This window comes from Musa acuminata, chromosome BXJ1-5, assembly GCF_036884655.1.
Source record: "Musa acuminata AAA Group cultivar baxijiao chromosome BXJ1-5, Cavendish_Baxijiao_AAA, whole genome shotgun sequence".
In the NCBI taxonomy this organism is placed as follows: domain Eukaryota; kingdom Viridiplantae; phylum Streptophyta; class Magnoliopsida; order Zingiberales; family Musaceae; genus Musa; species Musa acuminata.
This window is the reverse complement of record NC_088331.1, coordinates 31,228,243-31,293,057: the sequence shown is the minus strand read 5'-3', so window position 1 is coordinate 31,293,057 and position 64,815 is coordinate 31,228,243. Positions and strand designations below refer to the sequence as shown.

Below are 64,815 nucleotides of genomic sequence, written 5' to 3'. Positions count from 1 at the left end.
AAATCCAATAATCATACAAGAATAAAGAGTAAGATATCTTAATTTATAAAAGAAAATCTCAAGTTATAATTCCGAGAATTCAAAATCATAATATAGATGAAACTCATTCAAATTCAAATTGTCAAATCATCAAAATCACTTTCAAGAGATTCAAAATGATAAAAATAGATTTATCGATTTCTTATTAAAAATTTTAATAAGTTTTTGAGGATAAAGTCATTTTCAAGAAAAATAATACATTCCTACATGTGATTGATTTCATACAAGCATGCCATTATGTTCTAAACCAAAACCATGCATTATCATTTAAACTCGAAAAACAAGCATCGTTACGAAAAATCATCATGATCAATAGTATAACATTAAAACATCTTCAAACAAAATATTCAATTTGTTAATAATCATTTTAATTCCAATGGTATTTCTTTTGTTATTATTTGTTGTAGTAATACATTTTTCTTCTTAAGTGAATCTAACTTTTCATACTTAGTGCAAGGAATTAATACGCAATAGTCATACTCATTAATTAGTTTTTTTTATTTTTTTAAAATCACTAGAAAGATAAGCATGATTTTTTTTATATTTTTTATTTCTTACTAACTAATTTAAAAATAACTCATGAAATGCATCAAATAATTTTATAGTAAGGTAAAGGAGTTTTGATTGAGTTACTTACCTCATTGTCGAAGGCAACTAAGGTTTGATTCACAATCTAGTCTTTAGATGCACTTGATTCGTCCTATGTCACCTTGAATGATTTCTTCTTCTTTTATAGCTTTTTCTTCACTTGTGAACATTCACTTTTTGAGTGGCCTTGCTGATTGCATTTATAGCAAGTTATTTTATCCTTTTTAAGTTTATTTTTAATTCTTTAATTCTTATTTTATGAACTTTTTAAATTTTATTGTTAGGAGTTCAAGGTTATCATCATCATCATTATCATCATGACTTGAGTTCTCTCTCAAGTGGTCTTCTATTGTTCAAAGTGTCAAATCATTCATATTCTTTGAAAGGTTATTCTCATATTCATCATATTCAATACAAGTCATTTCATAGGTCATTAAAGACCTGATAAGATATTCAAGAAAGAAATTGTTCAAGTCCTTTGTCTCTTGTATTGCCATCACTTTCGAATCTCAACTTTTTGAAAGTGATCTTGGTATTTTGTTAACAAGTTTAAAATTAGAAAAATATTTATCAAGACTTTTTAAACCATTGACGACATCCGTAAAACAAGTGTACATGTCAATAATAGTTTCGCTTGGCTTCATTCGAAACAGTTCAAAATCATACATCAAAAGATTTATTTTAGACTATTTAACTCTATTCGTGTCTTCTTGAGTTACTTTTAGTGTATGTCAAATCTCATATGCAGTTTCAAATAAAAAAAATATAATTAAACTCATTTTCATTCAAAGTATAAAATAGAGCGTTCATAGTTCTAGCATTCAGATAAAAAGTTTTCTTCTCCAAATCATTCCATTCATTCATTGAATTATAAGACTTTTGAAAATAATTTTCAACGATATTTCATAAATCAAAATTCATAGAAAGCAAGAAAATTCTCATTCGAGTTTTCCAATATGTATAGTCCATCCCATTGAATATAGGAGAATGAATGATGAAAAGACCCTCTTGATTGCCAGCAAAAATTATTTCTCTTGGGTGTTAAACCAAATAAGAAAAATATGGCTCAAATACTAATTGTTAGGACCGTTTCGGCACTAAGACGGGGGGTGAATTAGTGCTTACATAAAAACCTCAGTTTGAAAAATTATGTTCAATGAAAATCGATATCGAAAAAGAGTTTAACTTGAAACGTTCGTAAAGTACTAGCAAGTAAATTAATTAGCAATATGATAATGAAAGGCATAATAGAAATAGGAAACCAATTTATAGTGGTTCGGTCATCATGACCTATGTCCACTCCCGATTCCTCTTCACTTGAGACCACCGGCTTCCACTACCGATCTTCTTTCTAATGGATGAAGATCAACTATACTTATAACTCTTTTTTTCTTTTCATAGGTTTAGGATTTAACCTTTACACCCCTCTATTACAAGTATTCTCTCACACTCTCCCTTAGAACAACCTCTAAGTATATGATGGAGAGAACTCAACTTTCTAATAGGGTTTGCAACCTTAGAATCACATAGTTTTGGTTATACTTTCATGCTTTATCAAGTAGGAAAGATTGGGGTATTTGTAGGCCTCAAATGGATTCAAATTTGGAGCCAAAACGATCTTATCCTGGGTTTTCAGGGTATTGGGCGGTACCACCGCTAGTACTAAGCGGTACCACCGCCTAACAGACTGATAATAAATAGTACCATCGCTTATCAATCTAATAGTGGGCAGTATCATTGCTCAGTCTAACACCGATACTAGGCGGTACCACCACCCAATCTGGTGGTACCACTACTTAACATAGTCTTGAAGAATGTATTTGAACAGTACCACCACCCAAACAACCTAGGAGGTCGAGTCCCAAACAATGCCACTACCAACCCTGGTGGTGCCATTGCCTAGGCTTGCTAAGTGTTGCTGCATGGGCCTCATTGTTAGGACCGAGATCGGCATAAAGAAGAGGGGTGAATAAGTGTTTACATAAAAATTCGTCGGTTTGAAAATTCTTATTCAATAAAAATCAATAGTCAAAAGATGTTAACTTGAAAATACATTCGAAAGCATAGTAAAATTAAGAAATCAGTTTGCAATGAAAATGAAGAGCTTAAAGTAAATACAAACCAAATTTATAATAGTTCGATTGTCGTGACCAACATCCACTCCTGATTCCTTTTCACTCAAGGCTACCGGCTTTCACTTCCGATCTTCTTTCAATGAACGAAAATCAATTACCCTTTTACACCCATTTTCTCCTTTTGATAGGTTTATGAGATAACCTTTACAACCATACACCCCTCTTTTAAACATCACCCAATATTTAGAGCTTGAGAGGAGTTCTCACAATATTACAATAATGTTTTCTTTCTTTTTTTTCTCTCAGTTCTTGTGTTAACCGAGCAAGGATGAGTGGGGTTTTTATATGACCTAAATGGATTCAAATTTGGAGCCAAAATAATCTCATCCCGAGTTTTCGGGGTACTGGTAGTACCAACGCCAATACTGGGTGATTCCATCGCTTGACAAACTAATAAATGGTGGTACCATCGCTTGTCAATATGATATTGGATGGTACCATAGCTCAGTTTAACATTGATATTTGGGTGGTACCATCGTCAGACCCTACTATAGGACACTGAATGAGCCAAACAGCAGGCCCAATTCAACCCTGATTCAGGCTCAATTAGCCCTTAATCAAGTTGACATAGTTACACCTAAAACTAACTCAATTAGACCTAACTAACTTGATCTAAACATACACAATTACAAGCATGAATTCTATATTGTCTGGCATGTCATTGGTTCATTCGACGCTTCATCCGATTCTTTCGACGCATTATCCTCTCTTGCAACGTATTGCCTAATCGACAAATTGACTTCTACAACATCCGATCTCCTTGGCGCAATGTTCGATCCTTCTGGCATGATGCCCGAACTCGTGACATAAAGCATTTTGCTAATTGTCAACCAATCCTCCGGCTTGACATCTAATCTTCTGACATGTTCTACTCAAGCCCAATGTCTGATTTCTCTTGCTTTAATCGATTTACCTTTTCTGATCGAAGTTAGTCCTATATCACTCAAAATGCAGATTAGATCGTAAGCTCATTAATTGATTTCATTATCAAAATCCGAGATTCAATACTCACTTGGCCCAAAACAATCCTAACTCAAGCCCAATGGGCCCCTAATTGAGTTGGCATGATTACACCCCAAAACTGACTCAATTAGACTAAAAACTAACTCGATCTAGACATAATCGATTACAAGCATGAATCTTATGTTGTCCAGAATGTCATTGGTTCATCTGACACTTCGTTCGATCTTTCATCACATCATCCTCTCCTTTGGAATATTGCCTAATCGGCATGTTGACTCCCGCAACTTTTGATTTCCTTAGCACAATGTCTGATCCTTCAGCTCGATGCCCGAACTCACGGCATGAAGTTCTTCTATCGACATGTCGACCGATCCTCCGACTGATGTATAATCTTCTGACATATTCACTTCGGCCCAACGTCTGATTCCTATTGCTTTAATCAATTTGTCTTTCTTTAGTTGAGGTTAGTCTTGCATCACTTAAAATGCAAATTAGATCATAAAATCATCAATTGATTTCATCATCAAAATCCAAGATTCAACAAGAGATATAGTCCAGGTGCTCATTGGAGAATGAGTTCACTGATTGATCCACTCATGGAATATTAGATAGTTGATGATGCCTTATTATCAAATAGTGATTTTGTAGTCCCAGTGGTGTATTTGATCCTTAGACTTGAGACACTAAAGATATCCTGTATTATTACTTCACTCTTTGATACCAGACTTATAGGCTTGGAAGTTCCAGAATTAGCATAACCGGTCATCATGAGTAATAGCCAACTTTATGAGGGCTATTGAGTATTAATGGAGGATCATCCACTTTCGGTGTCATGAGATGAATATCTCATATGTTCTTACTCAAACAAATCCCTAATCAAAGTCATTCGAAATAAGAGAAAAAGAGTTCTTTGGGAGAATCCGATTAGAGCGACACTCGAGTAAAAACCATATGAGTCTGATAACACTATGTTTGGTATACAGTCTCTAGGATATTAGATGAATGAGAGACAATAGATATATGGTAATTGAGGACAAACAAATCTAATGGTTTGGATTCCCCTATATCATTTGAGGACTACGGTGTAGTGGCCTAGTACGTTCATAATCGATGAGTCAAGTGAATTATTATAGAGATAATAATTCATTAAATCAAAAAAAGTTCTGACATGTATGACTCACGGCTAGGTTGATATTGGGCCTAGAGGGTTATATGATTGGTGTTGCGATGAGTAGAAGTTCCGATATGAGATATTCGTTGGAACCCCTATCTTATTGGATATCCAATAAGCTCTTATATTATTGGATCCTATAAATGAGATCTAATAAGAGCCAATAAGAGATTATTGGGTAGAGACCCACTAATCTAAGATGTTTGGATAGCTAGATGGAGATCTAGTACCCAATATGGTAGGATCCTTTAGGATTAAGTTGACAATGAGCCTCTATAAATAGGAGGGAACCAAAGGACCATGAGCTAGGTTCTTTTTTGCTACCACTTATTCTCTCTCTCTCTCTCTCTCTCCTTCTCATACTGCAGCTTCTATTTGGGGCATGTGGATAACAAGAAGGGGTAGCCCCTTCTTGATTGCATGGTGCGTGTAAGGAAGAGTTTTAAACAATGATTTCAGAAGTATCTTCACAGCCCTTGTCATGTGGATTACTGCTAGAGAGGATGACATTTAAATTCCTTCATCCCATAAATCTATAGGAATTTAGGGATATACGATCTCCTTTGGTAATTCTCTTATACGTAGTTTTTCGATTTTACGAGTTTTTGCATACAAACTTTTGCACGATAATAAGAAATATTTTTCTACATGAATTCTGAGATTTTGTTTTATATTCTTTCATTGTATATGTAATGTCACCCTAGATTTTCCAACGGTGACAACCTTACGGTAGCCGTAGTACAACCATTGCTTAAAGAGGGTGTAGCAACTACATTAGTGTTGCGATTGTGGCGACTAAAGTAGTGTCATGATTGTAGTAACATCGTTCTGACATTTGCTGGTTGCGACTAGTATTGATTGGATGTCAAGGTTACGATACCTATTAGTTAACGCAATCACACATGGGCACAATGACATAGCATAGCACGATGGTGCACAATTGTGCATGGGCCTAATGGCATGACGCGATGATAGTGAGGTTGCCTACTAGCTGCATGCGAACAACTATGCCATCGTGGGCAATGCACAAGCGACAAATGTCCGATGCACCATAGTGAGACCCATGCATGCATGTGGGTGCGACAATGACAACTACAAAAGAGAATTATGGTTTTTAGAAAATGATATTTTTACCTCTCAAAAATTAAAAAAATAATTTATATCCTTAAATTCAACTTTAATAGTATGCCCTTTAAAATTTTGATATTTCCATTGTATATCTCATGCAAAATTATAATTGTACCCTTAAGAAATTAAAATTTTTTGACTTATTTTTAATTATAAAATTAACTAATTTAATTTATTTTAATCAAATATTTTGATTGGACTTGATCATGATTGTATCTTGATTGTTTGACTTGATTTAGATTCAATCAGTAAAGTTTTGATCAAATTCAGAAAAATTTAAATTTTGATTAATTTTTTACTTTAATCAACCTTAATTTTGATGAATCTAATTGGGAGAATAGTTAGCTCAAATATGAGTCTAATTTGGATGACTCAATTAAAGAGGGTTCACTAATCTAATTTAGAGTTCTATGTGGAATTTAAAAAATATATAAATTATAATTTTTTTTATAATTTTCTTATATAAAATATTGATAAAGTTTTACATGTGATAAATAAAAATCTAATTATTATTCTTAAAAATTTGTTTTGTTATTCACATGCATATGTTTGAAATTATGAAATAATATTTATTTTTATATAAAAAGACATCATTTATGCTTCATCATGATTATAATTATCATATGATTTTTTATTTTAATTAATATCTAATAATTATTATGGTTATTATTTTATTATTATTGAATTGCTTCGGCATGTATTAGATTAAAGAAATTTTATGAATATTATTTGTAACTCATATCCTTAAGTTTACTAGTAGCTAAAAAAGTAACTTGGAATGGTAAACTTATAAGATATAAATTACAACAAAAAATTTATCATTTATAAGATATTATTGAATTGGTTTTGTAGCTATCAAAGTAGCATAGATCAATAACTTATAAAATTATATTAACGAATTAGACCTAAATGATATTAAAAAAAATAATATTCATAATGATACATATAATTAGGATATTTAGATAATCCTAAAGAAGAATATACTTTAAATAATTGTATTAAGGGGTAGGATGATATTGTTTTAGATATCCTTATAATTTATGGTTATATACCCAAAAATAGTAATACTATTCTATAAAAATGGTATCAATCATCTATAAATAATTTTGTGTCAAAACTATATATGTTAATATTTCACTCAAAAGTGAAATAAAGATAAATATTTACTAAAAAATTTAAAATAATAATATTATATTATTGTATTATAGTGATACTTCCTTTATTATATTTTTATAAATATTCTTATATTTTTAAATTAAATTATTATAAATAACTTAAAGCATATATAATTTACACTAAGTATGTTAAACCTTACTTAGACTAGTTGAAAGGATCACTGACATAATTGTTGAAAGTTCTATAAAATAAATAATTAATATAAATAATTAGAAAATATTTAAAATACTTAGTTTTATGATAATTGCTAATAATGCTTAGATTTCATTACGGTCTACAACTAGTGTACTGTAATTTTTAAAGATCTATTTAAATTTACTAATAAGTCATTGGCTGACATATCAATAAAAGAACCAATTGAAATTTAGTATTATGCTATTTGAGGAATTGAAGATTATTTTCTTAATATGCTTGGCAAAGCTAAAATCTCAACATAGATAGGAATATAGTTGAGTTTTTTCTCTTATAATTACTCTCAATATATTTCTGGTTAACTTGACTTATTTAAAATTTACTATTATAAAATAAAGGATAAATAAAATTTAAATGAACTGATTAGTATATATGCTTAGACTAGTATATGTGCTTAGAAAGAATTAAGATTAAAATAAAAAAGACTCATAATATTTTGGGACTACTCAAGTAGTGGGTAATAATAAAAAAAGTTGAAGTATAAATCCTTAAGTTTTAAAATGCTATATATAAACTCATAAAATAAAAAACTTCATGGTAAAGTATTACTTTTTTTGCAAATAATACGAAGAAGGACTATAAGTCTTTAGTTTGAAAAAGAAAAGTATAAGTTTAACCTTTGTATTTCAAATCAAATATTATAAGAATTTTTTTTTAATATTTAGTGGATTGATACTAATGTTTCAACTTATATTACTAATAGAAAAAATTCATTTTAATATGGAAACCAAAAGAGTATGAAATATTTATCATTATAAGGAATCATCTTAAAGTGAACGCAAAAGTAATTGGTACTTATTGCTTATGTCTAAAAATGATTCATGTGATGTTATATTCCTATAATTCTATAAATTAATGTTCTTTATCTAGAATTGTCAAGATATTATTTCTTTTTGGTGAAGAAAAACTCATCATGATTTAATAAAAGTTAATTTTTAAATTATATATGATGATTTATATAGAATTAATGTCAATATTGAGTTTACAATGACTCTATAATCAAATACTATAGTAAAATATAGTTTCATTAACTCTTTAAGATTATATATGTTTGTATTTGCGGGTTACTCTATGTTTCCTATTTTAACGAGGAGAGGCATCTTATCACCTTTATAAATAACCTATTGAGATATAATTATATATATCTAATTTATGTAAGGTCTTAGATTGTTGATATATTTAAGTACATATAAATGAAGTTTGGAGATAATTAGATAAAAAAAAATAAAATTATAAGATCTGATAAGGATGATAAATTTTATAATATTTATGATAAATTTGATCATAATTCTAATTTGTTTAGTATATTCCTAGAAAAGCAGGATATTTATATTTAATATGTTTTACCAAATATGTCACAATATAACAAGATTGTGGAAAAACAAAAATGTACTTTATGAATATGGTTAAAAGTATAATAAATTATTCTTTTATATCTGAATTAATATGAAATGAAGCTTTAAGGATATTTATATGTATCTTAAATATGGTTCCTATTAAGTCAATTCTATCACTTCCTTTGAGTTATGGATTAATAGAAAACCCAACTTGAGATATTTATATATTTATAAAGAAATAAAGATCTTTAATTCACATGAACAAAATTCGGATTCAAGGACTATTTTAAGTATTTTATTATTTATCTAAAAAAATTTAAAGGGGCATAGATTTTAGTACCCTAATTATGATATAAGGATGGTTGAATCTGTTAGGATCAAGAGCACTAAGAGAGGGGGGGTGAATTAGTGCAACGGAAAACTTTCGTCGATTGAAACTGCGTTCGTACGTTGAAATCCGATTCCAACGTAAAAGTCGTTTCATGTAGATAATAACTTTGAAAGCTTACAGAAACGTATTTGAAGTAAGGTAAGGAAGACAGTTTGCAGTTAAGATAAATAGCACAAAGGAAATACAAACCAGATTTTAGAGTGGTTCGATCAAATGTGACCTACATCCACATTCGGCTTCCTCCTCTAACGAGGTCACCGACGTCCACTATAGGTCTTCCTTCAATAGGCGAATGCCAACCACCATTTTACAGTTTCACTCCTTTTGACGGGCTTCGGAGACAACCCTTACAGAATTTCTCTCCTCTCTTGAAAGCTCAAGACTTGGAAGAAAAGAGGGAGGAGAACTTCTAGCCTTTACAACACTTTTGAGCTCTAAAAAACACAGAGTAAGATTGGATTTTTGGTGCCCTTTCATGCAGGAAAGGGTGGGGTATATATAGGCCTCAAACTGGTTTGAATTTGGAGCTCAAAAATGTCATTTCCTAGATTTTCGGGGTCCTGACGGAACTACCTCCTGACTAGGGTGGTACAATTGCTTAGCAGCTTGGAGATTGAGCCTTTGGGCGATGCCACCGCCTAGCAGAAATTCTGGTCTGAATGGGTTGATCCATTCGGCCTAATTTGGGTCTATCAAAGGTCCAATTGCCCCTAGATTAAGTTAATGGGATCACCTCCCATTCCTAACTTAATCTACATGCTAACTACAATATTTCTTAAGACATTTACCGCAACTTGCTCCGGTGCGTCAATCGCTTCTTTCGGCGAGCTTCCGGCGAACATCCGACGAACCTTTGGCGATGCTCCAGCGGACTTCCGACAAACTCATGGACTTGCGACGATCCACTTGGCGAGTTCTGACGGGCTTCTTTGGCAAGCTCCTGGACTTCTCGGATTTGTTCCCGTAGAACCTCCAACGACTGTCCGGACTTCCGTCGAACTCTTGAACCCCTAACGTGATCATGGTCTTGACTCCGGTGTAACTCTTGCTACATGTCTTTCTTCCATCGTAGTTAATCCTGCACATGTAAAATAAAACTTCGATCAAGATAATGAATCCTAAGCAATTAACCAAGTTGTCTGATATGTCATTGGTCCCTCGATGCTTCGTCTGATTATTCGCCGCATCGTCCTCTCCTGCGGCCTATTGCCCAATCGGTCAGTTGACTCCGCAACTCCGATATCTTTGGTACAATACCCTCTCTTATTGGCCCGATGCCCGAGTCCACGGCCCGAAGCCTTCTGTCGATACGTCGACCGATTCACCGGCTCGATATCTAATCTTCTAACATGTTCCTCCGGCACAACATGATTTTTCCTGCTTTAATTGTCTCATCTTGATCGAAGCATCCTGCATCACTCAAAACATAGATTAAATCATAAACATATATCAAGTGGTTTCATCATCAAAATACGAGATTCAGCAGAATCTAATAATACAATATTCCTAAACAATAAAGAATCAATGAGAGTGAAAATCTTAAAATTTAATTTTAACGTTGAGGAGATATAAGTTAATACTTCTTTATCATTTTATATTCGATAGAATGTTGTTCCTCACATCATTAAGTGGTTTAATATAGAATAATTAAAGAATAATAATATAACATTAGTGAACTCCCAATGTTAAAGAATAATTATAATCGATAACATTAATGGTTGCTAATGAACTTGTAGAATAATTATAATCGATAACATTAGATAATATTATGGTTGCTAATGAACTTGTAGAATAATTATAATCGATAATCTTAATAATATCTCAAAGAGAAAGGAAACCTATTATTTTTGTTGATTATGTGATATATTTATAAGAATTAGATTATAATATAGGAATCAAAAGGATCCCATATTATTTTTGTAAGTTATGAAAAATAGTGATTTTGAAAAGTGATATAATGTAATAAAAGAAGCGTTAAAATTAATGACCATAATGATGTTTGAGAACTCATCAAAGCTCAATAACCGTAAAAGTATCTGTTATATAAATATGACTCAAAAGATAATATCAAAGGATATTATGACTAGACCTATAGTCAAAAGTTTTATTCATAAAAATGCATCGATCATAGATATTTTTTAAAATAAATTTATTAAAAATCATCATGATATTAATGGCTTATTATGATTTTGAGTTACATTATAAAGATGTGAAAATAAGTTTTCTAATTATGGATTTAGATGAATTAACCTAAATAATTTAAAGAAAAAATAAAAAAAATAAATTTGGTATATAAATAAAAAAAATCAATTTATGACTTTAAACAAGCCTCTAGACAATAATAGATAAAGTTTCATAATATCATTATTTTTTCATATTAAAAAATATTATTGATAAATATTTATATTTAAAAGTTAGTTGGAGTTATTTTATTATATTAATTGATATATGGATAATATTTTGTTTGTCAACAATGATCCTAGTTTATTATACTAAACTAAAAAATTTTACACTAAGAATTTTAAGATAGTTGATATAAATGAGGCATTTTATGTTATTGACATTAAGATATTCAATGATAGATCTCAAGAATTATTAAGATTATCCTATAAAAGTATATTGATCGAGTCTTAGAGATATTTAGTATAAAGATTTGTTAAGAAAATAACATAAATAAAAATTTTAATCAAAACAAGTATATTTTAAATAATTTAAAAAAATTAGATAAAAAAATATTCGTTATGTATGTGCAATTAGAGGTCTATTGCATGCTCAAGCCTATATCAAATCATATATCAATTTTGTAGTTGAAATATTGAGTATATATTAAAACTATCTAAAATTGAAATACTAAAATATTATAAAAAAATAAAATATCTAGAAGGGTTGAAGGATTATATACTCACATATATAAAATTAGATCAACTTGAAATGATGATAATTTTAGATACTGCTTTTATAAATTACCTCGATAATATAAAGTCCACTTTACATTTTATAATTATTAATAGAAGGGATAATTTATAAATAAAAATATTAAGCAATGTATTATTACATTATCAATAAGAAAAGACGATTTTATAGTATGTTTCGATGTCATTAATCAAGCTTTATGATTATAAACTTTTATCTTAAGACTTAGTATAGTTAGACTTAATTATTAATCGTTAAAGATACTTTATAATATACTATAATAGTTTTCTTCTGACAAGTATTTTAGTAGTTATATGCATTATGGTATAAAGTATTTAAGTTTCACTATATTGATTGTTGATCTATTTAGTTATAACTTACCGTTTAAAGTGTTTGAAAGAACATAATTATATGCATTATTATGATTGAGTTTGTAAGCAATCGATAAAAGATATAATTATATATATTTAAACAAATATTATAATTAATATTCCTGTTTATATACTTAAAGTTATTAATTATAATTAATATTATTATGATTGAACGTGATAATAGAATTATCTTGATGAGATAAATTATAATGATCATTTTCGATTGTATTAGAAAGAGGTAATAATATTATGGTACATACAACTATTATGTTTCGTATTCATAATTAAACTTAAGATAGTATTATGTTTATTGGACTTGTTAACTTGTTTTATAAAATCTATGCATATGTGTAAAATATTTTTTTAAAAATTTTAGAATTTAAATAAATAAAATTATTTTAAATAAATTTTTAGTTTATTTATTTTAATTTTATATTTCTTTTATATCTTGTTAGTCAAATGAGAGAATATTATATTATATAATTTTATCATGATATATTATAAATATAATTGGATTCTAATTAAGAGATGACCTTGAGAGGGACTTTTGCCTATAAATAAAATGATCTCGTATTGAATTAGTGTGAATATATGATATTATTGAGAGACTATATCTTCTCTCACATTCCCCTAGTTATATGAATAAATCATTTAGATATTATAAATCTTCTTTATCTCTCTTCTTATCCATAATTCATCGTTTATAATAGTTCTATAAAATACATAAAGAGAAATACATATAGTAAATTGAATATATTATTATTTAAATTTAATTTTTAGTATTAAAATAGTTTTACAAACATATTATGATTTTTATATACTTATCAAAAGTTATTGTTCTGGAAATAAAATAAGTTAGGGTTTTCATGATCGTTATAGCATTAAAAATATTATTTTTAGAATTGGACACTCTTTTTACTATTTTATCAGTTATTGGATATGGTTTTGATTTCATCTTTTTACTCGTGTGTGAAGCCCTCATCTTTTATAACCAATTAATAAAACTAAAGAAAGATTTTGAGTCATCCTTTGGTAATCATTTGTTAATAAAATAAATATATCATTAATTGATAAAAATAAGTATGCTATCATTTATTGTTTAATGTAAAGGGAACTCAAGAAGTATCTTATTAAATTTAAGCTTATATCTGTGTCCTATTGATTTCATTGTCAGATGATTTTCTTTTAATTTTTTTTTTATAATATTGATAATCAAATCTTAGGTGATTTGATAAACATGAAGGATCAGATAGCTTACAAATTGACAATCAAAGTCCATGCTTGATTAATTCATTTTTATTATGATGAAAATTATGATGTCTTTCAAAACGAGTGAGCTGAAGAAAACATAAAATAATAAAAGGTTAAATGTGACACTAATCTTAATATTTATACTCCATTTGACGTTGCTAGTTATTTTAAGTGAGAATATGCACGATTAATAATATTGAAGGAATATTAGTCGAACACAATCATTAGCTAGCTAAGATCATGATTTGATTTTTATGCTGAGGATGATGCCATATGCCTCAACCTAATTTTTCGTTTGTCAAGTTTAGAACTTATGTATGGTTTTTAAAATGATATTAACTTTTAACAAGTAGCCTAATATCGATGATATATAATAAAATCTAACTAACTGAATTTGAACTTTCTACAAGTAATTTAAGATTAAAAAAAAAGAAATTAAAAAAAAATCTTAAAAAACAATGATTCGAATAAGTTAATAAAAGTTTGGCATATAATTTCTGATCACAGATGGATGATAGTAGCTTGCAGTAAAATTGAAATCTTAACAATTACAAAGTCTTCTATAGAGCATCAATGCAATTTATGACTATTAAATAGAGATCATAAGAAATGTAATAATTCTTTCATTGGCATCAAATTAAAAACAAATTACAAATATACTCCAAAAGTAATTATTGTAAATGTTTAAAAAAGATTTTAAAAAAAGTATGAGAGCTCATGGTGACTTTAAACGATCATATAATAATTTAATTTATTTTTTTTAAATTTTTTTTAAAGAATTCATGATTATGAGACATGGTAATGACATCTGAAAATTATTTTCAAAATATTTTTAAGAAAAAAATATAAGATATATGTGACTTATTTTTAGAATTGATATGAATATTTATCTGATTATTTTTAATTATTTTTGTGCTAATAAATTATTTTTAGTTGTATTTGTCATCACCAAAATGATAAATATGAATTCATTGTTGATTGTGAAAACTTAATAGTTATTAGTGATTTTACTTGAATTTTTTTTAATCACGCGAGCGATCTTCCTAAAAATAAAATTACAGTTATTGAATGATGATCTTTTTAAAATTCTTATGATAGATATAATAGGAGATCGACTATTTTGGGCTATTGCTACTGCTATATACTAGTTTGATAAATGCATGTGAAAAACAAAAACAAAAATTTATTTCGATATCTAAACTAGAGAAGCAAAAATAGATTAAAAATATGTTCACAACAAATAGATTAAAAATAATATAAATTCATTACTAAAATATATTATTGACCTACCTAATACTTATTAATTGAAATAATAAAGATTAAGATTTTCGAATATTATTATTGTATCCATCAAAAAATAAATCGATGATTAAAATTTACTTCGACAAGACACTTTCTAACTTTTCCACGTGCCTATAATGAATTAAAAATGCTGCACGGTAAGTGCTTATAAGATATATAATCATAAAATAATTTTCGCTAGAGGTAAATACTATTGAATATAATCAATCGATCAATCAATCGGTATTACCTCTTAGAACATCGTGCAGCTGAAAAAATAATAATAATAATTTCATGTAAATTCTCATGTGTTATTCAGACCAAAATAAAAAAATAAAAAATAAAAAATAAAAAATATTGTGAGCAGGAATTTTTGTATTTTTAAATGACAGCCGAAATCCTGTAAACATACATTTTATATTTCTTTGTATATAGATACTTTATACACAATTAGTAGTAATTTTTGTACATATAAATTCGAAATCCGAAACCTTCATTACACGCCAACCCGATTACCAAGACCCGAAACCGGACCCAAAATTCGAAATCCTGAACCCGAAACCCTAATTTTGACATCCTAAACCCCGAAACCCCGCAACCGAATCACTTGAAACCCGGGAACTGTGCTAGGCCGATGGAGGTCCGAGAACCGGACGTCGCGACGGTGGCGATGGGCGAGCCCGTCGCGGCGGGGGCCGCCTGCGTGGCCGAGCCGCCTCGGATCCGGCGGCTTGACGAGTCAGTGGTTAACCGGATTGCGGCTGGGGAGGTCATCCAGCGGCCGGTCTCGGCGGTGAAGGAGCTCGTGGAGAACAGCCTCGACGCAGGCTCCACCTCCATCTCCGTTGTCGTCAAGGACGGCGGCCTCAAGCTCATCCAGGTCTCTGATAATGGCCACGGCATCCGAGTAAGCCACCATTCCCGACTTCCGAATCCTTTTTCTGTGAACCCCACTGGCAAACCCTCGTCGGGCTTTTACGGCAATCTCTGTGGAGATTAACGCACGGATGGAACATGTATCGTCCTTTAGACAGATAGATTTGATAGGCTCTCTGCTAATATAGTTCTTTATTCTATCTTCTTTGGGTGTTTCCAATCTCTTGTTTCTTGTGTATGTAAGCGGAAATAGATGGATCGATTGTGATAAGTATGGGTTACTAGTAGTCCAAGACCTAATAATATTTGAACATTCGTCTCTCTCACGTGCAATTTGGCACAAGTATTTGATAAACACGTGCAAAGTAAAGAGGGACATGTACTGGTTTTTAACCTACGATGTGTTCTGGTGCCACTACAAACACTCTGATCGAATGGCCAGAAATCCTAAAAGCTTAAGCTATTAGGAAATGATCCAATATATTATAAGCTTTAGCAGATTGTTTAGTGGTGGTTGCTCAATTATATTTATGATTTGTAATTAGCATGCATATACGCTGATGATTCCTTCTGTTGGTAGTCTTTATGATTGTTAACTTTTCTATTTGATGGTGTAGTTGAGACACTTTCATTCTTGTACATATATAATTCCTTCAGTTGGTTATCAATTTGTTGTTAGTATTTCACAAGCATTTGCATGCCAAAGTGCACTGGTGGCTGAATTTTGATTTGCAAAATTTGGACTTCCTGCTTGGTGTTGATTCACCTATAGTGATTCAGCAACAAGACAGTCTATTATGGAACCAAATAAGTGCATTTAATATAAGGTAGGATATACCTTCCACTTTTAGTTAACAAAATAAAAATTTTCAGAAGAAACAATATTGACTACTGATGGATGTCATCATGGAGCATATTTTAGTATTGGGCAATTTTGGAGAAAATTAATGCATTTTACATAAGACAGGATATATCTTCTCATTTATAAACAAAAGGAAAAAAATTAGAAAAACGATTTTCTTACTCCTGGTGGATGTAACTTTGGGGCATAGTTTTCACTTCGTAGTATTGGCTTTTATTGAGAAAATACAATCAATTCGTATTGATATTGTCTACTGCCAATGCATTTTCATTTTTTTCGTTGGCCATATAGTTAGACATCTGCGGAACCAGCTAGTATCAAATAAATTTAACTGGAACTGACTGATTTTGGCTAATTTAAGTGATTTCACAGTCCTAGAAAAGAAAAAGAAAAGGGGAGGAACATGAAGGGAAAAAATAAAAAAAAGGGAAAAATCTATTTGCTTTTACATTATCTTACACATCATCTTCATGGTGATTAGGGACCAGGGAAAAATCTACAAGTTGTGGAGCTTTTGTATGATATATATAGTGTGGTTATTTACTGTAACAATATTTTTGCACAAAATTTTTATTATTTATTTTCAAATAAATATAATAAATTTTTTTGGAAAATTTCTTAATTTTATATTTATGTTTTTTTGTGTTTTGGAAAGACTGATATTGGAGCTTTTAGCATAAAATAATTTTATTTTCCCATTTTTATTTGATTATTTTGATTTTTTATTGTTGTAATTCTTTCAGATTAATTTTTGATTGATTTGATCTTACTGATCTTGATTGTAGCTTCCATAGCTGATTCTAATTCTGATTTGGACACCAATCTTGAGAACTATTTGGGAAGTCCATAAATAGTATCATATAATGTCTTTTCTAATGGAAGGCACCTATTAGGCATAAGAGGCTGCAGGAATTTCTTTTCTCGTGCTACTTGTTACAGATGCTTATAACCATAATATTATACCAAGATGTTATGAAACAACATCTATCAATTTATTTTACATAAGAGCATCACAAAAATCAGTAAATTTGTCTTAAACATAGACTAACCTTTTCTAAGAGAAGTCAATATACAGACTTGTATAACAGGTGTGTCAATTTATCATAATTGTTAATATTGCAGAAGCTTTTCTACCTACAGTTGATATTAATTGTTCAGTTGCTGGCAGTCTGAAGATCTTCCAATACTATGTGAAAGACACACCACGTCGAAATTATCTGCCTATGAGGACCTCCAGTCAATTAAATCCATGGGTTTTAGAGGAGAAGCTTTGGCCAGCATGACTTATGTTGGTCATGTGACAGTGACAACTATAACTGAGGGCCAGCTGCATGGTTATAGGTGCTTTATCTTGAACTAGTTTGGTTCCTTCTTTGTAACCGTACAATTCCATAGTGTCCTTTTTGGTGCTTCTTTTACAATGCAGGGTTTCCTATAGAGATGGAGTAATGGAGCACGAACCCAAACCCTGTGCTGCAGTAAGAGGAACTCAGATAATGGTAATGGATGTAATATATTTTAATAATCTAACTCTTTCTACGTTTACAATCACTTCTTTGCATATTTTAAATTCTCAAACTTCGTATCTTTCAGGTTGAGAACCTCTTCTATAATATGATTGCTCGTAGAAAAACTTTGCAGAATGCCAACGATGATTATGCAAAGATTGTTGACCTAATTAGTCGGTTTGCAATCCATAACAGCAGTGTGAGCTTTTCCTGCAGAAAGGTTAGCTGAACTCATAATTCTTCCAAAATATTTGAATTTCAAGGAATTCAGATCATTGTTGCATCTGAAGTACATCATATTTCTTTTCTATTTGTACAGCATGGTGTTAATAGAGCAGATGTTCACACTGTTACTACTTTGTCAAAGCTTGATGCCATCAAAACCATATATGGCATTTCTGTTGCTCGTGATCTGATGGAGATAACTGTTTCGGATGACAATCCTTCTCGATCAATATTTGAGATGAATGGTTTTATTTCAAATGCAAATTACACAGCAAAGAAAACTACTATGGTTCTTTTCATAAATGGTAAGTGTTAATAGTGTATATACATATTGCACTATATTTGATGTCTTCAATTTTAGGGAATCCAATTGACATGATTGTCAAGTTTGAAGAACTGCTGATTGATAGTGACCAATAAGTTGAAAAACTGTCTGCTTCATATTATGATGCACCAAAATAAAATGAAAAGTAATCGGGAAGTATTTTATGTTTTGCTTCTGCTCCCTTTTCTTAATTGCCCAAAGCTCATGTTTTCAGCTTCTTCTCTGATATATTTTGTTTTTTCACTTCTCTTCTGTAAAGCTTACACCTGCTATGACAACAGCAAAGTTGGAGAAAAATTTTTGCATCGTTTTTCTGAGCTGTGCTATGGTGAATAGTTTTTGTGCACCTATCTTTGGATGAGGGGAGGACCTTACACTAAACACTTCTTATTTTGTGCTGTGAACTTAAGTTCCTGCTGGTTATTGGAGCAAAGAAAAACATAACTTAGGAAAAACTGGATCATTACTTTAAATTTATTACCAAATATTATGACTGATATACTTACTCTAGGAGAATGGAATCATATGATATCTTTTCTGGAACTCTTAGAACTTTGTTAAAAAGTTCTCATGAACCTGAGGAAAATATTTATACCATGATTCATGTTGATTCTATCAAGTATACAATAGATATGTAAATTTTGAGTATGCAACTTTTTTTCTCCTAATTCCAATTGTCATGACTCAAAGGATTTTTTTTTATCATATCATACTTGTCCCAATATACATCTGTGTTATTAGTACTTGATCCCTGAGATGTGCCAATTAAAATCAGTCATCTTTTTAGCCTGCATTTTTATGGTTCTGTGCTCCTATCATATTAATTATTGGATCTTGATGGTTAATTTCTAATACTTAGGAGAGTGGTTAATTTGTTTTCAAATTGATCTTTTTTATTCTGGTTGAATATTGAATCTTTCATTCACTGGAAACTTCTTATGATAAGTTATTTGGATCATGTTTGTTGTCACTGAGGACATGCTAGTGATAATTTCTGACACAGAGAGGTGTCCATTAGTGACAGGCATGAGTGTCTAACATGGCAATTGTTCAAACTTCAGAGCCAAAGGATTGGGATCGAAGCATGCAAATTTGTTCTTTTAATAAAAATCATGTAGGCCTTCTAGGTTCTCTTCATGATATTTGTATGTGTTGACATGAATGCTATTGACAGATATGTGCATCATAGATCCATTTTCTGTTTGTTTGACATATCAAGTTGTAGAAACTTTTTTTTTCCTGTTGAGTCTCCTTTTTTTTTTCAGGGAACTTATCAGATACTTTGAGCAAGTCTCCAATTTATTAAATAATTATTAAAAACATCAGATACTTTTGGATGATCGGGAGATATACTTCATGAACACTTTATAGGGATAATTAGTTTCAGATGAATATTGACGTTTAGTTAAAGAGATAGATATATGACTAAATAAGTTGTTTATATGATCGTTGTATTAAGCTTAAATGATTAATGAAGTTAAATCGTGATCGTACTTCATCTATTTTAAATTGTTGCTAGGGATTCTAGTTAATTACTTATTATTTGTGTTGATATTACGACTAATGATATAGTACTATTAATTTTAACACTATTAATATATTTAAATTATTCACATAAAATATCAAATATTTAATACTATTATTTTGATGTAAGAATGCTTTATTGTAATTTTTTTAATTTTTTTTTGATATATCAGACCCCATTATTGATGCTTCAACTAATTTTATTTTCACTTACGCTTGTTAAACTGGAAGGTCTATACTGCAAGTATCATTATCGGTTTCCTTTAATCTTTTTCTTGAGTAATTCACAGCAAAGGAAATCACATCCGAGACATAGCAAATAGAAGTAAATGATTGTCATTTGAAATTTCAGGGTTAGTGATGTCCCTGTTCTGTATCATCTCTTAATGTTTGGACCTTTTACATGTGAAATATGTGATTATATGGGACAAATAACAGTAGTGTAATGTTGGCAATTCATATGATCTTTTTCCTGTCAAAGTACTCTACATGTTATTAGTATTTTAGTGGTTAATCTAAGTGTCTTTCAGGACAAGTTCACTCTCACAGGAAAGAAAAGCCAGAAGAACTTTTGGTGTTCTCATCTTTCTCATTCGTTTTTAGGTGTTATTAATCCTATCACAGTTATCCATGGGGAACCATGCTTATCATGCTTGTAATTATCATGGATGAATGGTGAATGTATGGGTGGGCACACCTATCATGTCCACAGAAATCTGGGGACCTCCTACTGTATTTCAGGAAGTTGCAGATTCAGTTTTGCTACTTTTTCACATTATCTGAATTTGTTTCTTTTAGACAGGCTGGTTGAATGCACTTCCTTGAAGAGAGCTGTAGAAGTTGTATACTCATCAACTCTGCCAAAGGCATCTAGACCTTTCATTTATATGTCAATTAAACTTCCATCTGAGCATGTAGATGTGAATATCCATCCCACCAAAAGAGAGGTACGTTGCCACAGATAAGTGTTTTATAAAATAGATTCTTCAAAATTTTAGAAGGTTATTGGATGGTTTTTTAAGTTTCTGAAAGTTGGTAACAGGATCTGTGAACATGGTGCATTTTTGTTATATGCAGGTGAGCCTTTTGAATCAAGAGAGTCTTATTGAAACTATACAGAATGCCGTGGAGTCCAAATTGATGACTTGTAACACCACAAGGACATTCCAAACTCAGGTAGTTTGAAACTTTTGCATTCCCTTTTCAAGGAAGTTGGCATGACTTTCTCTGTCATTTAAATTGCTTGTGAGCACAGTTCAGCTTGCAATGTTTGAAATTAGCATATCTGGATATATCAGCCTTAGATTGTTCTGATTAGCCTAAGGTTGGTGAAAAGTAGCCAGGACTTCAATTTTGAAGTTTTCTTTTGAGAAGGTAAAGTATGACTTGTCTATGGAAAACCATTCTACGGGTGACTTTTTTCCCCAAATAAAAGGCCATAAATCTAAGATCACATTAGCCACTTGTTATTTTAGGTTTTCAAGGCTTTTGAGATTTTTCTCATTAGTAATTATGCCACAGGATCTCTTAGAATGCAACTAACTTGTACTTAAAAGCTTCCCCTCATACTTAATCATTGTTTGCTTCTGTATATGACAGACTGTAAGCTGTGCACCAGCAAGTAACTTTACTGCAAGAAAGGACACTGAGATCAGTCCTTCCGTTTCTGGTACTAAATACTCTTCAGTTGTCTTTGCTGCAGAAACATAATTAAAAATATATCTCAGATGTACTCGGCCATGATGTTCCTGTGTTTATGACATCATGGTGAATTTTATACTTAGGGACAAAATCCCAGAAAGTGCCAGTAAATCAAATGGTTAGAACAGATTCTCGTGATCCTTTTGGTAGGTTGCATGCCTACTGGCAAGATTGTCCTGCTTCCCAGCATGAAAAGAAATCAGAGCTGGCTTCTGTTAGGTATGATCTGCTATTCAATGAAATAACCAGAACTGTTTTGTGGATCCCTTAGTTTTCAATTAATTGATATTAATGTCACATTGAACACAGTACTACATAGTAATTTACAGAGGATAGGGAGATACTGTAACCGGAAATCACATGTAACATGCTGAGGGCAAATCTTTAATTGGTATAATATATTTTTATGAAACCACTGTTTCAGTTTGAGATTTCTAACTGACCTGTAAGCCACCAAACTGCTAGTCTTCTCAATTTTTGGTGTTCTTCTTGGAGCTTGCATATATCTGTTTTTGCCATCTTCCTTTGAATGGGATGTTTCAGTGTTTTGCTAATCTCGTTAACCTATTATGACCATATTGTGGTATATGTGACAAAAAATCTGGAGATGGGCACTCAAGGTGACACAAATGCTTGAAATTAAATAATTGCTAAATTAACTTTATTTGATAAAATTGTTCAGTTTGCAGTGTGGAGGTTGCGTTCTTGAATTTATTAAAAGTTTCATGCAAAACATATATTCTTAATTTTTTTTTGGCTGCATACTGTATATACAAAGGATACATTACGCTCAAACATAAGGCATTTGTTTTCACTTTCCCATAAGAAGGCATCTTCTTTAGTTTATAAATGGTTTATAGTTTGGGATGTATGCAACATATAATTTTATCATAGTACGCTTGTTTTTGTTGTGGAGGTTATTATCTGATTTTTCTAATCATATATTCTAGAAGATAGAAACTTAAAAATGATATATGGTCACTTTGTGTGCATGCTAATTGCAGCTTTTTATATGTTTCTTTACATGCACAAATTTTGCTGTAACTTTTCTGATATTGTTATTAATAGACTGTTCTATCCTCATACATAAGAATTGCTGTAAGGCAAAGGAGGAACCCAAGGGAATCTGCAGATCTCACCAGCATCCATGAGCTTCTTAATGAAATCGATCAAAACATTCATCCAGGTCTGTTGGAATACAAGTTTTATGTGCTCACTTAAATAAAACTAGATGGTCAGCTATCACATTTGGGTTGATTTGTTTCCTTTATCAATGTAGGTCTCTTGGAAATTGTCAAAAATTGCACATATATTGGACTTGCTGATGAAGTTTTTGCACTACTTCAACATAATACTCATCTGTACCTTGTGAATGTGGTGAATGTTAGGTAAGGGTGTAATGCTTTGTCCATCTTCTGTTTGTTCTACTTGTTTCTTTTAGTAGATTCTTTCCAATTATGGTTCTATTGATTTTTCTTTAATGGAAGGAAGAAATTTACATAGTTGCCTCTTTGAAAAGAAAAAGAAAGAAAATCTTTCTTGAGTATTATATGTACATAAGGTTAGTACTAAAGGCATATGCTTATCTACCATTTCTTGTGGCAATCGAGGATTAAACTGCATCGTACCACCTGGTGTGTCCTCAACTTGGGGTTTGGTATTTATAACCAGATACATTGTGCCATCCGTTGCAGTCTGAAAAGCATGGACTGAATTCAATTTCAGTGGCATAGTTAATTTACTAATCCGAGATCTGAGTTTATGATTTTCTTGTGTGTGGTACCTCATTTTTACATAGTTATGTTGGCTGCTTCGAAAGTTTGGTCATTTTTTGCATCTTTTAAATGACCAACGCCAAGTTGGTCCTGCTCTTAGAATATAATGACGCTATCCTATATATAATGTTTAAATTCTTATATCAACCTCCAACATTTAAACTCCAAAGCATAAATAGTATGAAGATAATAAGAATCTTTTGGACTTAAAATAAAAATGAAAATTTTGGAAGTCAAGTTTATCGAGAGCAAGGTTCACAATACCAGCTGGTATGTTTTGGTATGAGTGAGATTTAGCGATTCAACTAGTTATTAGTACACAGATTAAGGTAAACCAGGTGGTATGTTCATACAGGACATATATTTGGCAATATTGCTTACTACGAGGTTGGTACCATCCTATACAGGGTATAGGGCGGGTATAGAGCCATGATACAGGCTCTATACCAAGATTTTTTTTATTTTTTTTATTCTTATTTTAAATTCAGTACGTACTAGTGGACCGAGTGTTGGACTCCAATATGGTCCTGGTTCAAACCTTGACCGATCAGTATCGGTACATGAAATTGTGAACCCTATATTTGAGGATCAACAAACAAGTTTTACTTTTTTATTATGAATTTAATTAAGATTCAAATTTGTACTTTTTTTTAAAATTTGTAAAGTCATGTATCTTCACCCAACAATAAAAATTTTATTGACAATTCTTCTAATTTAAACTATTTAATTATGGCATTGATGTAGCTTGAATCAATCTTGAAAATAGTGCTACAGGAATTGATAGAATCTTGAGGAAGGTAGCTTAAAGGATGGCTTCTCAGATTTGGAACATGCACTCAGAGAAAAGTCAAAACTTTAAAAGAGTGATGGGATATAATAAGAGAAGTTCAAAGTGTGACAGTAATAAACATTAAGATGTCCAATTAGCAAATGAACCCATACATGCTTTTCCCTCTATAGCATAATATGTACTATGGATCATAGTTATCAGAACCGAATACTCAGCCATGTCTTAGGCCATTGGGTCATCGGTTAACCTGGTGAGTCAATGGTTGGACTGCAGTTTTAATATTTTTTTTTTAAATAAAATTATATTATATGTATAAAATTAAAAATATATGAATAATACTATGTAATTAAAAATATAATGAAGGAGGATGATAGGAATGAAGTAGACATGTTGAGCGAATAATAAATAATAATAATTTTTTTTGTTACAAGAAAAACACCTAAATACCTTTGTGCATGGATTGCTGTACTATCGAATTGGTATGGTACGAGCAGCACATACCAGTCCGAGCATGGATTGATACGCAGACCACTCCTGTTTTGAGCAATCCGATTAAAATAATAAGAAAAATCAAAAAGTGGTGGGCCCTATCCAACTTAGTGTTAAAAAAGAAAAAAAAAAGTAAATTAGGGCTCATGAACACAAGCCCTCTTCTCGTGTATGAAGTCTTTGCCCTTGCTACTACGACTTCACTGCTGTGATGCTACCTCTTCGCCGTAATGATGCTGCCGCTGCCTCTGTGATGCTGCCACTTTGCCGTCGTTGTTACCGCTTTCAAATTTATAACATTTTCCCTTCTCTAAAATTTATGTGATTGGAAACTTGGCATCAAGTTTAGAGGTTCATATCAAGTTGGCATATGTCGATTCTCCTTGTCTTTTTGACTTCCAGTCACACACTATAAACAGTATTTTTGTGGTCGACCAGAATCTACTAGTTACAAAAATCTGGTGCTTTGTTAAATAGTTTCTTTATTCCGCTTAATTCCAATTGGTTTTCACTCTTAAGGAAATGTTGTCATCAATCGAACCGTATTCAGGTAATCCTTATAAATTGTGTATAAATTTCTAGATAGTTACTGTCCTTGTGGAAATTTCTTGGCTACTGTAGCTTATATTTGTTGTAGTTTCCTTGACAAAACTAACTACTTATGTTTTGCTAATTTGTCATTCCTGCATATCAGCAAAGAACTTATGTTTCAACAAGTCATACGCCGCTTTGCCCATTTCAATGCCATCCAACTTAGTGAGCCAGCACCTTTACCAGAATTGTTAATTTTGGCATTAAAAGATGAAGACTTAGAATCTGGAGGTGACAATGATGATGAATTGAGAAAGAAGATAGCAGAGGTAATATCATTGCCTTACATGTGCTTCTTATTCAATGTAAATTATTGTAATATTATCACATTTTGTTTTTATTTTCTCTGCCTTCTCAAAAAAATGGGTGGAATAAATGCACTTGTCAGTTTTTCTTAACAACTGCATGTACTTTTTGTGCTATTTTATGCTGTTGAAGCTAAATGGAAAAAAATGTCTTTTAACACAAGTATTTTCTTTCAAAGAATTCTTAGAAGCTCATGCGGTACTGCAGATTGGTCTTTCTCGAGGTTCCAAGTTCTAGTGGCACACCTTGTGCCAATGAGCTATCAAGATAAAGTGGACCAACATATTAACCAATGCTGATACTTGACATAGTCTAGGCTGTCTAGCATGCCAGCAGCAAAAGAAAGGGGTGAAAAGCAATCAAAACAGCAACAAAATAGGTAAGGGTAAGCGGTGGAAGATCGGGTTCCAAACCTCGTAATATACAATCAATAATCATCTTTATCAGCTGAGCTAGTCGATATCTCTAAAATTTAGGTAAAAGAAAAAGACAACTGAGATTTGGTCACAGGACCTCATATTCACTAATAAATTTTTTTACCAATTATACTAGCAAACACCTTTGAGATGTGAGTAAAGGTAAGTAATTTTTGGTGAACGTAGAGGGCAGTAGTTCATAAATGTCTATGATTAAATTGGTTTTCCATATTTGAGTCATTTGTCTTAAATTGTATCCTGGTTAGTCAAGTTACGATTCCAATATATTTTTGTTGTACTGGCCTTTTTATTATCCTATTCACCGCTAGATCTTTTACCGTCCCATACATCGGATGAAATGGAAGCTTAAGGGGCCTCATGTAGGCAAAACTGGATGCATTTTCTTCTCGAGCTCATTTTCATTTTTGTCTGTCTCAACCTCTTTTACTTTTGTGTTCATTGATGCATTATCTTGAGTGTGCTGTTCAACTTAGAAGAAGAGGCACGAGTACTTGCCCGACTGTGCATCTACCTAGAAGAAGACTGTCAGTGAGCTTCTCTTCTGCTTTTCTATTTCTTGTCATGGGCTAGGTGCATGATTAAGAATAGATTCTTGTTTTTGTCCTTTCTTTTGTGAGTTAGAATGACTAATATTTGATTTACTGTTATATTGATGTCTGTTACTTCTACTGCAGCATATACTACACATTTGAATTGTTAATAGCATATTGTAATCTTATACTAATAATCCACTTTGGGCTCATGGTGTTCACAATAACATTGAGGGGTATATGTTTTTTCCTGAGTGGTGTATATGCCAAAGGGAAAAGAATCATAGAGAAGCATGTGCCAATCTTATTGATCTTCAATCTAATTGCTTAGATAGTTGGAAATATGTTTAACCATTATTCTTGTGGATCTTATACAACTTGCCTAGAAATACTTGAGTGGATTTGGCAATAAAATGTTGACGAGAGTAGCATGACATAATCATCTTATCTTATCCACACTTTGATGTATCTCATACAAGTGTATATGATGTACACAGCTTTATGTTGCTTTCTGCCTTGCGTGTCAGATGAATACCGAGTTACTTAAACAAAAGCGTGAGATGCTTGAAGAGTATTTCTGCATAAATATAAATCAAGAGGGGAATTTGACGAGACTACCCGTGATACTTGAGCAGCATACTCCTGATATGGACCACATTCCAGAATTCTTGTTGAGTTTGGCTAATGATGTAGGTTCTGAGTTCTGTATCTTATTCTTTTGGTTTTTGTGGATCAACATATTTGTATATAATTTTTTCACCTATTTAATTACAGCAGAAATTATTCTGTTGCAAAAAAATTCTTAAAATTAAAATTCTTGATTGGATTATTGTAATTTAATTTCAAATAAGCACAGGAACATAAGAGTCTCTTTACCTTCTTCATGACATTTTAATTTGTTACACTTACAAATAATACATCACTGCACTTGCAATTTTCCTTACCAAATGCTGATTTTGAAATGTTCTTTATTAAGTGCTAATGCTGGTCAGATGCTTAGATCTTATAGATAAATGCAGTCATCCTTAATTAATGTAGTATCTAATGATTCAAATCTTGATTGACAGATAATTTATATATGTTCAGGGAATAATATCACTTTATTGTCACCATGTGCAATCTTTACCTTTCTCTGTTTGGCTTTTGGCTTAAATCTTAATTCTTGGTTAACTTTATAGGTTGATTGGGAGAATGAGAAAGAATGCTTCCAGGCAATATCTGCAGTTCTCGGTAACTTCTATGCCATGCATCCTCCTGTCCTGCCTAATCCAGCAGGTGATGGGATTGAATTCTACAAGAAAATTAACGGCAAAGCTGCGTCTATTGATGATGCAGGCAATGAGTTGACTGGCACTGGTAAGCTATAGATTTTGCCAAGACACTAATCTCTTTTCTATGTAAGAGTTGATAATTATTAACGCTGCATATAGTTCTTTGTAAGGCTTGTCCTCAATTCATAATTGTAATTCTTGTCCTTGAATTCCTAAGAGTAGGATTACGTTGGTAGGTCAGATAATAGGTCTTCTTAGTTCCAATCACAATTGCAATTGTAAACATAACAAGAAAGATTTTTTTTAATGGTCTTCTGATCTCATAACAGATGATCATGGACAAGATGATCTTGACCAGGAGCTACTGGCTGAGGCAGAAACTGCCTGGGCCCAGCGTGAGTGGAACATTCAGCACGTATTATTCCCATCTATGAGACTGTTTCTCAAACCACCAAAATCAATGGCTACAGATGGAACTTTTGTTCAGGTTATCTTCTCTCGATGCTAGCTTTAGGAGTACCAACTTTATTGCAATATTTGATGCTCTATCTTATTGTTGTTACTTCAATATCAGTTAGCTTTTCAGTCCATGTGGATACATGGGATATATAGAATCAAATGCTCTTATCTTATTGGTTCTCAGTAGTTCACACCTTTATCCCTAGTCAGTCCATGTAAATACATGGGATATATAGAATCAAATGCATCATCAATAATGACCCTCTTGTTGTGTTTGTCCTCCCATAATCTAACCTGATTCAATCTAGATGACTGCTCCGTAGAGTTTCTTTTGATGTAGGCTCCCTTGCATGAAAGTTTTGTATTATCATTGTGTTATAAACATTGTTCTCTACTAATAAAACTAACAGAAATTGTACCTTCTGATTTGTGATCTATACATGCAAGTCCTGCCATAGAATCACATGATGGGGCTTTAAATGCAATATATTTGATATCATACTGAACTGTTCTGGCAAGATAAGAACATTGCTCGTCTGTTTGTAAAACATGTTAGTTTTTTTTTTAATGGAATTTTTTGTAATTAGATAATAAGTAGATCTCAGTTTCATGTTCTCGTGTTTAAACATTGACAGGTTGCTTCTCTAGAGAAGCTCTACAAAATCTTTGAAAGGTGTTAGAAATAGCTCGTACAAATGTAAGCTACTTAGTAAATGCTCAAAGATCGGGGAATCAGATGCCCTGTAAATTGAACCATTCTACTATGGTTATCAAAGATGGTTAAGATCTGCTCTAGTATGTTTGGATGAAAAATGCAGGAATTTTGATGCTTTTTTGTTTTTTCACGGATAGAGGGCATGCCTTGTGTCATGCTGGTATAGCTTTTTGATGTGAAATATCATCATGCATTAATATTTTCAAGAAAGTTCCTGTTTAATCAGTTGAGAAAAGCTTTCTGTATTCTCATTAAATTTCTTCGTGGTTCAAATGTTTCGAGCTTAAATTAATCTTTAAACATTAGGAAGGTAAGTGGTAACGGAGAAAAATGTTCTTGATGGTAGAACTTATATATATAAATGATTTTTTGATCCTTGGGCTCCATCTCTGTTTTAAGAATTTTTATTACCAACTAAAGTGAGAATTGTATATTTATGTTTCTATTTTGGTGTTTTAGAAACATATTTAAGTATTAAATTATCTTATATTTGGTATGAGAGCAAAAATTAACCTATGCCATGACATAAACAAATTTGAATTTTTTTTTTATTTTTTATATCATGAATATAATTTGATTTGAGTTTTTATTTTGGAACTTTTGTTGCTTTTTGGTATTGAAAATTATGAGGATATAAGATTTTTAGCCTTTTTAGTGAAATACAACATTCATTTTGATAAAATACCCATATTATGTATAAATATTTTATTATATTTATATTATTAATCATGATAAAATATCATTATTTTTATAATTTACTTACACGAATTATGAATTGATACATAATTTGATAGTTTTATCATAAAGATTATTTGAAGCTATTTGAATTAAAAATTTAGATTATTAATTCTCATATTTTAATATAAGCATTTAGGGTCTTTCTCAAATTATTAATTTCTCTGATATCTTATGTAACATTCTTGAACTTAGGGGTAATAACTATAAAGAATGGAAGAAGTAGATTCTCCTCCATATATGGTGAATGGATATTTGATTATCCTATTAGGAAAGACGAGGTCGTGTTATATGAGTGATGAGAGTGATCCAATCGGCTCAACATGATGTTTATCAAGACTAAGATAATTGTTAGTATATGTGGTTTTGTTGATTGGTATGAGAAGATTCGAAACTTGTTGTAAGTTATTGATGAGCAATTCATCACTTTGGAAAAGGCATTGACAAGCACTCTAATAATGAAATACTCATCTCTCAGACTCACCAATGTAAAAGGTGTGTGCGAGCATATAATACAAATGTGGGATATATTAGCTTAATTTAGGAAACTCGAGGTTAATATGTTAGAATCCTTCCTAATGCACTACATTTTGTGTACTTAAGAAAAAGAGAGACTAGTGAAAGAATTAGGTGAGAGTGCATTATTGGTAATCGTTCGCAGGAAGAATAAAACTAACAAAACCAACAAAAATCAAGTCAATCAAAAAGCTAATTAGTAAGGAAAAAGTGAAATATCACCTCAAGTTAATATCAAGAAAGAAGTAAAATATTTTTTCTATAAAAAGAAGAGACACATGAAGAAGGAATGTACGAAATTCTAACAATGACTTGAAAAGAAAAGTAAACCAACCTCATTTATGTGCTATGAATCTAATATGGTTAATGTTAATATTAACACCTAGTGGATTGACTATGGATTAACAATCCATATTACAAACTCTTTGTAGGATATGTAAAACCTAAGGAAGCCAATGGGAAGTGAGCAAAGCATCTTATCAAGCAATAAGATGGGCTCACATGTGGAGGCGATGGAAACTTACATTTTAACTTTAAGTAGTGGTTTTGTTTTAGAATTGAAAAGGATTTTTATGTACTAAGTGTCTCACAAAACATGATTTCTATTTTTAGACTCGTACCATTTGGATATTCTTTTAATTTTCAAGAAACAACATTGAAAACCGAGTTTGTGATATATGTGGGTTTGGAGATATCCATCTAAGGTTAGGATATATAATCCACAACTTGAAACATTTTCACATGCCATGAGTTGTAAAGAATCAGATTTATGACACGATGCCACGAAGAGAAGATAGAATTCCATGAAGAGCAATGGAGTTTGGGATATTATAGAGTTGCCTAATGGGGCAAAGGTCATTGGTTGCAAATGAGTCTTTAAGATCAAGAAAGATTTGTTCGACAACATTGAGAGATACAAAGCGAGACTTATTGCAAGCATATTTACTCAAAAAGAAGGAATCGATTATATATAGTTGTTTTCTTCTATATCTAAGAAAGATTCTCTTCGTATCATTTTGGCATCAGTTGCTCATTTGACCTTGAGTTGTAACAAATGGATGTGAAAAAGATATTTCTTAATAAAGATCTAGAGAAGGAGGTTTATATGAAACAACACGAAGGTTTCTCCTCTAGTGTTGGTGAGCACTTAGTTTATAAGATTAAGAAATCTATATACAATCTAAAACAAGCCTTTGGTCAATGATATTTTAAATTTCATAGAGTAATTTCTTCATTCGGATTTATTGAAAATCTCATGGATCAATATATATATTAGAAGGTTAATGGGAGTAATATGTTTTCTTATTTTATATGTGGATGATATTTTGCTTGCAACTAATGATTTTGCTGCATGAGATGAAACAATTCCTTTCTAAAAATTTTAACGTGAAAGATATAGGTGAAGCATCTTATATCATTGGTATTAAAATTCATAAAGATAGATCTCGACGAATTTTAGGTATATTATAAGAAACCTATATTAATAAGCTTTTAAAGAGATTTTGGATGAGAGAATGTTCACCAAGTGTTGCTCTTATTGTGAAAAGTGATAGGTTCAATTTGAACCAATGCCTGAAGAACAACTTTGAGAGGGAATCAATGAAAAACATTTCATATGCTTTTGTCATGGGAAGCCTTATGTATGCTCAGGTCTGTACTAGACTTGATATTGCATTGCTATGAGGATGTTAAGGCGATATCAGAGTAATCCAAGTATGGAACACTAGAGAGTTGCAAAGAAAGTGATGAGTTATCTTCAAGGAACTAAAGATTACGTACTTATGTATAGACATACAGACAATTTGGATGTGATTGACCATTCAAATTCAGACTTTACTAGCTATGTTGATTCTTGTAAATCAATATCAAGGTACATTTTCAAGATAGCTGGTGGAGCTATTTCTTGGAGGAGTGTCAAGCAGACTTTGATTGTTACTTCTATTATGGAAGCTGAGTTTATCTTCTATTTTGAGGCTATTTCAAATAGTGTATGACTTAAGAGTTTTATTTCTAGGCTTAGAGTCATGAATTCTATTTCTAGGCCATTTAGAAATTTCTATGATAATTTAGCTACTTTTTTTATGATTAAAAATAATAAAAATGGAAGTTGAAGTAAACACATCGGCATTAAGTATTTAGTCATAACAGAACGCATAAAAGAAAAGAAAGTGGTCATTGAGCATATTAGCACTGAATTAATGATTGTTGATCCTTTGACTAAGGGCATGCACCTTTGATTTCGTTTCGATAGTAACTTGAGTAGATGAAAATCGAAAGCTAGTAGTAGTGTAAATAACAATTTCAGGAAAGTAAGAACTCACACATTCAAGGAACACACCAATTTAAAGTGGTTCAGTCAAAATGACCTACATCCACTTGCGAAGCCTTCTTCGAAGAGGCTCCCAACTTCCACTAGCAAATCACTTTGAAGGGGAAGGACAAATACCTCTCTTACAACCTTTTACAGTGGTTCACACTCTTACAAATTTTCAACGAGAAAGAAGGAGGTGAATACTCAAGCAATTGAAAACAAGACTTGCTAAAGACTTTGCTAAGGCTTTTCATTTCTCAATATATTGCTTCTCCAAAGTTGTATTCTCTATTGAGAATTGAGGGGTATTTATAGGCCCCAAGAGGATTTAAATTTAGGCTCCAAATTTTGAATTCTCTTGGGTTCCCAATGCTGGCAGTGCCACCCCCTGTCAGTGGCGGTGCCACTGCCTATCAGTGTTTGACATTGATAGTGTATCGACGGTGCCACCGCCCGACCTCTCGGGTGCTGGGCGGTGCTACCGCCTAGTCCAGCGGTACCACCGCTTGATCCTCGGGTTCTGGGCGGTGCCACTACCCAGTCCGGTGGTTCCACCGCCTGACCTTTACCGATCATTGGTCGGGCTTCAAATCCGGCCCAAACCAAGTCATATTTGGGCCCAATTGGCCCCTAACCAGGATATAGGATTATCCCTTAATCCTAACCCTAATTACATGCAAACTACACAACTGAAAACATAGTCCTAAGCAAGCTTTCAACCGGCAAACGTCGAGTCTCCTTCCGGCGATCTTCTGATGGACTTCTCCCCCTTTGTCATCAACAAAAAGGAGATGAGACTTTTAAGCATACAATTTGTGATTGAAAATTCACCATGAAGATTGATCATTCGGCATTCATAAGATTATACAAAATTCAGCATTCATCCAAAATTCATCTAAAAAGAAATCACCATTTAACTAGAATTCATCTATAAAAAAAAAAATTCAACATTCATCCTGAATGCATTTCAAAAATTAAGCTTTCATTCAAAATTAAAAAAGCATGGCTTTCATGCAAAAGAAAGAAGATGACAAAATTTTAACTTGGCATTAAGAGTAATCATACAAGGATCGCATGTTAAGGTAACAGAATAAGAAGACATATCGGTTAATCCGTAAGAGGAAATCCATAGTTCTTATACATGATATCTATTTTTTGATTCATTTGCTGTAGTTCCTTCAAAATTTCAATTTGCTGAATTTGAATTTGCTCTTGTTGTGATTTGAGTTGGTCTTGTTGTGATTTGATCTAATGCAATTCTGCCATAATGAGTTGTTCAGAAGATGAAGTAGGAGCTGAAGGTGCTGTACCATTGCTAAATGGTGTTTCGGGGTGTTCTATTGGTGGGGGAATTGGATCAGTCCTTCTAGGTTGCCTAACCCATATACCATTGCTAAATGTGCACCTAAGTCTTTTTAGTAGATTTCTATTGATGGTGTTAAATCGATTAACTTGAATTGTTTCTTCATTAGGCAAGACACAAATATCATGTGCAAGTATTAATCGAGTAATTAACCCCTCATATGGTAACATAGTGTCTTTAGCTATTATATCATGCATGTGTTGTCAGAGTAAGTATCTAAAGCAATTATGTTGTTCGGTTATAATCCAGTACATGGTGCTTAGCTCTATTTGACTCATTTCATCAAGATGAAATTGCTTGTGAAGTAGTATGCTAGTCATGATGTGATGAAGAATTTTAGAGTTAAAGGGTAGTAAGTGCTCGTAACTTTTGGGTATCATGCTTGGGTTTGGATTTTCAAAGATAGTTTCTAAGGCTTCGGAGTAAGTTGCACCGATTATATTTACATCTCATTTATTTCTAAAGTAACAACTCCTATCATTTTCAGAAATTCTAATTAGTTCACAAATAATACTATAAAAGATTCTAATTTGTGTTCCTAAAAGGTAAGTACTTAGGCTTTCGTTGTCCACACATAAGTTTGCATAAAATAGCCTAATTAACCTAGGATAAATTGATTCATTGATTTGTAGGTGAGGTAAGACATCTAGATGTGCAAACCACCTAATGGGTTCTAGGTTTCCTAGTTCATCTAGATCAACATGTTTACCCTTATATATAGTTCTTGTTTCGAAATTTGGAAACCTAAGAGCTACTTCTTTGGATCTAAAAAGATTTTGGTCAAATGAATCTCCTTCAACCCTTTTCCCTTTTGATCTTGTTGATCTCTTAGGAGTCATTATCTAGACAAGATGATGGATCAAGAATATGAAACTATGAAGAGTAGGCAAAATAATGACAAGAGGAAGGAAAGATTTCAGATTTTACCTTATGAACAATTCCTTGAAGGATGGAGAGCTTGAACCAACAAGAATCTCTCTCCTAGGCTTCTAAAGGTTGGAATGAGGGTTAGAGAAGTTTTGAAGGAGTTGTGGGAGAGCTTGAACCAATTTCTCACGGGTTGGGGGCGGTTCCACCGCCGGCCCTAACCCCTCTTCTTATAAAGGGGATCTCGGGTGGTGCCACCACCAATCCGAGCGGTGCCATTGCCTGGCGACCAAGTGCTCAGGCGGTGCTACCGTCGGTTCTAGCGGTGCCACCGTTGGCATGCCAAGGAAGAGAAAAGAAAAAAAAATTCTTTCCTCCCCCTTTTTGTTTTTCAGAGGTGTTTGGCTCAAGATAGGATAGGATCTTGGGTTACACTTTAATATGTCATTTGGAATCGAAAGAGGAGGAAGAAATCAAATCCACGAAAGAACGGAAAGAAGATGAAAAACTTTTCGGAAAATACATTCAAACAAGCTTATTCTCAAGGACAATTTAACATGCCTAGTTCCCTTAATGAAGTCAAATTGGTCTTCATTTAAAGCTTTTGTAAAGATGTCTGCTAATTGATGCTTTGTGTCAATAAACTCTAGAACGACATTATTGTTAAGGACATGATTGCGTATGAAATGATGCCTAACGTCGATATGCTTAGTTCTAGAGTGTTGAATTGGATTTTTGGTAAGACATATGACACTTGTATTATCACATTTTATAGGAATGTTTTTTAAGTAAATTTCATAGTCTTTAAATGTATTCTTCATCCAAACCACTTGTGCACAGCATGCACTTGCAGCAATGTATTCGGCTTCCGTCGTAGATAGTGCAACTGAGTTTTGTTTCTTGGAAGTCCAAGAAACAAGTGCTATGTCCTAAAAATTAGTATGTTCCTGATGTACTTTTTCTATCTATCCTACATCCGCCAAAATCGGCATCTACATAAGCTATTAAATCGAATTTATCGGATTTCGGATACCACAATCCTAAATTGGGAGTTCCTTTAAGATATTTAAATATTCTTTTAGCACTCTTAAGATGAGATAATTTAGGATTAGATTGAAACCTAGCGCAAAGTCCTACACTAAACATGATATCCGGTCTAGTTGCGGTGAGATAAAGTAGACTTATCATTCCCCTATACGTTTTTTGATCGAAATTCTCACCATTTTCATCCATATCTAACTTCGTCGTAGTACTCATAGGAGTGTTTATCGCTTTTGAACCGTCCATGTTAAATCATTTTAACAATTCTAATGTATATTTAGATTGATTAAGAAATATACCATCACTAAGTTGTTTAATTTGCAATCCTAAAAAGAAGGTTAATTCACCCATTAGACTCATTTCAAATTCATGATTCATACACTTGGCAAATGATTCATACAGTGATTTATCCGAAGAACAAAAAATAATATCGTCAACATAAATTTGCACAATAAGAAAATTATTTTCAAAGTGTTTGATAAACAATGTAGTATCAACCTTGCCTTTGGTAAAATTATTTAAAATAAGAAAGGAACTAAGCCTTTCATACTAAGCTCTAGTAGCTTGTTTCAAGCTATAGAGAGCCTTAGTCAATTTGAATACATGATTAGGAAGAAGAGAATTTTCAAATCCGGGAGGTTGTTCGACATATACTTCTTCGGAAATAAAACCATTCAAGAAGGCACTTTTGACATTCATTTGAAATAGTTTAAAATTATTACTACTAGCATAAGCAAGGAGTATCCTAATGGCTTCTAATCTTGCCATAGGAGCGAAGGTTTCTTCGTAGTCGATACCTTTTTCTTGGTTGAAACATTTCGTCAATAATCTAGCCTTGTTTCTAACCACGATACCGCATTCGTCTTGCTTGTTTCTAAAGACCCATTTAGTACCATTGACTAAATGGTCACTAGGTCTAGGAACAAGTTTCCATACCTCATTCCTCTCAAATTGGTTCAATTCCTCTTGCATTGCAATGACCCAAGAATCATCTTTCAAGGTCTCGTCAATGCATTTAGGTTTGATTTGAGAAAGGAAGTCGGCGTTAGCACAAAAATTCTTGAAGAAAGAACGAGTTTGAACCCTTTTTGATGTATCTCTAAGAATTAGCTCCTTTGGATGAGCATTCACATACTTCCATTCCTTAGGTAAGGAAGAAGATGCATCCAAGTTGCTATTTTGAGGAGGGGGTTCATTTAAATTTAAATTTTTAAAACCAATATCATCATCAAAATCATTTTTATTTAACTTGAAAATTTCATTGAAAACTAGACTCTTCTATAACTAAGGTTCTTTTGTTAAAAACACGAAAAGCCTTTGAAATGGAAGAGTAACCAAGAAAGATGTCTTCATCGGGTTTGACATCAAATTTTCCTAAAGCATCTTTTTCATTCAAAATAAAGCATTTGCAACTGAAAACGTTAAAATAAGAAACATTTGGTTTTTTGTTATTCCATAATTCATAGGGAGTTTTTGATAGAGACAGTCTTATTAGAACCCTATTCATGATGTAGCAAGTCGTATTCATGGCTTCGACCCAGAAATACTTGGGTAGACTATGTTCATTCAACATAGTTCTTGTCATTTATTGTAAGTTTCTATTTTTTCTTTCAACTACTCCATTTTGTTAAGGATTTCTTGGAGTGGAGAAGTTATGGTTATATCCATTAACTTTACAAAAACTTTGGAAGTCACGTTTTTGAAATTCATCACCGTGATCACTCCGAATTGATGAAATCATGAAGCCTTTTTTGTTTTGAGTGAATTTACAAAATTTAGAGAAACATTTGAAACAATCACTTTTGTGAGCCAAGAAATAGGTCCAAGTGTATCTAGTATAGTCATCTACAATTACAAAAGCATATTTGCTTCCTCGTAGACTTGTCGTGTCAATTAGTCCAAATAAGTCAAAATGGATCAATTGTAATGGTCTAGTGGTGCTAATTTGATTTTTTTGTTTGAAACTAGTTTTTATTTGTTTACCTAGTTTACACGCATCACATACTTTGTCCTTAACAAACTTCATATTGAGAATCCCTCGTACTAATTCTCTAGATGAGATCTTAGATATTAGTTTTATACTTGCATGGCCTAATCTCCTATGTTAAAGCCAAGTATCATCATTTAAAGTGGAGAAGCACATTTCATTACTTAGTTCATCAAGGTTGATGGTGTAGACATTATTTTGTTTTAAAGCAATCATTGACAAGTTATTGTTTGGTTTTTCAATAATGCACGCATTAGATTCAAATCTAACGATGTAACCTTTATTGCATAATTGACTAATACTTAAGAGATTATGTTTTAATCCATCAACTAGTAATACATCATCAATTGAAAAACATGATTTGTTACCTATGGTTCCCTTGCCAATGATTTTGCATTTGTTGTTGTCTCCGAAGGTGACGTACCCTTCTTCTTTGCTAGTGAGCATAGAGAAATGAGATGGATCTCCAGTCATGTGTCTTGAGCATCCACTATCAAGATACCATCTCTTGCTCCTAGCTCGTTGGTTTGTCTACAAAAGAGGATGGTTTTTAGGTACCCATTTGATTTTGGGTGCCTCAAAAATTGATCTACCAATTTTGTTATTCATCATTGAAGTATTTATAGTTCCTTTAGGAACCCATATCAACTTATGTGGACTAATTTTCCTAAATGGACATTTGTAAGCAACATGTCTGGATTTACAACAAAAGTTGCATTTCAAACAAAGGTGAAACGTGTAATGTGGGTCCTTTAATGAAAGTGGTAGGATTTTGGTGAGATCCTCTCACAAAACTAATTCCACTTCTATTTACGACGTGACCCTTGTTTGCGAGGATCATGTCCAATCCCTTGCTACCGACCTTAAACAAGGTCTCTTTAAGTAGTAAATTTTTATTTTTTATTGCTTCTAAGTATTCACACTTAGAGCATGGATGAGTTTGAAGACTATCAAGCTTATTTTGTAGTAAGACATGCTCTTTCTTTAAAAGATTAAACTTCTTACTAATAGTTCTACACTCATCAAATAATTCATGAAAAACGATAGAAAGTTCATCGAAAGATAAATTTTCATTAATTAAATCACATACCTCTTCTCCTAAAGCCATTAGCGCAAAGTTTGCCTCTTCTTTGTTGCTAGCTTCTTCACTTTCTGAATCACTTGAATCGTCTCAAGTCGCTTTTAAAGCTTTCTTCTTCTTCTTCGGTTGCTTCTTCTTGGCTTGGGGGTATTCATTTTTTAAGTGCCCCGGCTTCTTGCATTCGTAGCATATTACTTAGTTCTTTTTTATGTTCAAGTTTGTTTTTGGTGTTATTTTTAAATTTATTCTTTCTTATAAATTTTTAAAATTTTTGAGTTCAAAGTGTAATGTCATCGTCACTGTCCTCATCACTTGATGTTCCTTTCAAGTACTCTTCTTGTGATGTAAACGTCATATCCTTCCTGTTCTTTGGAAGAGGGTTCTCGAGCTCTTCATGAGCATGATATGTAATTTTGTAGGTCATTAGAGACCCAATAAGTTCTTCAAGAGGAAATGTTTTAAGGTCATTGGCCTCTTGAATGGTCGTAACTTTTGGATCCCAACTTTTTGGAAGGGATATTAAGATTTTAGTTACTAGTTCAAAGTAAGAAAAATCTTTACCAAGAGCTTTGAGTCTATTGATGACATCCGTGAAACTGGTGTACATGTCTTCGATGGACTCACTTGGTTTCATTCGGAAAAGTTCGTAAGAGTGCACAAGAATGTTGATTTTGGACTCTTTCACTCGGCTAGTGCCTTCATGAGTGACCTCAAGAGTTCTCCAAATATCAAAAGCTGAATCACAAATTGAAACGCGATTAAATTCATTTTTGTCTAATGCACAAAACAAGGCATTCATAGCATTTGTGTTTAAAGCAAAAACCTTCTTCTCCGATTCATCCCATTCGCTCATCGAAAGAGAAGATTTTTTAAATCCATTTTCGACAATAGTCCAAAGCTCAAAATCCATGGAAATGAGGAAGATCCTCATACGAGTCTTTCAATATGTGTAATCCGACCCATTAAACATAGGTGGACGTGTAATAGAATGACCCTCATGCATGCCGGAGTAAGCCATCCCTCTTGGGTATTAAACCAAATATGAGAGTGAGCCTAGCTCTGATACCAATTGTTACGATCAGAGTGGCACTAAGAGGGGGGGGGGGGTTGAATTAGTGCAGCGGATTAAAACTTGTAAGTTTAAAAACAAATTCATAAATACGAGGGGATTTCGTTTCGATAGTAACTTGAGTATATAAAAACCGAAAGCTAGCAGTAGTGTAAATAACAATTTTAGGAAAGTAAGAACTCACACATTCAAGGAACACACCAATTTAAAGTGGTTCGGTTAAATGACCTACATTCACTTGCGAAGTCTTCTTTGAAGAGGCTCCTAACTTCCACTAGCAAATCACTTTGAATTACAGTGGTTTACACTCTTACAAATTTTTAACGAAAAAGAAGGAGGTGAACACACTCAAGCAATTGAAAACAAGACTTGCTAAAGACTTTGCTAAGGCTTTTCTTTTCTCAATCTATTGCTTCACCAAAGTTGTATTCTCTACTGAGAATTAAGGGGTATTTATAGGCCCTAAGAGGATTCAAATTTGGGCTCAAAATTTTGAATTCTCTTGGGTTCCCGATGCTGGCGGTGCCATCGCTTGTCAGTGTCTGACATTGATAGTGTACTGGCGGTGCCACCGCCCAGCCCGGCGGTGCCACCGCCCGACCTCTTGGGTGCTGGGCGGTGCTACCGCCTAATCCAGCTGTACCACCGCCTGATCCTCGGGTTCTGGGTGGTGCCACCGCCCAGTCCGGCGATTCCACCGCCCGACCTTTACCGGTCATTGGTTGGGCTTCAAATCCGACCCAAACTAAGTCATATTTGGGCTCAGTTGGCCCCTAACCAGGATATAAGATTATCCCTTAATCCTAACCCTAATTACATGCAAACTACACAACTGAAAACATAGTCCTAAGCAAGCTTTCAACCGGCAAACGTCGAGTCTCCTTCCGACGAGCTTTCCGACGATCTTCCGGCGGACTTCCGATACACCTTCGGATTTCTTCCGGCGGAATCCCAGTAGGCTCCCGATCTTGTGGCGAGTTCTACGAGTAGCCGAGCCTTCTTGGTGAACTCTGCGAACCTCCGACGATCTCTTTAGCGGACTTCCGAAAACTCCGACATGTCCCCGATTTCTTCTCAGTTGGTTCCGGCAGCATCTCCAACGAATCTTCGGACTCTCAAACATCCATCGAATCTTGACTCTGGTGTCCTTGCTTTATGTTTTCAAGCTATCGTAGTTAATCCTGCATACTTAACTCAATAATATGGATTAGATCAATTAACCCATCAATTGATTTTATCATCAAAATCTGAGATTCAACACAAGGATCATGTAGAGAAAATGAGACTTGGTTTCACTTTGTAATTGAATTTACTATTGAAACTCTTATATATTATGATGTTTTTTCATATTCATGTGCACATTAATTTATTTGAGAAAATATATTTGGATTGGACTAAGAATAAACATAAGTTTTGTTCATTAAGTAATATTATCACATTTAAATTAATACTTGAGAAACTAAGTACATCGTAATACTCGCTCTTAGAGGATTTATTGTTATAATTCATGTATTTGTTTCTTAAAAAAATTATTCGATAAAATTAATTTAAGTTATTAAATTAAACGTATGGACCAAGTGATCAGTTCAGGAACATAGTTTCTACACATGATCATATGAAATCTCAACCATCCATATCGAATAATAGATTAGTTATAGTTCATAGCACTTCTCAAGTACAAATTTGTGTTGAACAATCAATATTCTAATAGATCAAGCAATTTAGGAATTATAATAAACTCTTGAATAACTAGTTGAACCACAAGTTCCTCACGGAGACATTAGTACAATATTAAAAAGATCTACTAGAAATAAAATATATACAATTCCTAGTGATTATGTTATATATTTATAAGAATCTGACTATAGTAGTGGAGCAAAAAAATGATCCTGAAATATTTTCATAAGCCATTAGTTACAAAGAGATAGATTTATAGCACGATGCCGTGAAAGAGGAGATGAATTCCATGAAGAGCAATGGAGTTTGAGATCTTGTAGAGTTGCCTAATAGGGCAAAGATCATTGGTTGTAAATGAGTCTTTAAGACTAAGAAAGATTCGTTAGGCAACATTGAGTGATACAAAGCGAGACTTATTGTAAAAGGATTTACTAAAAAAGAATAGAGGTGTTTTCTCCTATATCTAAGAAAGATTTTCTTTGTATCATTTTGGTGTTGGTTACTCATTTAACTTTGAGTTGCAACAAATAAATGTGAAAACAATATTTCTTAAAAGAGATATAGAGGAGAAGGTTTATATGAAACAAATTAAAGGTTTCTCCTCTAGTGTTGGTAAGCACTCAATTTGTAAGCTTAAGAAATCTATAAATGGTTTAAAACATGCCTTCTATCAATGGTATTTTAAATTGCATAGAGTAATTTCTTCATTCAGATTTATTAAAAATCTCATGGATCAATGTATATACCATAAGATTGACCTTTGAGGACGGAGACACAAGGGTGCTGCACGACTCAGGCAAAACCAGCTAAGTCCGTAACATATGGTATCAGAGTGGGATAAGCACTCATAGAAACACTTGATATGTAAATGTAAGGGACTTAACGGGGTTGCGTTGAGGGCAGTTAGCACACGCACGACCGTTTGGGAGAAAACGAGCATAGAGATGTAGGGAAAAGGAATCGCTCGGAGGAGCGGGCATCTGAGATTGACATTCAGATGAATGGCCAACCCTTCGTGCAAGAGGCACCACGAGAACAAGTAAGCTTGGAAGAATGCAGAGCGCACAAAGATTGGGATGGCTGATTTTGAACTACGGCTCAACGTTGACAACTATACTTGATGGTGCTCAAGGTAAGCGAGGCACTTGGTAAAGGATGAGACCATGCAAGGTGGAATGGGTTGCTTAGCAACCGAAAGAGTTGTGCAAAGCTCACAAAGGTGAGGGGAATTGCTAACTCGAAGAATTCGGTACTCATACATGGGCTTATATACGGACGATGGAATGTTCGCGGCCATCCCAAGGCTACTGAAACTCGGTGCCATGGAGCATTGAATCTTTCTTTTCGGCATGTGAATGATACGTCTGTAGGAGGCTGAAGTGTGCAGTGAGTTCAGCATATTACTAGACCTTGAGTGGTGCAGCGGGGGTTGTATTGACGTAGAGTCGCAATCTAGCAAGTGCGTTTACAGGAGGCAGAATAATGTACAGTTTGTTTAGCAAATCGAAGTAGTTTGGGGATGGTGGTCTCCGAAACGTTCAGAGAGAAAGAAGCGAAGAGAGATGTTGCTCCGATGGGACAATTATCCAAGAGGGATAGATTCTGGTTTCTCCAGAGGGAGAATCATGTACAATAGACCGCACATGTTGAGGAGGAGTACCTCAACAAACAATAACTCCACGAAGCTCAATAGACTGAGCAAGCGGCGAGAAGTCGTCGCATGATCTCACTTGAGAGAATGTATTGGTGGATGCATTGCAAGATCAAGTGGGGGAGCGACCCAAAGCAACACAAATGAAGGCACACGTGGAGTCGATACGGAGATTGGACTCAAGGGAGGGCTGACCCGTGGAATAGTGGGCGCGAGGGCCACCATCAACTCAATGCAAAACGAGGAGCAGAGCAACTTAGGTGTAACTTAGCAAAGTACCCAAGTCATGTGGACACGTGCGAGAGCTTTTCGGTCTGTAATGGACCATTTTACCCTTTGTTGTGCCACTATTCAGAGCTTGTAAAGTCTGTTTGTAATTTGCATTGTCTATGAAGTGTTTTTCGGACATGTTTGCTTGTGGATCCCGATTGAGGCGTTCTCTTTAACCCGTTCTCTCTTTTGTTGGTCCTAAGGGACAATGGGGGAGCTTCGGGGAGGCTGACCTTTGCGGATGGACGCGCGAGGGTGCCGCACGCCTTAGGCAAAACCAGCTAAGGTCGTGACATTATGGTATCAGAGCGGGACAAGCACTCATAGAAACACTTGACATGCAAACGTGGGGGACCTAGCGGGGCTGCGTTGAGGGCAGTCAGCACACGCGCGACCGTTTGAGGGAAAACGGGCATGGAGATGTAGGGAAAAGAGTCGCTCAGAGGAGCGAGCATCTGAGATTGACATTCAGAGGAATGACCAACCCTTCGCGCAAGAGGCACCACGAGAACAGGCAAGCTTGGTTGAATTTGGAGCGCACAAAGGTTGGGATGGCTGAGTTTGAGCTACAGCTCAACGTTGACAACTATACTTGATGGTGCTCTAGGCAAGCGAGGCGCTTGGCAAGAATGAGACCATGCAAGGTGGAATGAGTTGCTCAACGACCAAAAGAGTTCTGCAAAGCTCACAGAGGTGAGGGGAATTGCTAACTCGAAGAATTTGGTACTCATGCATGGGCTTGTATGCGGACGATGGAATGTTCGTGGCCATCCCAAGGCGACCGAAACTCGGTGCCATGGAGCATTGAAACTTTCTCTTCGGCATGTGAAGGATACGTCCGTCGGAGGCTGAAGTGTGCAACGAGTTCAGCATGTTGCTAGGCCTTGAGGGGTGCAGCGGGGGCTGTATTGACATGAAGTCGCAATCTAGCAAGTGCATTTGCAGGAGGCAGAACAGTGCACAGTTTGTTCAGCAGTTCGGAGTAGTCCAAGGGGATGGTGGTCTCCAAAACGAAGAGAGATGTTGCTCCAACGGGATAGTTATCCAGGAGGGATAAGTCTCGGCTCTCCAGAGGGAGAATCATGTGACATGGACCTCACATGTTGAGGAGGAGTACCTCAACAAACAACAACTCCACGAAGCTCGATGGACTGAGCAAGCGGCGAGGAGTCGTCGCATGATCTCGCTTGAGAGAATGCATTGGTGGATGCATTGTGAGATCAAGTGGGGGAGCGACCTAAAGCAACTTATGAAGGTACACTTGGAGTTGATGTGGAGATCGGACTCAAGGGAGGGTTGACCCGTGGAATGGTGGGCGCGAGGGCCACCATCGACTCAATGCAAAAACGAGGAGTAGAGCAACTTGGGTGTAACTTGGCGAAGTACCCAAGCCGCATGAAGGGAGCCAGCATAGAAGTTGGAACATGGAGCAGAGGCACAGTGCTTTCCTTAGACAGAGGTTAAGGACATGAACTCTTGCAAAGGCGAGAGTAGGATCATGTTGTTCCATGGGTCCTTCTTTCTGACGGAGCAGACTCATCTTGCATGGTGCCAAAGACGAAGGGAGCTTCGCGGCACATGCACCTTAACTCGGAGAAGCATTTGATGGAGGAACTAAGGCGACTCAATTTGCGGAGGCGAAGTTGGGTTCAGAAGGGCCTTAGCACGGGGCAAGAGGACGTAGAGGCGGGTACTCTTGAAGAATATGCCACAGTGTTGCCATTTGAGTTGATATGAAGGAAGCAATGCGCAGCGGAGATTGTGCTGGTAGGGGCAGAGGCCCAGGATCCAGACAATGGTGCACAGATTACAGTGAAGTCGGTGGACTTCGAGAGCTACTAGGCGACGGACTGTCCTAGAGCAGTGCTTCATCTAGGTGTGACCCAAGAGTGGGTGGATGAAGGTCGATTGCCAAAGGAGCGAACAAAATCGAAGGTGGAGGAGACCTTGCGATGTATTGGCAGAGGCCACACATGGAGGGTTCACAATTCGAGTTTATTCCACAAGGATCAGAATGCAATGGAGATGTCACCAGGAGGCGACATGGTGCAGCGGATCGTGGTGGAACAGTTCGTGGCAATGCGACGCACACGACAGAGTCCCGTGAGGGATGAGATCATATGGAGGTATGATCGGGAGCTACTGGGAGCTCCGCTTTGGTGAACAACACGACGGCAGGAAGGGCTATGGATTCAAGGAGTGAAGGCCATGGTACCGCAGAGGCGGGTCTTCCGGGCGTGCACCGAATTTTGCATCGGATGAAAACCTTGGTCATCAGCATATGGGGGCTGGGTTCCACCAAGGGAAAAGTTCGAATGCAAGTACCAATGAGTTCCATGGGAGGGACTTGATCATGCAGAGGTATGATCGAAGCAGCTAGAGAGTTGGACTGCTCCAAAGCTCATATTCGCTTAAGGGAGCCCGACAAGTCAGAGGACAAGGTCGAGTAAGCGAACGTTGCTACCAAGGAAGCTAAGGAGAACAGAATCGGTGCAAACTCTACAACGTGATGGCAGAGGCCATGCATGGGAGTTGCAGTCTGTCTTTCCATCGACCAAACGGACTGCTTGGAGAACACAGAGGTGTTGAAGCAGGGGGTCGAAAGGGGCGAGGAAGCGACGACGAGTCTAGAGGGACTTAGCTACCTAAAATCAAGCATCAGTTAGAATGGAGGTGGACTCAAAGGAGTGCCACGGAGACATCTCTACTGATTGTGAAGAAAAGGGATACAGAGGCGTGGCGACGGATAGTAGGGCCATGGGCATGGCAGCGCCATGGTACCGCAGAGGCGGGACTTCCGTGCAAGTCATTGATCCCTTGCTCTCACGGAGGGAGAGCACTTGGTCGTGAAAGGGGCCGAGGAGGTGGAGCATGCAGAGGCAATCTCCAAGTACCGAGACAAGGCTGAAGGGCAGAGGCCAAGAAACTTCGTAAAACCGGTGTCAACAAGTTTCTCATCAAGATAGCCGTAAGTGAAGGACTTCGGGTCATGCAAGAGTGCACGACCAAGGAACGAAGCAGGCAGTACGCGGTGCTGTACCTTTGCTACTCAGTGAAGTAGGCGGCAGGGTTGATGGAGAAGACTGTACAATCCCAGAGGCGACCTCATCTATCAGAGAATTACTCCAAGTTGGGGTGAAAACTTCCTGCATTCCAGAAGTTCAATGGCATTGAGAAGGTGAATCACAGTAGCTAACTCAACGCAAGAAGTGCAAACACTTCAAGTGCTTCAGAAGTGTGAGCAAAGAGCAGGCGAAGGCCAGTAACCAGCTCGCTGCATGAAGTACAACCTCGAGGAGGCGGGCGAAGTCAAGTAACTTTTGCCTTCTCAACTCTTAAGAGAATGGGCGAAACTGAGTACCCCAATTCTCTTATCTATCCAGCAAAGGAGCGTTGCACAAGTTCAAAGACCCTTCGAAGATAATGGAAGACAATAGTAATCAAATCCTCACCAACGGTGATCAGTGCTACTGAGAGTAGATTGTCCGCCTCATTTCCCAACGAAATGCCAATCGAAAGCGGAAGTGATGCGAACCTACTTGGATGTGACAACTAACTAAAAGAAGAGTCAATGAGCAGATTTTGTGGAGGAAGGACCCAAAGCTTCAGAAGTTTGCGAGGCGATGCTCGTTAAAGCTCCAACAAGCATCCACCCAGTTGAAGCAGCATGTGGAAATTTTGAGAGACTGGCGCAATAAGGATGGTCTTTTCCTTCATTTGGTGGATCCGCAGGAATCAACGAGGATCAATACAACTCAGCCAACCCCACACCAGAGTCAGAGTCATTGGCGAGTTGAAGCAGCATGGCGGATCAAAGGTTCGACTACTCAGAAACAGCAGCGGAGAGCAATTGGGAGCTAGGAGGCGCATTGCAGCTGGAGCAGAAGATTGAAGACTCAGCAAAGGCGAAGAGTTGCAGTGTTCACAAAGGCTTCGACGAGGACGTCGAAGGGATAAGTGGGGGAGAATGTAACGGACAAACTTCTAAACAAGATGTTGGATGTAATGCTTATGTCTGTCCGTTGTCTTTTGGCATGTTCATGCCTTGTACAGCAGGTAGAGGGGCGGCCGAAGGCTAAATAGTCCCATGTTAGTTGGGTTGGTGGCCTCTTTAGGCTTGTAAATAAAGGTTGTGTCATGTGGACACGTGCGAGAGCTTTTCGGTCTGTAATGGACCATTTTACCCTTTGTTGTGCCACTGTTCAGAGCTTGTAAAGTCTGTTTGTAATTTGCATTGTCTATGAAGTGTTTTTCGGACATGTTTGCTTGTGGATCCCGATTGAGGCGTTCTCTTTAACCCGTTCTCTCTTTTGTTGGTCCTAAGGGACAATGGGGGGGCTTCGGGGAGGCTGACCTTTGCGGACGGACGCGCGAGGGTGCCGCACGCCTTAGGCAAAACCAGCTAAGGTCGTGACAGTGTGGCATCGTCGTCTTAGTCATCCCTCAACTCTTATTCAGCAAAAACTGCTTTCCTATTATTCTCTTCCTACGCTTAAATCCAATAACATCATAACTCATTGTGATGCTTGTTTAAGTAATAAAAGTCATATACTTCCCTTTGGAAAATCCTCCGTATCCCACTCTAAACCCCTTGAAGTTATTTATACTGATGTTTGGGGCTTCGATCCAATCACTTCCTTCGATAAATTCAGATTTTATATTATTTTCATATACTATTTCACCAAATACACATGGTTATACCCTCTTCACCATAAATCTGAAGTTTCAACAGTCTTTACCAACTTTCAAAAATTGGTTGAGAACTTCTTTCAGTCTAAAATTAAGACTGTTTACACTGATGGTGATGGCGAATATCAAGCCCTCACATCTTGCCTATCTGCTTGTGGTATACAATACCTCAAGTCACCTCCACACACTCCTCAACTCGTCAGCTCTGCTGAACGTAAATATCGACATATAGTTAAAATTGGTCTCACACTCCTACACCAAGCCTCTATGCCACCAACTTTTTGGACTGTAGCATTTCAAGCTGCCTTCTACCTCACTAATCGTATGCTTACTCCAGTCCTTAAGTACGAGTCGCTATTTGAAAAATTATTTCATAAATCCCTGAACCTTCAAAAACTTAAAGTGTTTGGTTGTCTATGTTATCCATAGTTGCGTCCATATGCCTCACATAAGATAGCATCAAAATCTAAACCTTGCATTTTCATTGGATACTCCCTTGACCATAATGCCTTTCGATGCTATGAACCCTAATCTCGAAAAGTCTTTACATCCCGTCATGTTATTTTTATAGAGACTACATTTCCATTTCACAACCCTGAGTCTCCTACTATGTCACCTACTCAATCATATATACATCACTGGAGTACACCATCAATCCCGTCAACCGAGTCTCCCATAATATCATCCAGTCCTTCTCCTCAGGATTCACACTCTCTCACTCTCCTGGTGTAACAGCTCCTCACCCCCTCCATTGTGCCTCTCCCTTCTTCACTAGGTTCCCCTACGATTGAAGACATTCCCTCGGAATTACAATCGCTACCTTTATCCTTTCCTAGGACCAATGACACTGAAGTCCCTCAGCCTCCACCGCCTATTCCTACAACACACCCTATGGCCCCTAGACATCCAATGACAACACGATCCAAAAGTGGTGTCTTTAAACCACGACAAATCCTTGACCTACATACCATCACAACATCATCGTTAGAGACCACTGAACCTACCATAATTACTCAAGCCCAAAAATCTCCAGGCGTAAAGCCATGTGTGAAGAATATGATGTACTCCTTCATAATTCTACATGGACCCTTGTACCCTCTCATCCCACACAAAACATTATCGGGTGTAAGTGGGTCTTTCGAATTAAGTAAAACCTAGATGGATCTGTAGCCAGATATAAAGCACGTCTAGTGACCAAAGGATTTCATCAACGACCTGGTGTTGACTTCACAGAGTCATTCAGCCCTATTGTTAAACCCACAACAATCCGACTTATTTTAAGTTTGGCCATCTCACAAGGCTGGCATTTACGTCAACTCGACGTTAACAATACTTTTCTATAGGGGACCCTAACTGACGATGTCTTCATGCAGCAGCCTCCTGGCTTCATCCACCCTCAATATCCAAAGCATGTTTGTAAACTATAAAAAGCTATTTATGGACTTCGTCAGGCTCCAAGAGCTTAGTACACCAAACTTAGCTTGTTTTTAGCATCAGTTGGCTTCATCAACTCCAAGTCTGATGCCTCCTTATTTCTCCATCACCAAAGTGGCAATATAATATATCTTCTGGTATATGTGGATGATATTATTATCACAAGCAACAATCCTATAGAAATCAAGGCATTCCTCAAGCATTTAGCAGATCGATTCTCCCTTAAAGATCTAGGACCTTTGATCTATTTTTTGGGAGTGGAAGCAACATACACATCTTCCCGGCTCTTCTTATCACAACGAAACTATATTCAAGATCTATTATCTAAAATGAATATGCAAGATGCAAAGGTAGTTACAACACCTCTGTCTACTAGCGAGTCGCTAAAACCTTGTGATGGAAGCCCTACTACAGACCCAACTCAATACCGTCAAGTTCTTGGCTCCTTACAATATTTATCTCTCACCCGTCCAGATATCTCATTTACGGTCAATAAATTATCCCAGTTCATGCATCGACCATCTACTATGCATTGGTCTGCAGTCAAACGAATCTTGTGGTATCTTCACGGGACTATCAATCATGGACTCTTTTTCCACAAACACTCCCCTCTTAATCTCCATGCCTTTACCGATGCTGATTGAGCAGGGAATTTTGATGACAGAACATCCACGTCGGGGTATATTCTCTTCCTTGGATCTAATCCAATCAGTTGGAATTCTAAGAAGCAAAAGACAATTGCACGTTCTACAACTGAAGTTGAATACCGTGCCATAGCCACCGTTGCTGTAGAACTCAATTGGGTCATGAATCTCCTCAAGGAACTTGGTATCAATATTACCTCTACTCCTACAATATATTATGACAATGTCAAAGCCATCTATCTATGTGCTAATCCAGTATTCCACTCACAGATGAAACACATAGACATCGACTTTCACTTCGTGCGAGAATAAGTTGTCAAACATCAACTACATGTTTTTCACGTACATACGGTTGATCAACTAGCGGACTCTCTCACAAAGCCTCTCACCCGCAACTCGCTTTCATCGCATCGATCCAAGATTAGCGTTCTTAATCCTCCTCTTTTGAGGAAAATTTTCTCTTCTATCATGTATAAATAGAGAGTATTCTATTGTTTCAACTCGATGCATTCTTCTCCTTTATATTTTATTTCTATCAGTAACATGCAATATTGTGGACTGAATTCAATTCAATATCGGTAAATGAAATTGTAAACCCTAAGGATCAATAAACATGTTTTACATTTTATTATGACTTTAATTAAGATTCAAATTTACATATTTTTTTTCTAATTTGTAAAGTCATATATCTTCACCCAACAATAAAAAATCTATTGACAATTCATCTAATTTAAGATATTTAATTATGGAATTGATGTAGCTTGAATAAATCTTGAAAATAGTGCTTCCGGAATTGATAGAATCTCAAAGAAGGTAACTTGATTGAGTTGTGACGAAGGCACCATGGCGGCTTCGATGACCTTCGACTTGGGCACCTCGGGCGTGGACGTCGAGTTGGCAACAGTCTCCTCGATGGACTCAACTTTGACTTCAGTTTCCTATGGGGACCCCAGCAAATTTTGCAGCCTCGCTTGCTCCTCTATCCCCTCAAAAGGCTCCCCCTTTACTCTTGACTCCACCTTCTTGCATAAGAGGGGTGGATTCACTGTGATCATCGACTCCCTCAAATCTGATGAAGATGACTTCTTTGTTGATTAGGCGTTTACTGTTAAGAGCTTCTGGGAGCATGAGGCCGAAGTGATCTTAATGCATTCGGGATATCGCGAACTGATACCTGAAGCACCATGCATTGAAGGAAAGTCGAGTCAAACCTTTCCTGAACCCTCATCGATGCCTTGTACTTAACTACTCAACTGGCCTCGTATTTAGGGCATCGAGAGCCCCTCCACCACCTTTTGTAGTTGAGTCTTCTCTGGATGTGAATCTCTACATCCAACGTCAAAGGAAATCACTAAAACAATGTTGGTCAACCCTTGCCTTGGTTGCCGACTACTTTATGACATCAAGTTTGCTCACCAATTCGGCCAACTTATACGACTGTATCGCTTGAGAACCGAACGTGCTTTTTGATAACGCATGGCCTATGAGCCAAACATGCATTTTGATAACGTACAACTAACGAGTCAAACCTCAACGATGCACAGCCTAAAAGCTAAACATGCATTTTGGCGACTTACAGCTTATGGGCTAAACGTGTACTTTGATGACACAAAACATATGGGTCACATGTGAACTTTGCTGATGCATAGCCTACATATCAAATATGGATTTTAACAATGCATGATTGGAAGATTGACCATCAAACCCACCATTATAGTCAATAACATCATCCAAAATGCTTCATGGCTTTAGGACCATTTTTCTGAGTTTTTGAATAATGTTTATTGAGTTTGTTTAGTCCAATTGTTTATTGAGTCGGTTTTGTTCGGTTAGAATCAAGTAGAGCTTTATTTAATATTTATTTATTATTAGAGTTCAAGTCTTGATGGATTCTGGATGGAACTCTATAAATAGGGATGTAACTGCTTCTTTTCAGTTATCTATGAAAAATATTATTCTGTCTTTTGACAAACCCTAGGAGGCTGATCCCCTCGAAGCGATCAAGGAGGGTCGATCCCCTTGAAGCGATCAAGGTGGTTGATCCCCTTGAAGTGATCATCCCCTTTCTCTTCTTCTTTTTATGATAAGAGTTAGGGTCTTACCATTTGGTATCAGAGCAGCGATCCTCGGCATTCTCGCTATAGTTCGTCATCTCAAAAAAAAAAAAAAAAAGAGAGAGAGAGAGAGAGAAGAGGTCGACAACCGTCCGTCGCACCCCTGCTGCTTCTCTTCTCCACCACCGCCGTCGCTGCAGGGCAACCCATTCTCCATCGTCGCCACTGCTCCCTGGCTAGCGATCCTTGGTTCTCGCTACAGACGTAGTTATCATAAAAAAGAAAAAAAATTGTGAGAGGGCGAAGCTTCCTTCTCAACTAAGAAGGAACATTTGCTTCCCGGCGCCGACCACCCTTGCTTTCCTTCTCCCCCACCGCCGGTGTTGATTCCTGGTCGGCAACCACCGCCGCCGCTGCTCCCCGACCAACGCCCACCGCTGTCGCTATGCCCCGGCCAACAACCTTCTCTCCTCGCTTCCCTATCTCGCTCGAGCAAGAAGGTCGCGGTCGCTGTTTCGCAGCCAACGGATCACCCCATCGTCGCTTTTACCGTCAGCGACGCTGCCCTAATCTGCCATCGTGCTGCCCCCCCTTAGGTCGCAGTCGCAACCACCGGTTGTCGTAGCCCCTCCTTGCAACGGTTGCAGAAACAGAGCTTCCTTTGTTGCCACAGCCCCTCGTCGATCCCAACCAGCGGACCGCCCCATCGTCGCTTCTACCGTCGGCGACGCTGCCTAGTCCGCCATCGTGCTGCCCCCCCGGGCCGCAGCCGCAGCCGCCGGGTGTCACAACCCGTCGCAGCCCCTCCTTGCAGCGGTTGTAGAAACAGAGTTCCTCTGTTGTCACAGCCCCTCGGCGCTACCCCAGTCGCACCATCACCGTAGGTTACCATCACCGAAGCCTCAACCCCGTTGCTCGGCGATCGCCCCTTGGGTCACAGCAGCTACAGCCACATCGACGCAATCGCCTTCCAGCCCCGACGCTCTCACCCCACGCAGCGATAGAAACAGGGCAGCAACTCTTCCTCCACGCAGTGACGGCAACAAGCATCTTTGCCTCTCACCAGTGCCTCCTTCCATAGTGTGAAAGAGACAGAGCAACGCTGCCTTCCATCCGCGTTGTTGTAATCATCGCAGCGGCGAGCCCTTGGTGGTGCTACCACAGCCGCACCACCATCGCTGCCTCCCAGCCCTCAACAGTAGCGATCCCTCCACGCAGCGACCACAGCAAGCATCGTTGCCTCCCACGCAGCGAACGCAGCTACTGCTAGTCATAGGTGCCCAGCAAGCCAATCATGTGAGTGATGACACGTGTGACTTGATACAGAATCTTTTTTTCTTATTATATTTTGGCATATATCACTTTATAACTATTGCATATATGCACATATATATTGTGATGTCCTTGGATTTGTGCAATGGGAATCGGATCGTGATGAGATCACGAAAATGAGATCGATTCACCTTTAAACACATATCCTAAATAATCTCGGTCATAGGTTACTCAAGAGGGACATCGTGATAACTGGACAGATTGGTGTGCTGTATACCCGTCCATATGATGGATGCAGCTGACCTCATAGTTGCTCGTGTAGGAACACTAGGGACACAGTACAGGTGCTCATTGGAGAATGAGTTCACTAATTGATCTGCTTACGGAATACTGGATGGTTGATGATGCCTTATTGTCAAACAATGATTCTGTAATCCTAGTGGTATATCTGGTCCTTAGACTTGAGATACCAAGGATGTCCTGTATGAGTGCTCCACTCTTTGATACCAGACTTATAGGTTTGGCTGTCCCAGATCTAGTACAGCTAGTCATTGGGAGTGGTAGTCGACCTTACGAGGGCTATTGAGTGTCGATAAAGGATCATCCACTCTCGGCGTCATGAGAGGAATATCCCATGTGTTCTTGCTCAGACAAATCCCTAGCCAGGGTCATTCGGGTTGAGAGAAAAAGAGTTCTCCGGGAGAATCCGATTAGAACGATACTCGAGTAGAAATCGTATGGGTTTGATAGCACCATACTTGATATACGGTCTCTGGGATATTAGATAGATGAGGGACTATAGGTACACGACAATTGAGGACAGACAGGTCCAATGGATTGGATTCCCCTGTATCGTCTGGGGACTACGGCGTAGTGGCCTAGTATGTCCGTAGTCGATGAGTCGAGTGAATTATTACAGATAATAATTCACTGAGTTAGAAGAAGTTCTGACAGGTATGACTCATGGCCAGCTCGATATTGGGCCTAGAGGGTCACACACATATGGTAGGCATTACGATGAGTAGAGGTTCGGATATGAGATATCCGATGGAGCCTTTGTTTTATTGGATATCCAATAAGCCCCTGAATTATTGGATCCCATGGACGAGATCCAATAAGAGCCCATGAGAGATTATTGGATAGAGATCCACTAATCTAAAAGGCTTGGGTTATTAGATGTAGATCCAATACCCACTAAGGGAGGATCCATTAGGATTTGACAAGGGACCTCTATAAATAGGAGGGATTCAGAGCCTCATAGGCTAGAGCCTTTGCTTGCCTCTCTTATTCTCCTTCCCCTCTCCACCTCAGAGCAGGCTTTGAGTTTTGAGGAGCGTCGTCGTAGCCCTGTTGTGTGGATCACCGCTAGAGAGGAGGACGTTTGACCTCCTTCACCCTCTCCTAAATATCTGCAAGGAAATAGGGATATACAATCTCCCTAGGTAACACAATCTACTCTATACATAATTTTTCAGTTTCGCGGATTTTGTGCACCAATCTTCGCACGACGACGAACATCTCTTTGGGAATCGGGGATTTTATTTTCTTGTTCTCCCGCTGCGCATCTGATGTCGCCCCCAAGATTTCCCAACAGCTACATCCCCACATCCTCGCAGCAACCCTTCATTCCAATAAATGCTACCACCGATTGCATCACAACAACAGCACCGAGTAGGGTAGTGATTTATGCCCTAGTCTTGACACTAGAAACAGGAGTTGAGATTGCAGATTCGCAGCAACCCTTTATTCCAATAGTGCTACTACCGATTGCATCACAACAACAACACCGAGTAGGGTAGTGATTTATGTCTTGACACCAGAAACAGGAGTTGAGATTATAGATTTGCAGTCTTACAAAATGACTATCGATAACTCAATGAAAAGCACAAATGGAAGCATTGGAAATCAGAATTGAGAACCGGCTGTAAAAAACACTTAATGATTTTAAAAAAAGTCTACTGGAGAGCCTCAGCAAATTTCAACAAGATGGGAGCTCAAGTTCTACGTTGCACAAATATGAAAATACTGGAAAAGGACCCCAAGATTGTAACACAATCTGCTCATACATAAAGGTGGATGGATAGCTCGCCAAAATTTGTCAGACTTCTACAGTATTGGAATATCAGAATATGTTTAAAAGATTGTCAAATCAAGCTAGAGATTGGTCGGAATGATAACTTCTGGATACATTTATTAAAGGGCTTATTCCAGAGATCCGATGTGAAGTTAAGGCTTGTCAACCCCGCACTATGATAGCTACGATCTCATTCGCACATTTACATGAGAAAAAAATCAACAGGGAAAATCATGGAAACAGAAGTGACAACCACCAGATGATCAGTAAGCCACCCACCATATCTATTCCCAACCAAAACCTTGACACCCGAGGACTAACCTAAGAAGAACTCAAGAAAAATTCAGCAAAGGGTTTATACCATGATGAAAAGTAGAGTATGGAGCACTAATGGAAACAAGGGCAACATATGATGATTGAGCCAATTGGAGAGAAACCAAAATCAAAAGAGTTGGACTCCGATCATGAAGGTATAAATTCTAATGAAGACGTTGAACCTACCGTACATAAAATGCATACATTAGCCGACTACTCTAACCCACAAACTATGAAAGTTGCCGGAACTCTAGAGCATCAGCCTATTATAGTTTTGATTGATACTGGTAGCACTAACAATTTTGTGGATAGTGAGACTATTAACCAATTGGCTCACCACATTGAAGACTATGACAGATTCGAAGTAAAGATCGTTGATGGATGGATTTTCACTTGTGATAGCAAAGGTTCAAAGATAAAATTGATTATACAGGGCCAGAAGTTTCATGCAACGGTTACTACACTGAAAGACCGACTTGTTGCTTACACTATCAAAAAGTGGAGACCATATTTACTTGATCAACGGGTTGTGATGCGTTACAGATAATCTATGGCTAAAGTGCTGAAAGAGAAGCTCTCCGAGATTGATGCTGCTCAGCCTTGAGAACAAGGCTGATTTGAAGAGGTAGGAACTATTAGGACCCCTTTTCTTAGCTTTTGAATAATGTTTATTGAGTTTGTTTAGTCTAGTTGTTTATTAAGTCGATTTGGTTCAATTAGAGTCAAGTAGAGGTTTATTTAATATTTATTTATTATTATAGTTCAAGTCCTAATGGACTCTGGGTGGAACTCTATAAATAGGGATGCAATTGCTTCTTTTTAGTTATCTATAAAAAAATATTACTCTGCCTTTTGACAAACCTTAGGAGGTCGATCCCCTCGAAGTGATCAAGGAGGGCTGATCCTCTCGAAGCGATCAAGGAGGCCGATCCCCTCGAAGTGATCATCCCCTTTCTCTTCTTTTTTTTTTATGATAAAACTTAAGGTCTTACCACTCGATATATCTGCTATCTAACAACCCAAAAGTGGAGGGTTAGTGATAAGTAAAGAGTGACATATCAAATATAACATTGCCAATATGTGGCTGATAGGTCAATCACCAAAGAACACGACGATCACACATGGTTGATAGGTGATGGTTGGGTCATGGGACACATACTCACCATGGGGTGATATGTGGCCAAACAACCAACCATCCAAACCCATGATTGGTGAGGCCAACCAACATGGGTTATAGGTTCAATGAATATGACACCAAGTCTTTGCTTGAAAATGTTGCTCATTCCCTTATTTCACTTCAATATTAGTTGAGTAGTCTAACCAAGCCAACCACCCAATCAATCTGACTAGACTGAACCTAAGAACTGACTTGATGCATTGAAGACTGACTTAATTTTACAAGTTTGGAACTGTGTGAATTGTGATGTAAAGTGAGATTGACTCGAAATAGATCTCGATTGAGTTCGAATCATCATCCTACCTCGGACAACCTACATTTGCACTAACACTTATGTTAATCTAATATATAGATCATTTCTTCTAATATTTAAAAATATATTTTATTTATATTTTATTTTATATGATCTATATACATATTTACCTTATACTTTAAAAAAAAGTACATAAAATTAAAAAGAATGAGTTCATCCATATACATGCATGTATTTTTTAATTTCTAAAGCCAATATCTTTGGAAAACAACAAATTTAAGTATGAAATTATTTTTATGTGAAGGAAAAAAGATACTAAAAGTTAAGGTTTAATTATTTTATAAATGCATTATATGTCTTCAAGCACATATGGAGATGTGAGAGAATAATTTGAATGCTCATAGGATATTTCTTTAGTAAATATAGAGAGGATAAATAAAATAGTGAGAAAATTCTTTCAAATATATGTAAAAATAAATATAAGGATTTTTGGGTTTGAGGCTAAATGACAGTTGAACGAGAACTAATATGCCACATATAAATGTTCTACAGTTTGTGAACCTAAGAATTTATTAGGCCACATATATTATTATTGGAGTACAACTTAGACCACATATATACCTGCAGTGCAAAGCTTGGATCTCTTTAGTGAACCTAACAATAGAAGCAGTATCTCTCCATGTCATTTTATTGTTTCTTTGCAGTAAAAATATATAACATTCCTGTAAAGATTATAGCACTTTTTCATGCATTATTCTGGTGTACAACTCTTGCAAAGATTAAAGCACTTCTTCCTATGCATGGTAATATGGTGTGGGGAAACAAGACCTTGATGCCAAAGAAAATAATTAAGATAAACAATAATAAAAACACAAACCCAAAAAATTGTCCATGCAAGATTTTTATGATGCGACACTTATATCCATGAAGAAGGACTAATTTTTTTCTTATGTAAAAACAAATTATAAGTTTTTTCTTATGTAAAAACAAATTATATTCAAATATATTTTCTTACATCCTCCCTCACTAAGACATAGAAATACATATGGTGTTTATTAAACAATCAAATCCTAATCATCAAGATTTTTTTGTTTTTTCATATAGAAGTCTTTCTTCTATAATTGAATTCCTTGTCCTCTAAAGAAATATACTACCTCTAGTAATATAAGAATATTGATACCAATATGCTGATGATATCAACCATGATCCCAGATGTAGTATTACTCTCTGAATTGAATTGATGAACTAGACCCAATTTAAGGTATATAACTCTCAGTTCATGAGTAATGCATTTGTCTACCTAGTTTCAGTAGTTGATTCTTTTCAGAACATCCAATAAGATCACTGAACCTGTCGGAATGAATTGATTTTAATCTTTCCCCAAGAAGTTTAACGGGGAACCTTTTTTTTATATGTGGGGCTTATTAATTATATAGCTATAGTTTATAAAATGTTTTATAAAACATCAAATGACTCATACTAATGACTGGGATTAGTATTCGAATTTGCACAAAAACTGATGACTGAGAACTAAATCCATTTAATCCATTTGTTGTGCAGAATATCAACTTAAAGCTACTGACCATAATGTCTCCATATACTTCTACAGGATATAAAAGGAATCTGTTTGAAGTCCTTATAATACCTACAAAATAAGTAATAGGTCAATGATTTATTCATTCGAGAGAATTGTTTCTAACCCATACTTGAACTTGGACATTTGAATTTTGAGCCCAAATCAATAATAATAATAATAATAATAATAATAATAAAAGAGATGCACAGTTAAGGGCAGCGAACGAGAGAGCATGCAGCAAGTGATGGCGATGCACGAGAGAGAAAAAGAACAGAGATAAAAAATAAGATTTTGAGTTTTCTACTTAACGATCAAGTGTCAAATTTTATCAATTTTGGCCCAAATTATATATGAAAAATTCTTACAGTAAGCTTTACAATTTGATCTATAGTTTACCATTTTTGAGATACTTTTATATTATACTTATTTTGTGAGACCTAAAATTCTCCTTTTAATGAGATACATCCAATGATATGCTATTCTTGAGTCAAGATATGTGGTTTTGATGTTATAATGATCCTCTTGTTATTTTAGAGAAAATTTATTGTAAATCTGTTATCATTATTGATAATAGTGAAAATTTGAGGTGGATTATGGTCCCGTGGTTTTTCCCGTATTGGGTTTCCCGTATTGGGTTTTCCACATTAAAAATTTAGTCTCACTTTATGATTGATTCATTTCTCTACTTCTCTACTATTTATATTGCTTTGGTTCATATATGCTTTGGATATCAAGTTAGTATTTTGATGAGGAACTCATTTTGATACACAAAGAGAGAGAGAATTATTTCACTTTAATAGGTTTTTTCCAACAAGTGGTATCAAAGCAACAAATTGTTTGGCGTTAATTTTTTTTTTGTGTGATCGAAATGGAAGAGTTAGATGATATGATTAAATTGAACTCATTAAATTATTCTACTTGGAAGCGTATGATGGAAGATCTACTTTATTAGAAAGATTTGTATAAGCCCATCAAAGTTAAAGATAAACCTTCTACCATGGACGATAAGGAATTGGAGGTTCAACGTAGAAAAGTTATTGCTTATATTAGAAGATGGATAAATATAAATTTGCATGAGCATATTTTTGATGAAATCAGAGCTGATGTTATTTGGCAAAGATTAGAAAACCTCTTTGCGAAAAAGATAATGAAAATAGAATTTCTCTTCTTAGAAGACTTGTAAATTTGAAGTATAAAGATGATGGTAACATTGTTGAGCACACAAGTCTATTTTAAATAAGTCAGTTGCTATGAAAATAAATATTGATGATGAGATGTAGGGATTATTACTTCTCAGCTCTTTACTAGAAAGTTGGGAAACGTATGTGATGACAATTTGTAACTCCACGCCAAAGGAGACTCTAACTATATATATGGTTAATGACAGTTTGCTAAATAAAGATGTCAGAAGGGAAAAAAGGGTGAATCTTCTCTTGATGCATTTGTCACTGAAAAATAAGAAAGACGTTGAAGAAGTCATAGTAAAAATCCACATGGTTATAGAGGAAGATCCAAGTCTAGAAGAGATATCAAATGTTTTCATTATAACAAGCTAGGTCACATAAAGAAAAAGTGTAGGTTTTGGAAGCGAGAACAGAATGAAAGAAAGAAAAATGAGAAAGAGACCAATACAATTATTGTTGAAGGTGATATTATTATTGTTTGTGATGACGGTTATGTCAGTCTTGCAACTCAGGACAATAACTGGGTAATTGACTTTGGTGCTTCATTTCATATCACTTCTCATAGTGATTTCTTCATATCCTACACTACTAGTGATTTTGGTAATGTCATAATGGGAAACAGTGGTATATCTAAGATTATAGGTATTGGAGATATTTGTTTGGAGACTAGTATTTGGAGCAAATTAATACTCAAAGATGTTAGGCATGTTCCAGATATTCGTCTTAACTTGATATCTACAAGCAAACTTGATGATAAGGGATTTACACATTATTTTGGTGAAAGCAAATGAAAACTCATTAAAGGTTCTTTAATTATGACAAGAGGAAGGAATCTTAACTCTTTTTATGTCATAGAAGCTAAGCTATACAAAGGAAAGATTAATGCAATTCATAAGGGTGAAATTATAGATCTTTGGCATAAGAAGCTTAGTCATATCAGTGAGAAGGGACTTCAAACTCTTACTAGAAAGCAATTCTTACCATAATTGCAAGGTATATCTTTTAAATCTTTTGATCATTGCTTAGTTGAAAAAACATATACGGTTGCATTTCATACATATCCATCATCTAGAAGATCAGATGTTATTGATTTGATTCATACTGATATATGTACTATGCAAACTAGAACTCTTAGAGGTGCTCTTTATTTTGTTACTTTTATTGATGAACATTCTAGAAAATTTTATAGTTTTGCTTTGAAATCTAAATACTAGGTACTCGATATTTTTAAAGAGTTTCATGTCATTGTTGAAAGAGAAACTGATAGAAAGCTAAAGTGTGTTTGAGCAAATAATGGTGGTGAGTATAGGAGTCATTTTGAGAATTATTATAGGTTTCATGATATCAGGCTTGAGAAAATAGTTCCTAAAACTTATCAATAGAACGGTGTGACAGAAAGGATGAACATAACCATTGAAAAAAGGATTAGGTGCATGCTTTCCCATGCCAAATTACTTAAGTCATTTTGGGGGGAGGATATGAGAACTACAATTGACCTTATAAATCTTTTTCAATCAGTTCCTCTAAAAGGTAATGTTTTTGAGAGAGTATGGAAAGAAAAATATATATATTATAATTACTTGAGAGTCTTTGGGTGTAAAGCATTTGTTCATATTCCTAAATATGAGAGGTCCAAGCTTGTTAATAATGCAAAAGTATATATCTTCTTAGGTCATGAAGAGTTTGGGTACATATTATGGGATCCAGTGAATAAGAAGATTATTAGAAGCAGAGATGTTATATTTCTTAAAGACCAATTGTTTGATGATGGTGATAATGTTGAGAAGCCAAAAAACCTCTGTTTATATTCTTTGGAGTTTGAGTCAAGTTCCTTCACTTGTAGTTCATGATGATCATAAGGGAGATGAACAAGAAGATTATGGTGAGAATGCCAATGATGATACTCTTATAGTTGATGATGTTGAATCAACTGAATAAGCACCTCCACCACCAATTGAGATTTTATTCAGAAGATCCACTAGAGAGTGACAACCATCTACAATATATCCTCCATATGAGTATATTATGTTTACTAATAGGGGAGAGCCAGAAACTTACTAAGAAGTTATTCTACATGAGCATAAGAATGAGTGGGTTAAGCCATGCAAAAAAATATGAGATCCTTGCTTGAAAACCACACCTATGATTTAGTAAAGTTGCCTAAAGAGAAGAAATCTCTCAAGAATAAATGGATTTATAAATTGAAGACTGAAAATAATAGCTCACAATAAAGATACAAGGCACAATTAGTTATGAAAGGATTTAGTCAAAAGAAAGGTATTGATTTTGAAGATATATTTTCTCGTGTGGTGAAAATGTCCTCTATCCGAGTTGTTTTTGGTTTGGCTGCTTGCTTGAATTTAGAAGTTGAGCAACTTGATATGAAAATAGCATTTCTTCATGGTGACTTAGAAGAAAAAATTTACATAGAGCAATCAAAAGGTTTCAAATTCAAGGAAAAAGAAAATTTTATGTGTAAGCTTAGGAAAACTTATATGGACTCAAACAAGCACCTGGACAATGGTACAAGAAGTTTGATTCCTTTATGATGAGTCAAGGGTATAATAAAACCACGTCTGATCATCGTGTGTTTATGAAAAAATTTTCAGGTGATGATTTCATTATTCTCCTCCTATATGTTGATGATATGTTGATTGTTGGCCATAATGCTAATAAAATTAAAAAACTTAAAAGAGAGCTAAGTAAGTCTTTTGCCATGAAAGACTTGGGATTGATGAAACAAATTCTTTGCATGAAGATTCTTTGTGATAGGAAGAAAAGAAAGATTTGACTATCTTATGAGACTTACATTGAAAAGGTTTTTGAAAGATTCAATATGAGTAAAGCCAAAGTAGTTTATTCTTCAGTTACAGATCATTTCAAGCTTAGTTCGAAATAATGTCCTACAAGTGAGAAAGAAAAAGAAGAAATGTCCAAAGTGCCTTACTCATCTGCAGTAAGAAATTTGATGTATGCTATGGTTTGTACTAGGCTAGATATAGCTCATGTAGTTGGAGTTGTCAACCGATTTCTCTCTAATCTTGGTAAGGAACATTGAGCAGTAGTGAAATGGATATTAAGATATCTAAGAGGTACTTCCAGGTTATGTTTATGTTTTAACAGCGATGAACTTATGCTAGAAGGGTACACAGATACAGACATGACAGGTGATATTGATTTCAGGAAGTCCACTTTGGGGTTCTTGATAATATTTACAAGGAGAGCTGTCTCTTGGCAATATAAGTTACAGAATTGTGTTGCTCTATCAACCATATAAGCATAATACATAGTAATTACTGAAGCTTGCAAGAAAACTTTATGAATGAAAATGTTTCTATAGGAATTAGGCTTGAAATATGAATGATATACTATTTACTATGATAATTAGAGTGTCATTCACCTCTCCAAGAATTCAACATATCATTCTAGATCCAAGCATATTGATATGAAATATCATTGGATTCGATGTGCTTGAGATGAAAGAATTATAGTTGAAAAAGGTGTATACTAATGAAAATGGATCATATATGTTGACAAAATCTTTGTCTAAGGAAAAACTTGAAGCATGTAAGCAAAGAGCAAACTTAGTACAACCCACTATATGAGTTAGAGGAGGAGAATTATTGGGTCTAGCCCATATGTGGATTTGGACAATTGGGTCTTTGAGCCCAAATCAGTAATTAAAAGGAAAAAGAAAAAAGAGAGCCACGCAGTTGAGGGCAGCAAACGAGAGAGCATGCAGATGGTGGTGCACGAGGAGAGAAAAGAACAGATAGAAAGAGGAGAGAGAAAAAATAGGATTTTGAGATTTCTGCTTGACGTTCAAGGGTCAAACTTTGTCAAGTTTGGCCCAAATTATATGTGAAAAATCCTTGCAGCAAGCTCTACAATCCTAACAGTGCTGATCTACAGTTTACCCTCTTTGAGGTACTTTCCTATTATACCCTCTTTGAGGTACTTTTCTATTATACCCACTTTGTGAGACTTAGAATTCTCCTTTTGATGAGATCCATCCATGTGATGATGATATGTTATTCTTGGACCAAGATATATGGTCTTGATGTTATGATGATTCTCTTGTTATTTTAGAGAAGACTTATTGTAAACTTGTTATCATTATTGGTGATAATGAAAGTTTGAGGTGAACTACGGTCCCGTGAATTTTCTCACATTGGGTTTTCTATGTTAAAAATTTGGTCTCACTTTGTGATTAATTCATTACTCTACTATTTATGCTGCTTTGGTTTATATATGC

The 64,815-nt window shown here is 35.4% G+C and overlaps 1 protein-coding gene across 6 annotated transcripts; it reads left to right on the top strand.

Annotated features, from left to right (window-relative positions):
- The first annotated feature begins 15,536 nt into the window (after positions 1-15,536).
- LOC103985219 (DNA mismatch repair protein MLH1) lies at positions 15,537-51,529 on the top strand. Of its 6 annotated transcripts, none has more exons than XM_065183612.1 (16): positions 15,537-15,843; positions 17,843-18,015; positions 18,101-18,173; positions 18,268-18,402; positions 18,502-18,712; positions 21,055-21,203; positions 21,334-21,432; positions 21,856-21,925; positions 22,041-22,176; positions 23,049-23,143; positions 23,237-23,345; positions 25,706-25,871; positions 27,373-27,564; positions 28,054-28,231; positions 28,476-28,633; positions 51,494-51,529. In XM_065183612.1, the coding sequence occupies exons 1-16, from the start codon at positions 15,571-15,573 to the stop codon at positions 51,512-51,514; spliced, it is 2,238 nt and encodes a 745-aa protein (XP_065039684.1). In that variant the 5' UTR covers positions 15,537-15,570; the 3' UTR covers positions 51,515-51,529. The 6 variants fall into 6 exon arrangements, with proteins under 6 accessions (XP_065039684.1, XP_065039686.1, XP_065039683.1 ...); XM_065183614.1 differs by lacking the exon at positions 51,494-51,529 and adding an exon at positions 34,163-34,296; XM_065183611.1 differs by lacking the exon at positions 51,494-51,529 and adding an exon at positions 29,241-29,555 and having other exon boundaries at positions 23,061-23,143.
- Positions 51,530-64,815: the final 13,286 nt, after the last annotated feature.

What these genes read in the sequence shown, in the direction of transcription:
- LOC103985219 (XM_018825681.2), top strand. Translation starts at nt 15,571, where the DNA reads ATGGAGGTCCGAGAACCGGACGTCGCGACGGTGGCGATGGGCGAGCCC. An exon ending in TGAGCTTTTCCTGCAGAAAG is followed by an intron (nt 18,403 to 18,501) that starts GTTAGCTGAACT and finishes CTATTTGTACAG; the next exon opens with CATGGTGTTAATAGAGCAGA. An exon ending in GTGAATGTGGTGAATGTTAG is followed by an intron (nt 23,346 to 25,705) that starts GTAAGGGTGTAA and finishes CCTGCATATCAG; the next exon opens with CAAAGAACTTATGTTTCAAC.